Consider the following 72,089-nt stretch of genomic DNA (forward strand, 5'->3'; position numbering starts at 1 on the left):
ACACACAGAGAGATGAGGAGACAGAAGGGAGGACACTACTGTATTGTACTGGGGTGTAAAATGAGTTTTACAAAGTTAAGGCCGAAGACTAGGCCGACAAAACAGTCCATTTTCACAAATTTCGGAGAGCAGTACTGCTGCGCTGACTGGCGGTGAACTTAAAAACCGCCAGAGCAGCTCCAGGCTTTAGTCTGCTGGTCCGGCGGACCACTAGCTTGCCAAACTCAAAACTCTTCTGTTCTATGCAATCTTCCTCCAGAAAATGCTAAGTACAGACGCTGGAGTGTTTTTAATTTCACAGCGGCATCAATCCACCGCAGAGACAGACAGGCAGTGAGACAGGTCAAGTGAAGTCAGCAGGTATTAAGTCATCAACTATGTCCATACTCCAAAACAAACCGTATACACAAACACAATAATTGAAACGTAGCTCTCCAACTCTGTCCCTCTATGAGCTTCTTATTAAACACACCTTTAACCTCAAACAGCAGCCCTCATAAATACCCTCACCACTCTGAGCCTAAACATGAACATATCTGCAGCTCAGCATTGGTCTGAAATGACTGTCAAAAATTAAAAAGTAACCACAATAATAAATAAAAACACCTGTCTTAAAACCCAAATAATTCCACATCAACATAATTTAATTCCTTAGCCAGAGGAGCTCATCACAGCTGATGCAAACCTCTAAAGAAATAATTATTTTTACTTATTATTTCGTGACTCCACGTCAGTCAGTCAGGTTATCCTACATGCCGCGACCTCCCTCACCACATCTTGCAGGCTATATTCTTGTGATGCGTGCAGTTTAGCATGAGCTATTCCTTTACTTGGCATAACTGCTTCAAATGCGTCTCCATGTGTAGTGGCAGATTTTTAAAAAAATTTAAAAAAGCTTCACCAACACGAACCAACATAATGCACAATCATTTACTTTTGGAAAAATATTTTACTCAACAGAAGTATTGACATTCGCACGCTAAAAAAAAACAAAAAAAAACTTGAGACTGACCTTAGATCACATGGGTTCCTTTGACCTTTGAACCCCGTGTTCCGTTAAGACCCGCCCTATTCTGCCTCTGATTGGCTCTGACTCTGACAGCTCAACAACATCAACCAATAGTAGCGCCAGTATACCAAGTATATTATATTAATCAACATGGCAAATTTTCAGTATTTGAGCCTAGTCCAACTTTTGTGTTTGAGATTCTATCATAATCACTTTCTATAACTATTACTAGCAACTTTTACATCACCTAGTAAAAAACAAAAACAAAGTGAAGAGCAGAATACAAACCATTAATAAAACATTATACAGTACTTAATGCAAATGGAAAATGTTTTTTTATATAAAAAATTTAATAGATATAGAGATATAACCATAACTATGCTACACTATGTGCTGTATACAGTACACAATGATGGTAATATGTTATACACTGTACATAAGTGAAGTCAGGTGGCTATTGCTAATATAGTAAGGTGCATGATTGTCCATAGATGTTAGAAGTAACTGCATATTGATACTTTTGATAGTCACAGAAGAATAATACCCTGGCTTCTAAAAGAATGTGACATTAATATCATTATGTTCAACATCCCTCAGAAGCACACTTTTATCATATGATGACAACACACCAAATAAAGGTAATTTTAGTGATTCAACCAGCACTGGTTAAACTAAAACAACAATTACCCACTACTGTAACAAAATGGAGGAAACATTGGACAGTTTTTATGCATGGTTATTGTAATAAATAAAATCACAACAAAGCGCAGAAAAATATTACAGTAAATCATATTTAATGGCAATCACTTTCATGCAACATTCATAAATCCTCATAAGCATACTCAAATCCATGATATACCAGGAGGGGAAACAGCTCTGATGGAGTGGATGACACAGGCTGGAATCAGGATCCTGTTCTTCTTCCCCAAATGCCCCCTGGCCCAAAGGGTTAACTGTCTGTACGCAGTCAACCTAAAGAGACTGATAAAAAATATTTATTGGTTAGATTAGTTTTACCACATGTATTCATACATATCAACTCCAGAACCGCTAGTCATGCTGTCTCAAATGATTACATTCATGAAATAGTTGTTTGTAGTTGTGCAACAAGCTAAAATAAGGTTAATTTATAGGGGGACAGTCCCTGTATATGGGGCTCTGTACCGTCTATGCTCTGTACCTAACGTTAGCGGGTGCTGTTACCACAGATGTTCCTGCCCCCTCCCCTCCTCATAACGTGCTGGCCGATACAAGATAAACAAACAAGCCAAACAATGCATCATGTGTCATCATATTGTCACCCAGACTTCTCACACGTTTTGCATCACACTCTTTTGTCCACAAGAAAATTATTATTGCAACCTAGTTGGCCATTTGATGTCATTGTTAGCTAACGCTAATGTTAGCTAGTAATTAGCGATTACCGTTAGCATGGAGGGACATAAACTAAAAGGTTTTCGTCTGATAACTATTGAAAATGGAAACATTGTTCGCATCTTCTCCATCACATTCCTGTCTCACTATAGCGTTTATTTATTATATTTTACGTTAAAACACCGGCGAATACTGACGTTAATTAGCATGACCTAGTTACCTGCTGTTGACAGGACGCTCCGGTGTCTCGGCTCGGACATCTTTAAGCTCGGACGTCCTTCAGGGACAGCACGGCCACCTCCCGGCACAGTACTCCATATGTGCGAACATTTATTACACATGCTTCACCACGCATGGCATGGTCCAGGTCAGCCTCCTGACAGCAGACAGACTCAGGACACACCGACACCAGGTGCTGCCGACCCGCTACGCCCCCCAGACGAGCCTCGGCTCCACATCCTCCTCCTCTCTCCGGACCACCGCTCCAGTCTCAGCCTTATTGGCTCGAAAGCCTCGACAATGGGTTTGAGATGTTCACTCAGCCTTTCCACTTCATCTTCATCCATTGTGGTTCTCTTCTTAAATTAATTACGGATGTAGGTGTAGTGTAGTGTAGCTGGTAATACCTATGGATTGAACCGCGCCGAGAGAACCAACCAACCCCGTGACGTAGGCATTGACATCACTCCAAAATGGCGGCGCGCTGTCGAGCTAGCTAGGTTAAATTACGATATTAAATTGTTAATTTCTCAGGTTTGATCTACTTTTATTTTATTTTTAAATTAGCAGGATGCTTTTTCGTGTATATTCGAGTGATACAAGTGCCAATTAATGCACGCTTCACTTCCACTTTAAACTGGCGATCATTTAAGGCTCGGGCAACAATAAAGTTGATCACACGAATGACCAGCGACATCACTTCGCCAAACTGCCCGTCACACATCTGAGCACAAAGTGCCTCCTGGTGTAGAATGCAATGGAAACTTAGGATGGGTCTACTTACATGTTCACGAAGAAGCGCCACAAATCCTTTGTTTTTTCCCACCATACACGGAGCACCATCAGTACACACTGAGAGAAGTTTATCCATAGGTAGATTTTTTTCTTGAGCAAACCCCATGAAAGACTTTAATAAATCCTAACCTCTTGTGGATCATTTTATTGGCAGAACAGCAAGACTTTCTTCGCGCAGTGTGTCATCAACAGCATATCTTGCAATCACGCTGAACTGCGACAAATGGCTCACGTCTGTTGACTCATCCAAAGCCAGGGAAAAGAACGGCGCTGCATTTATGTCCTTCACTTGCGTTTCCTCAACTTTGTTTGCCATCATGATGGTACGATCATGAACAGTTCTTGCCGACAGAGGCATGTCTTGTATCCGTTTGATTATCTTGTCTTTGTTCGGAAGATCATCAAAAAGTTCATTGGCTACATCCAGCATGAACATTTTAGCATACTCGCCATCTGTGAATGGTTTTCCGTTCCTCACTATTGCTAAAGATCCAGCAAAGCTAGCGGAATTATAGTCACCTTGCCGGGTCCATACGCGGAGTTGCTGCTGGCTAGCTTGCACCCTGCTCAGTAGCTCTTGGCACACTTTCTTTCTGCTGTCTCCCGCAGGGTATTTTGATGCAAAGGTAGCATGGCGCGTCTCCATAAAGGCGAATTCTTCGGTCCATTCATTCTGAAATGTACGATACTCGTCATCTTTTTTTCTTTTCGCCATCTTCTTTGTCGAAGGGTTAGCTTTGAGGTAATGACCGAGCAGACTGATTCTAAAGGGGGCGTTTACCTGTTTACCCAGCAACGGCCAACATAGGCCAGTATCATCACTTGCGCCTGCAGCGAACTGCAGCCCTGAACAGGACATGAGCAGTGAAAAATCGATGGATAGATTAAAACAAGTGAGAATATTTTGTATTATCTGCGAGCCAGATGCAATCATCAAAAGAGCCACACCTGGCTCACGAGCCATAGGTTCCCGACCCCTGATATAGAGGGACACGCCAAGGGGATCCTCCGTCTCCATATATCTTTGCTCTCGCTCTGGAACCTTTAGCCTCCTATATACGCTCTAGCCAGGAAATACACCCTATAACACATCTAGGAACCAAACATAAGATCTCGGCCTACGCGGATGATGTTATATTATTTATTTCAGATCCCAAAGCATCTATACCTCCACTGCTGCAGTTAATAAATAAATTTGGCTCATTTTCAGGATATAAGATAAATTGGGGGAAAAGTGAACTAAAGCCCATTATCAAATTTAGTAGATATGACATTCCTCAAGACAACTCCATTTAGAATTGTATCAGAAAAATTCAAAAGTCTGGGTATTATAGTCACAAGGAAATTGAGTCAGCTATTACGACATAACTGGGATGAGAAAATTGATCAGTTGGAGAGGAATATACAGTTTTGGAACACTTTACCCATATCAATGGTAGGGCGTATTAACGCCATCAAAATGGTGGTCTTGCCAAGGTTCCTCTATATATTTCAATCTATCCCAGTATGCATCCCTCAAACTCACTTCAGAAAGCTGGATTTAATTATATCATCTTTTATTTGGTCTGGGAAAATACCTAGCATCTCGAAGAAACATCTTATTAAAAGTCGGTTTGAGGGAGGATTTGGCCTGCCTCAATTTAAATCCTATTATTTGGCTGCACATTTAAATATTTTCTAGTTTTGGTCTGGGTGTTTACAAGGCAATAACCTGGTGGAGATGCCTGCATGGTTACAAATTGAACACCTCTCCTGCCAGTGCACCTCCTTACCAGCACTCATTAATAGTCCAGTAAAGAGTAAAAAGTGCTTGTATAATGAAAACCCAATAATTCATAACTCGTTAAAGATATGGAAGCAGGTAATAGCAACTTTGAAAATGCCCAAAGTACATTTGGATTCTCCTATTTGCTGTAACCATGCATTTAAACCTGCACTGGATGATGTAGTCTTCTCAAACTGGAGAGAGAAAGGTATTATCACATTGAGAAATGTTTATATTGAGGGTCATTTGCCCTCCTTTCAACAGTTACAGCGGGCATTCCAGCTCCCAGCTTCCCATTTTTTCCATTACCTACAGCTTAGACACTTCATGAGGACTCATGTTCCACAATATGAACGTAAACCACAGCACATAGCATTAGATAGTTTTATTCAAATCAAACCATATACGAGAGGGGCAATATCTAAACTCTATGGAATAATACAGAATGTGAATAACACATCGTCAGACAAATTTAAAGAGGCTTGGGGGAGAGAATTAGATGGGGAAATTTCAGTTGAGATATGGGAGAATTGTATCAAGAATATCCATGGTAGCTCAATAAATGCAAGACATCATCTGATACAATTCAAGGTAGTACATAGACTACATTATTCTCCATCCAGATTACAGAAAATATTTCGGGATGTGTCACCCCAATGTATCAGGTGTCAAAGTGAAGAGGGAACACTATCCCACTTATTTTTGTCATGTCATAAGCTACACCCATTCTGGTCATCCTTGTTTGGGTTCTTCACCAAGGCCCTTAATCATCCATGTAACCCAGACCCGTTCACTGTGTTGTTTGGAGTGGCTAATCCAGATAGTGTAAAAAGTAGTTATGAAGCTAAGGCTTTCTCCCTTTCAACATTGTTAGCCATAAAGTTAATTCTACAGTTTTGGAAATCTGAAAGGGCTCCTACGTTTGAAATGTGGTTGAGAGAGCTGGGAAATGTATTACACTTGGAGAAAATCAGGTACATCATATCTACTAAAGAGGATATCTTTTTTAAAATATGGCAACCTTTTCTTATACCCTTGTTTTGTTTGTCTAATGTCAAAAACTCAATCAAAAAAACCATACATATTGTTCTGTGTAGCTCCACCATTTATCTCTAATTTGTATACATAATTTGTATATATTTTTGTGTTATGAAAACAATAAAAATAAATACACAAAAAAAAATCCTATCTCAAGGACCACACCTTTGTGTGACTTGGAAGGGTTCTGTGTCAGAACCCTGTCCACTCAACACTGGGGTCCCTCTAGGCTCTGTTCTTGGTCCGCTCCTTTTCTTGGTTTACAACAACTCGCTCGGCTCTCTCATCCACTCTCATGGCTTCTCCTATCATAGCTATGCCAACGACACCCAGCTAATCCTTTCATTTCCCTGAAACACAGACAGCAGCACGTATCTGCATGTCCGGCCGACATCTCCCAATGGATGTCCTCACACCACCTCAAAGTCAACCTGGGAAAGACTGAGCTACCTCCCAGGGAAGGGCTCTTCAACCACTGACCTCTATATTAATATCGAGAACACTGTGGTTCCCTCCACCAAGACCTCTAAAAACTTTGGTGTGACTTCCGACAACCAACTGTCCCTCACTACAAACATTACTGCTTCCACCAGATCCTACAGATTCTTACTGCATGACATCAGGAGAATCCGCCCGTTTCTCAATCAGAGGGCAACTCAGGTCATGGTCCAGGTGCTTGTCATCTCATGCCTGGACTACTGCAACTCCCTCATGGCAGGTCTGCCTGCCAAAGCCACCCGACCTCTTCAACTCATCCAGAATGCAGCTGCTCGATTGGTCTTTAATCTTCCCAAATTTTCACGTACAACACCCCTCCTCCACTCACTCCACTGGTTACCAGTGGCTGCTTGGATTTGTTTCAAGACTCTAACTCTGTGTTGTTAAGCGATAACTCTGTGTTGTTAAGCGATAAAATAATCAGGAACTTCACAAAAGAGAGCAACCATACAACAATAATAAAGATAACTGCTTTGTTACATGTCATACATGTGTTATATTGCAGAGGACAACAGATAGCAAGATGTCTGTCATAAGACATGATGGCTAAGTTAAAAAAGTCTCAAAGGCACACAGAATATCTGCAGGAAACAAAAAGAAACAGAAACAGTGTGAATGTCAGAGAGGATCTGAACCAGAAGGAATGGAAACAACCCTGTACTACCATACAGTTCATTTACAAACAAGCTGCACAGCAAAATTTAATAGGCAGATGTAACATGTTGAGATGCACCAAAATGCCTCTTGGACCCATAACATAAAACCAACAGGATGTTGGAAATCTTGAATTAAATGAGCAATTTTAGGCTGTTACGGGCCATTTCCAGGCTCTGTACTTTAGTAAAGTCCTCCGAGAGATGTAAGCTGATCGACATCAAACTTGGGCGGTACCATCTTAAGACCTTTAATTTGTTATTAAAGTATGTGGGTGTAGTGTTTCACCATGAATACAAAGTTGTTGTAAATTGAGCATACATTGTAAATCTGCGCCAAATTTATGATTCATGATGAGAGTCCAGACCTGAACACATTAACATGTTAACATTGGCACATTGTCATAGTTGCTCCCATTGGCAACATGATGTAAGATGTGATGTACATGTTTTATATTGTGATGTCATGCTCCAAGCATTCAGATCAACTTTAAATATTGTTAGGGAAGCCACAAGATGTTGCTCATGTTTGATTGTGAAGATGTTTTCTACATTATTTATATCGGGATGTCCTGTTACTAGCCTTTTCACCAGATCCATCTCTGAAGTGGCTTCACAAGCCTCAAGCTGTTGATATGGCTCTAATGTCTAATGTTGTAAAAACAGTGCTTCTCTGGCTGCACAGACATTTTAATTCATTCGCCATGAAACAGGAAGTTGTCGCTTTAGGCTACGTTTACATGATGACGGTCTGAACAGAAGACGCAAAAGTGGCGTTGCGTCTTCACTTTTTATTCTGCGTTTAGACGAGCGTTTTCGGGAGAAAATCTGCGTGCATACACAAAAGTGTGTGGAATTGGATTGTATGCATGCCAGGCATCACTTAAAGCGATAAGAGCATCTTTGGGCATGTGGAAGTTTTCACACCACGTATTTTCATCACATACTCCTTCCACAAAGTTATCCACCATCCACTAGATCTCCCAGGTCCAAAGCCGTCTGGCTCGCCTCTGACCAATCAGTGCATCCAAAATGTGATAGAGGTAATTACAGATCCTTCTCTGTTCACTAATGCTATCTGTACAAATCCTGTACATTTGGTGGAAAGACTCCTGTAAGTTTATTAGAGCTGCCAGAGCAGCTTGAAGGTCCGACGCATGGAAATAATCCCACATGTTTATTTATTTTCCTGTACTGGGGCATGTATGTGACGTAAATGTGGATGTGACGTAAGCAGATCTGAGCAAAGTCTAGTCAGTGTAGACGGACACGCTACGGCAGAGCGTATTCAACTTTTCCACTTTGGAAGGTGGTTTCAGATTTTTGCGTTTATAAGCCCCAAAAACCTCACCGTCTAAACGAAAGGAACTTCCGATAAAATATTTTGTTGTTTTTACCCGCAAGCGTCCTTGTGTAAACAGGGCCTTAGAATACATTAACCAATCTGCCCATAATTTCTCATGCCTGATAGGAGTGCAGACCTGGGGCCTCATGTATCAACGCTGCGTACGCACAAAAACATTGCATACGCTGTTTTTTCCGCACACGCCACATGTATGAAAAGTGAACTTGCCGTGAGAATGTGCGGACCGCTCCGCAACCTTTCGAGGTGCCATGAGAATGTGCGGTGGCACTGCAAACTTTTGTTTGGCAGAAACTACTGTCTTTTATGCTCTATTTAAAACGTGTTTCATGTCTAAACTCATACTACACACAACTGGCATTATTTTTATATTTCATAGCTCTCGGAAAATGGAGGGAAAATGCCGTTTTCCACCATCAATAACCCGTTCTAAATATGAGGGGATAGATGATTTTTTTTCATCTATTATCATATTTTAGACTTCACCTGCGTAGTGCTGCTTACTTGTGCAATGATAGTATGTTGAAGTATATGTTTTGATGTTCAGATTGTATATTTTCTTAAGTCTATATATTCTGCTATTTCCACTATTTTATATATACCGAATTTCCCTCCGGAGATCAATAAAGCTCTTTGGATTCTGATTATGGAGTGCATACATTTTTCACAGTTAACCTGCCTTAATTACTGTGTCAAAGTGCCGATCGCCGACCGTTTCCCCTTTGGTTTAACATGGAGATGTTAACGCTGCAGGTGTACAGCGATCCATGACGCACAGATCCCTCTCCCCGGAGAAAAAACATGTGTTGGAAATCCTTTCAGAATAAGTCAGGTGTGGCTTATAAACTGATGCGAAAAAATGATCATGGCAGCATTACACACTGGCAGCTTTAGCGGCTCTAACCAAACTCAATAACGGTGGAGTTTAGAAGGAGCGTCTGTTGACGGACCCTTCTGCCATGGTGCAGGTCTCTGATCCGGCTGCGTTAACAACCACAGTGACATCTTGTTGCTGATCCCAGAGCTGAGGCATCAAAAAGCTTATTTTCCTGCCTCCACCCCGGAGATCACCACGTCCACCTCGCGCGCAGCGCCAGTAAGTTGATTTGCCATTGTTTTGTCGATAATCAGCGGGCATGCCGGCGATTTATAGTCATTTGCATGTCATCTGCGTATTCATTTTGGGGAGGAGCCGGGCGTGGCTGGTGGCTCGTGCACGTGCGCTCAGTTCCACGCTGGTTGGGATGTATCACGGAAAGATGCGCTGAACCTGGCGTAAGCACAGTTTGATACATGTGGAGGTGAGTTTGCGTACATACTTTTCTAGTTTTGGGAGTACGCCATCTTTCAGTATGAAAGCTACGCACTCTTTGATACATGAGGCCCCTGAACACATCCATGTGTCAATATTGTTGCATAGACCTAGCACTCCCCGCCAGTGACAGAAATAGCATGTTTTATACTTTGATGTCCTGCTCATAACTCATGAACTGTTTGATCAGTCACCAAACATTTGTCATGTATTCTTTTGGAAAGCATCTATGGACTCAGCAGAGAGTTCCCTTATCTTAGGTGACACTTTACCCTGCAACTCATATAGAACTTTTCAACCAGAGCCGGTTCCTAGCCAGTGCCCAATTGCAAACGGTTCTTTGGTTTTCCACCACCAAAGAGCCGTTTCCCAGCCGGGAAAACCAATTCCACAGCGGCACCAACTCTTTGCTGGCCTTGAACTGCAAGCCGCTTACATCAGGGGCTGGGGGCTGGGCTATTTGACCAACAAGACCAACGCTGTGCCTTGAGAGAGACCAACTAAAAAGTGTATCATTCATTTATTTGATTTGTTTCACTGCAATGTGATTGATATGGGCAAGCTTGCATGCTAACGTTAGAGGGCCACCGATACTGCATATGTTAGCTAGCGATCGCTAGCATGCTAACAATAGCGGGCTAGCAAGACCAAGACCAACTCGATGCCGTTGAGAGAGACCAACTAAAGCATGTACCATTCATTTATTTGCTTTGTTTAACTGCAATATGATAGATACGGGTAGCATGCTAATGTTAGCAGGCGAATGCTACCATGCTGACGTTAGCTGGCTAGCGTTAGCTTACAACAAGGTCCAACATTAACATCTTTCATTCAGTGTTAATAAGAATGTATTTGGCGTCCATAGTGATGAAGATGAGCAGCAGATGTGCTGTAGAGACATGTCGTCTGCTGTTATTATATTTGCCAAGAGGGCGGAGAAATATGCAGATGTTAACAGTGACATAATGACATGGCTCTCTGTAGAAAAGCAAACAGGTTCAGAGCTGGTTCGCAAGTTGAACCAAATGCAAAACCAGAACCAGCACTGGCTCCGAACCAGCACTGAAACTGCTTTGGTCAAAAAGGGGTAATAAGGTACACTTGTCCCCACTCATGTTGTCACTTGTGGGCTTGGTTCGAGTTTGGACAAGGTTCTCCAGGTTCCATGTTACTCATTTATTGAGTTTTGTGGATCCCGTTTAGTCTGGGCCCTCCAGTGGAGCAAATGTCTTCAAAGAATGTACTTTCTGCCTGGGGACGACTGTTTCTTACTCTGTTACAGAGCTCCACGTGGGTGCCTTTTCAGTTTAATGCTGACAGCTGGTAGCGGCGGCATCATCTAAACAACAACAACGGTTGTTTCATGACGTTCACGAACACAACTCTACGCTTCATCACACCGTGAACACCGTGGTCCTGGTACACCGGACCTCTGCTGTGCTCCAGAGACTGAGCTCAAGCCCAGTCTCCCTGCTCCTCTCACCCACACACAAGCGCCCTGTGCTCTGTGTGCCATGCGGCCAACCAGGCTTCAGAGCTCCAACGAGATCTGGAGGCTGGTCGGCACTCCTACCCACAACGATACCGGCGCTGGTACCGGTACTGACAACGGCAACGGTATCAGCAATGGCGCTGGCAGGCAACCATTGACGGCGACGGCACTGGTACTGGCAACAGCAACAAATTCACGTAGGCTATGGCTCATGATTAATGCGTTAATTAGCAGTTACTTATTGCTTATTCCCTCCAAATAAACACCATTGGTTAATGATTACTAGAGCCATTTTTTAACGGCTTACTAATATGTGAACTAATGTGTTACTTAATGCTGATTAGTGCATACTTAATGATAACTAAGAACATTATTCAACCTTTATCAATGCATAATAATGTATTAACTAACTTTGAGTAGTAAGCATTAACTAACCGCTTACTAATACATTAACTAATGTGTTACCTAATGCTAACTAATACATAATTATGATTGTTCATGTATTATTAAACAGTTAATTAATGCTTAATAATGCACTAAAGTTAATTAAGGTACTCTTATTGCAGTGTTGTTACCGCTTATCTTGACAAAAGATGAACAATATTGCAGATTGCAATATTGTTTAGGTTTTTGTTATTTTATGTCAGAAAAGTATTGCTGTTTTGCCTTATATAGAGACTTTGCTTTAAAAAGGTCATCGTGAATGTAAAGTTTAGTTTTTCTCCACTCACACTCTGCTTTCCTGCAATTTGATTTCAAGGCCCTTAACATCATAGCGTTAAAAGGTTCAATGTCATCCATGACATTTGATATTTTCAGGCTAAAATTATCAGGAGATCAACTCCAGTCTATGCATTCACAGGTGGTGAGTGGCCATTACCTCCAGCACTGAGCAATGATATTCTCATTTATGTACCTTTCTTAACACACACAGATGAAAACTGAATATTTGGAATTATCTGTAAGTCAGAGAGCAAGTAACACAAGAAATGTAAATGTCAACACCTTCTGAGATCCAGAGTGTGACCTTGAGTGTGTGTGGGTCCCTTCACATGTTGCTAGAGGCCAAAAGTGTCAAGTAGAGCAGAGGGTTATTTAGCATTATGTTCATGTTATTGTCTACAAGAATGTCAAAATCTCCTGTTAAGATAAAAAAAAAAAAAAAGTTGTAGTTGGGTTGGCTGGTTGCATCATGTCACTGTGCTCGACACAGCACTCAATCAAAGACTGCTGAATTATCAGCATGTGTGTCCACATAGATAAGAATGGACTCAGAGGAAGAAACATCCCTTTAGGTTGTGACATTCTCAGCCTCCACTAAGCTATATTTTCTGGACACCTTGAAGTGTACTTGCATCTTTTTGAGTTAACAATATGCAAATATTTATCTTGGCCTGTGCAGCAGTTAAGGATTTTAAATAAGAGATCTGATCAAATGTTATTTGTATTTCAAACTGATGAAAGCTCTCACCGGGTGACTAACTTTGATTCAAAACAAAGGAGAGGCTTCATCAGGGACATTGTCTGACAAACCCACAAAGCACCATCACAGCACACAGAATAATCATGTTTACACAGGGATTTTGTGTTAGTGTTTGCACTCCTGTGAATCAGTAACTGGGCTCATGATTTTTGAAATCAATATAACAAAAGAAAAGGTGGATGTGTGAAATAAATACAAGAAAGAGTACTCTCTGAGGTCATGACAAGCCTTCACTGTTTTTAAATTCATTACTGAAACTTTAATCCACTTCATCACATACCACAAACATCAGTGACAGTTGCAGTTTGTCCTATCATGTTGAAAAACATATTAAATCAAAATCTCAAAACCAAATATTGTAAAACAGTCATTGAGTTGGTATACCTACATTTTATTTCTCCGATAGGCTGTAAGTTTATAACAGAGGACATGTTTAAATGTGTTCAAAATGTTTGACATTTGCAAACCAAACATGACAGGATTCAAAAGTGGTGGTATGATGACAAAATACAGAGACAGAATAATACGCAGCTCACTGGGTACACTGCTCATATCAAATCTAGTCTGAATGATTTCAAAACTGCCAGCACAAGAAAAGTTGAGCAGAGAAGCGAGGTGAGGTGTGCAGGTACTGACAGCTTTCTGTCTTGTCTGTTTGGAGCCAGAAAAACACACTTTGAGAATTTTAACATAAGAAAGAAGGATTGTAAGCAGAGGGACTAAGATTGAGACAGCACTAACAAAGAGTCCATAGATATTATTCAATTTGGTGTCAGAACAGGCCAAGTTAACAACAAGGTAGTTACGGCAAAATAAACCGTTTACGATGTTTCCACAATGTGTCAAACGGATGTTTAGCGAAAAAGGAATCAGGAACTTCAGAAAAGAGTACAACCATATAACAATTATAAAGATACATGCTTTGTTAAATGTCATACGTGTGTTATATTGTAGAGGACAACAGATAGCAAGATATCTGTCATAAGACATGACGGCTAAGTTACAAAACTCAATATTTCCATATGTATGCAAACAGAATATCTGCAGGAAACAAAAAGAAACAGAAACAGTATGAATGTCAGTATTTGTCACCCGTTTTTGTGTTGCAGAAGCTGCAGAAGCTGCAGAGCAACAGCTTCTGTCAGCTGCAGAAAACATGCAACTGCTTTATACCTTTTTGGAACAGAACAATCACACAGCCAGTCCACTCAGCCTGCCCATCAACACATTCTGAGACCCTGCAACTATGGGCTTAAATTTGTCTCAATAATATCTGCAAACGCACAGAGGGGGACAGAGTACTTTATTTGCACACTTGTTTTGCTATCCACAAATACAAATTTATAATTTGTAACTTGTGACTAGTGGCCCTCATTCATAGGCCTGGGACGATAACAAATTTTGCTGGACGATATATTGTCCCACAAATTATTGCCGATAAACGATATTATTGTCAACATGATAATATATCATAATAATGCACACCCTTTCAAATACAATACACTTTTATTTCTCAGTGTTTTTTACCATTGTAATTGTAATTTTAAGAACGTTTAAATATCCTAAATAAATAAAACAAACATTTTTTTTTTTTTTAAAAGGGCAGCATTTATTTTGCGATGTAGCAAACTCCACTTTCTGTGAGTGCACAGCGTTTATATTGACTTTGTCGACCAGTGTTGACTGTCGGGACGAAGGCTCTGCATCTCCAGGTGCAGTTTTTTTCCCCAGCTGGGAAAACTGGGTCGGGTGGTTCTGCTTTAGATGGGCATGCAAGTTTGTTGTGGTGGCTTTTTTTGTTGCCACCACTTTTGAACAAATTGGGCATACAGGCTCGTCCGTGTGTTGATGGGCTCACCTTTTTCATTCGGTTTGAAACCGACATATTCCCACACCGGGGCTGTGGCATTTGGCTTTGCAATCATCTTTTTTCCTGGCGTTGCTCCGCACGAGGCTCACCTGCTGCACTCTGTGTGTAGCCAATGCTAGCGGCCCAGCCTTCCCCACAGAGACAAAGAGACTGGATGACTGACAGGAGGGTTCACTCCGCTCATTCTGCTATGGAACAAAAGCGCCCAGGTGCTGAGATCCAGCACAGAGTGGACCCTCTTGTCATCCAGCCTGCTTGGAGGCAACAGACGAGGAAAACAAACACGCATGGCGATATATCGAGGCCGGCAAAATTATTGAGTTCATTTAATTTATCGTGCGATTAATTGATTTATTGATTATCGGCCCAGGCCTACTCATTCATCAAACGAGCGTACGTCAGAAAATGAGCTTAAAGTGGGCGTAAGATGATTTCTCCGCAAGCCTCTGCATTTATCAATTTGGACGTGAGCGGACGGTACGATCAGATCTCACGTCTGCTCTCAGCTCGTGTACGCAAATTTGAGTCAGCGTGAAGTCCACACGTCTGAGTTGGAGAATTGATCTTAGACTACAGTATCGATGCCTGGAGCTGATAAAACTCTGTGGTGTTTTGATTTTTAATAGTGACAAAGCAAAACATGTTTAGACTACATAATTTATCATTTAAACATCATCCAAAAATAAATACACCCTGCGATCGTGAAATTCTTTAAACAGAATCCTAGCCGAGGACATTAAATGTTGTTGTCTTCTGCTGTTTACTGTTATCCAGCTCCGACACCGGAGCGTCAGCGTCTCTTTTACCAGCGGTGCTGCCCAAATAGAAACATTTCCAATCAGCGCTGTCACAAGCTCCTCTGACTAGGACATCATTATTAGTAAATGTAAAGAGGTGAATAATATATCTCCATCATAATAATAGCAATATTCGGATACTATATAGATTATTAGGCTTTATATATCACGATGTAATTACTCAAACCTCGCCGGGAGTTTAATAGTCCACTACTCTGCTGACAGCACCACTGATTTCCTTCTTTTTCACTTTTTATGCTGCCAATCAAAACAAGTTTGTTGTGTTGCTGCTGTTGGACATCAGCGTTTCACTTTCTGACTGAGAAATTCCTCTTCTTTTTGAATTAAAACTTACTTTAAAACATTGTTTACCTCCTTCAACCAAAAAGCTGAAAACTTCTAAGTTCGTGCTCCAAATGTAAAATATTCAGTGAACTTGTTTGAGTTTATAACTATAAGTACTTTTATTTCATAAACCTCCGTCGCTGTGTATTTCTATAATATGTCTATATTGCCCCTATTGTTAATTGTAACGGTGCACTTTGCTAATAAAGCTGACTTTAGAGGGTGAAAAAATCCTCTTTTTGGCCGTATTGTAAATATAAACTCTGAAGGCGAGTCTTCTGAATCGGGTATATATTAGGGCGTGGTATTTAAATTACGCTTGTTTCGAGCCGCCACATTTATCAACAGCCGATCATTCTTACGCTGTGATTGAAGAGATACGATCGTTTGATAAATCACACGTGGACCCTGTCGTAAGACATAATATACACTCGGATCTGCGTTCGTTTCTACGCTCGCTTGATAAATGAGGGCCATTGTGTTTTTGTAAATACCCAATTTTCCATTAATAAAAACAAATAAGACATTTGTAAAACTGAAAATTCTGTTTGTGAAGTGTGTTTTATATTGTGATGTCATGCTCCAAGCATTATATTGTCAGAGAAGCCACGAGATGTTGATCATGTTTGATTGTGAAGATGTTTTCTACATTATTTATATCGGGATGTCCTGTTCCTAGCCTTTTTTACCAGATCCATCTCTGAAGTGGCTTCACAAGCCTCAAGCTGTTGATAAGGCTCTATTGTCTAATGCTGTGAAAACAGTGCTTCTCTGGCTGCACAGACATTTTAATAATTCGCCATGAAACAGGAAGTTGTTGTCACTTGAGAATACATTTATCAATCTGCCCAGAATTTTTCTTCCCTGATAGGAGTCAAGATGTGAACACATCCATGTGTCAATATTGATGCCAGTGACAGAAGTAGCATGTTTTATACTTTGATGTCCTGCTCATAACTCATGAACTGTTTGATCAGTCATTGAAAATTTGTCGTGTATACTTTTGGAAAGCATCTATGAACTCAGCAGAGAGTTCCCTCATCTTAAGTGACACTTTACCCTTCAACTCTTATAGAACTTTTCGACCAGAGCCGGTTCCTGGCCAGTGCCCAATTGCAAATGGTTCTTTGTTTTTCCACCACCAAAAACCGGTTCCCAGCCAGGAAAACCTATTCCACAGTGGCACCAACTCTTTGCGGGGCTATTTGACCAACAATACCAACTTGGTGCCTTGAGAGAGACCAAGTAAAAAGTATGTAATTCATTTATTTGATTTGTTTCACTGCAATGTGATTAGCGCGCTAGCGTTAGCTTACAACAAAGTCCAACATTAACATCTTTCATTCAGTGTTAATAAGAATGTATTCGGCGTCCATAGTGATGAAGATGAGCAGCAGATGTGCTGTAGAGACATGTAGTCTGCTGTTATTATATTTGCCAAGAGGGCGGAGAAATATGCAGATGTTAACAGTGACATAATGACGTGGCTCTCTGTAGAAAAGCAAACAGGTTCAGAGCTGGTTCGCAAGTTGAACCAAATGCAAAACCAGAACCAGCACTGGCTCCAAACCAGCACTGAAACTGCTTTGGTCAAAAAGGGGTAATAAGGTACACTTGTCCCCACTCATGTTGTCACTTGTGGGCTTGGTTCGAGTTTGGACAAGGTTCTCCAGGTTCCATGTTACTCATTTATTGAGTTTTGTGGATCCCATTTAGTCTGGGCCCTCCAGTGGGGCAAATATGTCTTCAAAGAATGTACTCTCTGCCTCACAGCCCTCCACATGGGTGCCTTTTCAGTTTAATGCTGACAGCTGGTAGCGGCGGCATCATCTAAACAACAACAACGGTTGTTTCATGACGTTCACAAACACAACTCTACGCTTAATCACTGGTAATAAAAAGGTTAAAAAATGCTGTTTCTTGTTTCTAAATGATCATACAGTAGTTAAAGTGTTAGATCCATGGGTTTGCTGTGACACGGAGCAGACCTGCAGTCCAGCGGTGCAGGCTGTCTCTCTGAAGCAGTGGATGGCGGTCGTCTTAATTTATGTCAGTCTTCTCAGACAGCCCACAAATGTTTTTAATGTTTTGATCCGGCCTGTGCTTGGATCAGGCCTTTATTGATTCATTGATTCTTAAGTATTTCTGACTGCTATGTTGGTTTTATTTTACATCATTAATTGTGATGGTTATTTACCGTATTTCCTCAAAAAATATCCGGTCTCACATAGCTAATGGCCGGGGGCGTTGTTTACATGAACAAATAGAGGCCGGAACAGCACTTTTTAACCTTTAACCCTTAAAAAAAAAGAAGAAAAAAAAGAAACCTTGACAAGGATATGATCAGAAAGTCTTCCAATGTTTGTGGGCTGTCTGAGAAGACTGACGTAAATTAAGACGACCGCCATCCTCTGCTTCAGAGAGACAGCCTGCACCGCTGGACTGCAGGTCTCTGCTCCGTGTCATGGCAAACCCATTTAGAAACAAGAAACAGCATTTTTTAACCTTTTTATTACCAGTGATGAAGCGTAGAGTTGTGGTCGTTAACGTCATGAAACAACCGTTGTTGTTGTTTAGATGATGCCGCCACTACCAGCTGTCAGCAGTAAACTGAAAAGGCACCTACGTGGAGGGCTGGAAAATGACCAATCATAAGAGGCCCGGGGTCAGCCTTGGCCCCGTCCCCAATGTGTCAAAAGCAGGCGGCAATCTCCGTGTCTGAGCATGGAGGCCAACCAGGAAGTGCACTAAGCCTGCAATTCAGCGAAAATTCCTGTAGGGGGTGCTAAGTTTGGCTGCAAAAAAAATCTGCCCATTCATTTCAGTGCTAAATTTGAAAACTTCTCACTTGATTTATTACCCCAGAAAAAAAATTTCAGGGACAACATTATGGTCTCAATTGCGAGTAAAAAATCTTCTTCAAGAAAATTTGATGTCAATAGTTCTAATAATGGCCCCATTTACAAGAAAATGGAAGATAAAGAATCGTATGATTTGGGGCGTTTCTAGCTTTGATTGACAGGTCACTAACAAGGCGAGACGTCATCAGGAGAGAAGCAGAGCAATGCGTATCCACCGTAACGTGTCAATAAAGTTATATATAACGTTATATAGATAGAAAAGAGGACGTTTACCGATTTGGTCTCATAACTTTGACCCTTTCACACTGTGTTTTCACTTAATGACAGTTTATTTGAACGTTTTGTTCAGTGTTTGGTTGGACTAACAGACACTCCAAGGAATCGCTGCTCAGTTTTCTGAGGTAAGAAAGATACATTTTGTTTTTGTTTTTTGCTAGCCAAAACTAACATCCCAGTTAATGCTAACATCAATTAGCAGCGGCTTCTCTCAGTCGGGTTGCCGGTGTAGAGAGGCTGTAGTCAGTGTCGTCAGATCCCTCGCGCTCCGCCACAGTCCAATTATGGTCTGCTCCGCGTATCGGAAACAAGATGGCGACGCAAGATGGCGACGAGTGTCACGCTGAACTCGAGGCTTCCAACGGGCAGTCCACAAACCAATGGGTGACGTCACGGTGACTACGTCCATTATTTATGTACAGTCTATGCTCAAAAGTCCTCGCTCCGTGCGAGCAGAGCTCCACCGCGAGCAAGCACGGGGGAGAATCTGCTTCACTCGGCTGCTGAATATGTGCGCGAAGATCAAACAAGTGCACGCGGCAGTTGAAATCTGCGCGCGTGATGCAAAATAAATGCGCCTCCAGATAATCTAACATGTGTAGCTGATGGTTAAATGCACAGACTGTTATTTTTCATATGAAACTATGTAATTTAATTTCTTTCATTTGCACTTGATTTCAATGCAGTTTTTACGGCATGAAAAAGGGAGGAATGACTAAGAAAGATGAGAGATTCTCAATAAACGCCTGTTTTAAAGAGCCACCCTGTGTTGTTGTTGGGAAAAGAGCTACAACTGCAGTATGTTTTCCCCAACTAAGTATTAATAAAAACATCAGTATTTTATAAGTATACTTTTTGTTGTTGTAAAAATTAAAAAAACAATAATATATTACCTGTTAAAAAACAAATAATATGCACATCTCTTGGTGCACAGAGTCTGTAAAGAGTCCGGTACATCTGGCCCTGTGCAGCAGTAATTTGTGATTCAAACTCTGTAAATTTCACAATCTCTTGATCTTTCTAAAATAGCCTACATCTTTCTATCATGTTAATGATAATGAAAGCTCTCACTGGGTAACTAACTTTGATTCAAAACAAAGGAGAGGCCTCATCTAGCCTGGCTAACACCAGATTTGGTCTGGACACCTGCTTTCTCCGTAGAGGAGGTGTGGTTTATGATCCTCCGGAGCCGTTTATTGGGCGCTTAGAATGTCTATCAAAAGCGTCTGTAGGTAGCTCTTAGTCAATCAGATCAGTTATACCAGATGACGTAGTAGAGCAACAGAAATGGATGTTTGTTGTGTGTGTGTCTGTGAGAGAGTGTTGTTCGCTGCTTTGCTCCTCCAGTTCTCGCTTTCTGCAAGATTATTTATTTTCACACCTTATTCCCCCTCATGTCATTCAGCCACACACATCCACTGATTTTATGGGCAATAAACAAGCTGCTGCGGGTCTCTCGGCGGCTCCGCTGTCCCCCGGCTCGTAGCCAGATCACCGGCAGTGACCGGCAGTCTCGCCGGCTCGGCGTTACGTAGCGCCGCTAGCCGGCGCTACCAGTTATCTGGCTACGAGCCGGGGGACAGCGGAGCCGCTGAGAGACCTTTCGCCTTTCAACTTTCGCTCTAAACTGTTTAATACACCGTCTACAGCTAAAGAGAGTTTCGCGTCTGCAGCAGCCATGTTGGATCCGGAAAACTACAAGCTTCCGTCTGCCGAGTAGTACGCGTCATCGTCTTGCCGTCCCTCCCCGCTCTGTGATTGGATCCCTAAAACAGGGCTAAGAAACCTCTCTGGTTGCCAGACCGTCTGGAGGTTCGAAATTAAATTCTAGCGTGCAAGGCAGTCTGGGTATACCCAGGCTCGGCCTCATCAGGGACATGGTCTGATGCTGCAAGCCCAAACAGCACCATCACAGCACACAGAATAATCATGTTTTCAAGGCTTTTCCTCTGGTGTTTCCACTCCTGTGAATCAGTAACTGGGCTCATGATTTTTTAAATCAATGTTACAAAAGAAGGGGTGAATGTTTGAAATAAATACAAGAAAGAGTACTCTCTGACTTCATGGCAAGCTTTCAATGTTTTTAAATTCATTACTGAAACTTTAATCCACTTCATCACATCCCACAAACATCAGTGACAGTTGCAGTTTGTCCTATCATGTTAAACACATGTTATAAAATCAAAACTTAAAAAGCAAATATTGGGAAACATTCACTGAGTTGGTATACCTACATTTTATCTCTCCGACAGGCTGTACGTTTAAAACAGAGGACATGTTTAAATGTGTTCAAAATGTTTGACATTTGCAAACCAAACATGACAGGATTCAAAAGTGGCGGTATGATGAGAAAGTACAGAGACAGAATAATACGCAGCACACTGGGTACACTGCTCATATCAAATCTACTCTGAAGGATTTCAAAACAGCAGGCAAAAGAAAAGTTGAGCAGAGAAGCAAGGTGAGGTGTGCAGGTACTGACAGCTTTCTGTCTTGTCTGTTTGGAGCCAGAAAAACACACTTTGAGAATTTTAACATAAGAAAAAAGGATTGGAAGCAGAGGGACTAAGATGGCAAGAACAGTACCAAACAGTCCATAAATATGATTAACTTTTGTGTCAGAACAGGCCAACTTAACAACAAGGTAGTTACGGCAAAATAAACTGTTTATGATGTTTCCACAACGTGTCAAACGGATGTTTAACGATAAAGGAATCAGGAACATCAGAACACAGTACAACCATATAACAATAATAAAGATAACTGCTTTTTTAAATGTCATACGTGTGTTATATTGCAGAGGACAACAGATAGCAAGATATCTGTCATAAGACATGACGGCTAAGTTACATATTTCTATACAAACATATGTATGCAAACAAAAAATCTGCAGGAAACAAAAAGAAGCAGAAACAGTGTGAATGTCAGAGAGGATCTGAACCAGAAGGAATGGAAACAACCCTGTACTACCATACAGTTCATTTACAAATAGGCTGCACAGAAAAATGTACATAGGTTCATGTAAGCTTCTGTTCATACAGATAACCACAATCAGAGAAGTGTTGACACTAAAAATAACAAGGTACAACATTGCAGTTATCATAAAACACATGTATTTTAAATTTCCAACATGCAAATAAGCTCCAAGAACTAAATAAGACAAAGTTGAATTCAACATAATTCTTTACGGTAAAAAGTATCTACAAACAGAAATGACAACAATCTCTCAAGCAGCTGAGACTCTCACTCCGTGAATGTTTCAATAAGTATAAATTACATCACACACAGTAGAGTGTTTGTTACCTGTTGCTCTGCAGAAGCTGCAGAAACATGCAACTGCATTTATACCTGTTAAGAACAGAACAATCACACAGCCAGTCCGCTCTGCCTGCCCATCAACACATTCTGAGACCCTGCAACAGTAATTGGGCTCCAGACTGGAACGTAACTGGTCATATATGCTGTTACATTTTGAGGGTGTGTGATTTAGAATTACACGTGGTTGCACAAGGCCCATTTCAGAATTGCGGGTACATTTGAAGTTTAGACAAAATAAGAATTTTATTTTATTTTTTTCCATAAAACCTTTTTCATTCCCATAGAGAATACTTTAAATCTAACACTTCCAGCATTTGCCAAGCTTAAGCATGTAAGATTTAAAATATTTAATCTGAAAATCATCGTAGTAACAGCAAAATCAGTCAACTCTGTTGCAGACAAATTAGGGTAAATATGTATAGTACTCAAATGTAATACAGTTTAAAACCATGTCTTTCCTAAGAGAACCTTTGTCTTTACATCCACTAATTCAACTTTAAATTTTCTAAGATAAAGATTCTTTTTTCAGGAGTAAAAACATTGACACATTTAATTGGAAAGTTGCCAAAACAGTTTGGATTTTCTCTAAATATTGCTCCAAAAATGAATGAAATGCTTTGAAATTTCATGTATAGTGAGAATGTTAGTTATGACACAGCTTCTGGTTAATTTGTCAACAATAAAACATATTTAATTAGAATTTTTTTAAATAAAACTGTGAGAAACAGAGTTGACGCCTATGTGAACAGAGTTGACATGAATAACAGAGTTGACAAACTGTGTAAAAGGCCAAAAACAGTAACTCTGTTATCATTGAAATTTTGAAACATGTAACAGAGTTGACGAAAACAGAGTTGACATTTTCCACCAGTTTGTGCTTTAACTCCACCTGCTAGCTTAAAACCAGATACCACATGTCATGAATAAAACCATACTTTTATGAATTTTCATCATGTAATTGTTTTTGTTTTTTTAATGACAGATTCACTAGAACATCATAGTAACAGAATTGACATATAATTAATCTACTGTTGGTGTATTCTCAACATTTTGTACAAGTTAATGAGAGAGAAAGTTTAACATTCCATAATTCCCTCCAAATCTTTTCTGCAAGAGGAAGTGACATCACTGGGTGCATGTCACATGTTTTTTATTTGAATGCTGTAGGGTTTTTTATATGGTTTTATAACAGAGATAACAGAGTTGACGTGATCATAGGGACAGATAAAAAATATATATTTTTAATGTTGAAATCCCATGTATTACAGAAAATAAATACTCTGCAACTGTAAGTACAAGTATTTATAGAATTAGCACAAAAAAACTGCTAATTTTAATGAATTATTTTATGTTAATTCAACATGAACATGTGAATCACAAGCTGAAGACAGCCAATAATTGGTGGGTGGGAATCATTTAATTAATATTTTACATATAAATTGTGCCTAAAATACACACCAAACATTATTATTGGTGAACATTCAATATAATTAGCAATATTATTTAAAACAGATCCAGTAAATACTTTTTTAGGGGGAAATAATCAAAGGTTTTTCTGGGAGACGCGAAATGTACCCGCAATTCTGAAATGACCCACAAATGTTCCTGATGATGACGAGAAGCATCCATTATCCAATCTGCCCCAAACCTGAACAAATCTGCATGTCAATATTGATGCATAACCTTAGCGCCCCCTGCTGGCAACAATAACAAATGTCTTTTATACTTTAATATCCTGTTCATAACTCATGAACTGTTTTATCAGTCATCGAACATTTGTGGTAGATTCTTTTGGAAGGCTACAATAAACTCAGCAGAGAGTTCCCTTATACTCGGTGAGAATTTACCCTGCCACTCATAACCGCGATTTGAAGTTCTCCCTCGATCCACTGCCAAATTTTCCCCACGGTTCTTTGAATTCCATGCTGTAACCATAACTTCTCCCTCACCAAGAACCATTGTTGTTCTCTACCAACAAATGTCCCTTTGGGAGAATTTCTAGAGGAGCTTGACGTCCTCCTTTCAAACTTCCCTGAAGAGGGTCACCACTTGTTCTTCTTGGCGAATTCAACATCCAGCTCTTTTTCTCACTCCATCACCACTTGCTCATAAAGCTGGCAACCACCTTGATCTCACATTCACCAGGAACTGCTCTACCACTAACCTTTCTGTAACCCCACTTCATGTCTCTGATCACTACTTCATCAATTTCTCACTCTCACTCTCCCGACGTGCAGGAACAGTTCTCATCGACAGACAACTGCTCTCTCTCTCCAACTGCTTTGGCCTCTTCTGCTCTTTCCTTCCTTTCTTCATCCGACTCATTCTCACCTCTGTAGCCTAACTCTACAACCAACACTCTCCTCTCTACCCTCTCCTCCTCTCTTCACTCGCTCTGTCCTCTTACTCCTCGGAAAGTGCACAAGTCCTCCCCTACCCCTTGGTTGTCGGTGCATGCCACCAGAGCTTCTCTATGGGCATCAGAAAGGCAAAGGCAGAAATCTAAACACCCTGAGGACCTTTGCAACAACCAATCACTTCTTGCTACTTTCTCATCCTTGATATCCACAGAAAAAAAGCTCTTTCTATCAGACCAAGATCCAATCCTCTTTTTCCAAACCGAATAAGCTATGGACCTCCTTCCGTTCCTCTCCTATCTAATCAACACTTCCTTGATTACTGGCTGATTTCCTAGCTCTCTGAAAGAAGCAAGGGTGAATCCTCTCCTAAAGAAATCCATCCTCGACCCTAGTGGACAACTACAGACCTGTCTCTCTCCTGCCGTTCCTCTCCAAAACTCTGGAGCGGGCTATGTTCACTCAACCCTCCTGCTATCTTAATGGGAACAATCTCCTTGACCCTCAGCAGTCTGGTTTTAAGAAGGGCCACTCAAGAGAGACTGCCATCCTCACTGTGACTGAACAGCTTTACAAGGTGAAAGCGGCCTGTCTCTCATCTGTGGTGGTCCTACTTGACCTTTCTGCAGCTTACGATACTGTTGACCATCGGATCCTCATCTCCACCCTTCACCACCTGGGAGTAACTGGCTCTGCCCTTTCTCTACTCAAATCCTATCTCAGAGGGGGGGCGTGGCCAGCGAGCTATGGAGTAGCTGTGTTCCGTGGAGGCTCTGCTCGACTTTAATTTAAACATAAATTTCCCGCTGTGATAACTCTTTAAAACTTGCTAAAGTTCAGCATAAAAAGATGAAGAAGTCAAGGCACAAAAGAGGAGGGGAAAAGAATGATAAGACGACCGATGAAGTCGGTGAAATGGGCGAGATGCTCGGAAAATTAGCTACCGAGCTTAATGAGGCTAGCTTAGGTGCAGCTTCCTCGTGCTCGGAGCCGAATCCATCTACAGCAGATCTCATGAAAGCCATCAACTCTTTGAGCAAAAACGTGACGGCGAAATTCACTGCCATCTCAGACACCATGGGCGCTTTGCAAACTACTCTGGCTACAGTGACAGGGAAGGTACGTGACAAGCTAACTTCATTGGAGACTTTGTACAAACACCTGCAAGAAGGTTTGAATTAACAACGTAAGAAAGTAGCGGAACTGGAATCCCGGTCAAGACGCCAGAATGTCAGAATCATCGGTATTCCTGAGGGAGCAGACAAGGGTAAACCAGTGGAGTTCATTACCAAGCTGATTCCAGCGCTGCTCGGGGCTGAACACAGACTCCACTATTGCCAGACTCGGGAGCTCATCCTCAGACTCGCCGCTCAGAAATCACCGCTACAATACAATGGGACGAAGCTCTTCATCTTTCCGGATTTGACAGCGGAGGTTCTTGGCCAGCGTAGAGTGTTTGATGAAGTCCGCAAGAAGTGCAGGGCGGCCGGCCTCCGGTACGGCTTTCTTCACCCGGCTAGTTTTCGTGTGACACTGGATGGTGATACCAGGATCTTCAACAACCCGAATGAAGCAGAACAGTTTCTCCGTGATAAGTTATCCGCCTCCTCGTCTTAAATTAACGGTCACGGATAAGGGATGAACATGTACTTTTAATAGTGTCTTTCGAGCGGAGCCTGGGAGGGTAAGGAACGAAGCACACGCACCAATGGACACTAGGGAAGTTTGAAACGGGTTTCAGTTGGGGAAGCCTGTCAAGTTTTAAGGGGAGGGGGGTAAGCTGTTCAGGGTGTGCAAAATGTTCATGTTTTATGTTGGTGGTATAATGTACACATATTATGTGGGGATGTTGACAGAGAGAAGGCATGTTAATGAGGTTATGAATGGCACATAATAGCAGTAAGTCATACAATGGCACAGTGAAGATATTAAGCTGGAATGTAAAAGGTCTGGGTAATCCAGTGAAGAGAGCTAAGGTTCTTACTCATCTCAAATCATTAAATCCTGATGTTGTTCTATTACAAGAGACTCATGCCAAGCGCTCGGTCCAGATGGTGCTACGTGCAAACTGGCTGGGCCAGATGTATCAGGCTAACTTTAGTGCTAAGGCCAGAGGAGTGGCGATTTTGTTTAGGAAAAATATACCTTTTATTCAGAATAAGACAATAGCAGACCCCAGTGGTCGATTTCTAGTAGTGTCTGGCTGCCTGTGTTCCACTCCAGTGACTTTTGTGAATATATATGCTCCAAACTTTGACTGCCCAGAGTTCTTTAGAGAAGTATTTAACTCAATCCCAAATATAGACCAAACACATGTCATTTGTCGGGGGGGATATGAATTGTGTTCTTGATGTAAGATTAGATAAAAAATATTCAAAATCTTTGCAACAATCAAAATCAGGAAAGTGTTTAAATACAATCCTCGAAAATCTAAACATTGTGGATATATGGAGGTTGTTGTTTCCTACTAACAGAGAGTTTTCTTACTTCTCTCCAGTGCATAAATCCTACTCTCGCATTGATTATTTTTTCCTTGATTCTAAACTTATTCCAGCAGTGGTTGATGTCACTTATCACCCCATATTGATTTCAGATCATAGTCCTGTTTCCTTAACCCTGAAAGTGGCAAACTTAAACACAAGAGGCTGCCCTATTGAAAGACATAGTCTTCTACAAACATATGGAGGAGCACATCAAATTTTTTCTTGAAACAAATGATAATGGTGATGTTGATGATTCAGTCTTATGGGATAGTTTAAAGGCAGTCATGAGAGGACATATTATTTCATATACATCATGGAAGAGTAAAAAGCAGGATGCAGCTATGAAAGACATGGAGTCTGAATTACACCGGCTGGAACAGTCTTACCAGTCTACTCCAACAACAGACACCTTGGGTGAGATCACCAAGTTGAAGTGCGAGTACAACACCATACTCTCTAAACGTGTGTGTTCTCAAATGATTAGCTCAAGACAGAGATTATTTGAGTTAGGCGATAAGCCACATAGGCTGCTGGCAAGGCAACTGAGACATTCACAGGCATCACAGACTATACTCCAAATAAAGAACAAGAGAGGGCAGATTGTAACAGATCAGCAGGGAATAAATAAATGGTTTGAAGATTTTTATCGTAATCTATATAGCTCAAACAATAATACTAGTAAAGAGGAGATTAATGAGTTTCTGTAAAAGTGTGATCTACCCAAACTTGATAATGAAGCTGCAGCAGAGTTAGATGCTGAGATAACTCTTGATGAAGTTAAAGCAGCAATAGTCCAGTTCCCAAATAATAAGGCTCCTGGGCCTGACGGGTTTGGGGCGGAATTTTATAAGGCATACAGCTCACTGCTGGCACCTTTAATACTGCGTATGTTTAAATGCTCTCGGGAAGTGGGCTCCTTAACTAGCACATTGTATCAGGGTAATATTTCTCTACTGTTGAAAAAGGGCCGGGACCCCTTGAACGTCTCCTCATATAGACCTGTGTCACTTCTCCCATTGGAAACTAAACTTTTAAGCAAAATTTTAGCTAGCCGTCTCAACAGTCATATTTCCAGAATCATTCACCCAGATCTGGGTTTATCCCTAATCGACATATATACTTTAACATGAGAAGACTTTTTAACATATTATATAGTCCCCTTCGTGATACAGAAGATACGGTTATAATATCCCTCGATGCCGAAAAGGCTTTTAACCAGGTAGAATGGCCATATATGCTGTCTGTATTGGTAAGATTTGGATTTGGTAATTCTTTCATTAATTGGATCAAGATATTATACAAGGAACCCATGGCCTCTGTAGTTACAAACCTAAATAAATCCGGGCCTTTCCGACTATATAGAGCAGGGGTCGGGAACCTTTTTGACTATGAGAGCCACGAAAGCAAACTATTTGGAAATTTGTTTCAGTGAGAGCCATATAATATATTTTAAAAGTAAATTCAACTAAATGTCAGTATAATAAGCCTCTGAATTTATTTTTTTAAATAATGTTGTTATAATACTCACCATTAATGCGACTTCTGGTGCTGCATGGATTTGCTGATGTCTTTGTAGTCTGGTTGGTACTTGGTTAAGGTTAAGCTTCACGCAAGCGTTGAGACTTTCATCCGTTAAACGTGATCGTAGATTGTTCTTGATGTTTTTAAAATGTGAGAATGACTGCTCACATGCATACGTAGATCCAAACATGGTCAATACAGCAATACTCACACGCTGCAGTGTGTGGTATGTGACAGGAAGCACGTTCCAAGTTTTGAGAATCAGCTGGTCTTCGAGTTGAAGTTTTTTCATTTCTGTCCACATGTGCTTGCTTGCCAACTCTGCTTTTTGTCGTGTGATTCTTTCCAAATCTTCATTCAGTGACTTGAACTTGTTCACCCACATGCCTTCAGGTCAGCCACTTCTGCTTCAAAATCTCTGATGGAGATACCAGGAATGTAACTCAGGTCGGCTGTGTTCAGTGAACACTCGTTTGGATGGGTGATGAACTTAAAAAGACGAGTGTGCTCACGAAATTCTCCAAAGCGTGCTTTGAAGGACTGTAGGAGACTGGATGTGAAGCCAGCTAGCTGGTGAAAAGTTTGAAAAGTTTTGAATAGGCTCACTTGCTGTGCATGCATCTTTAAACTGGCTCAGTTTTTCAAAATATAGTAAACGACCTGTTTCAAGATCCATAATGAAGAGCTCTAGCTTGTTTTCAAAAGCAAACACAGCTTGTTGAAGGGATAACACTGTATTTCCAATGCCTTGCATTTTCACGTTGAGCTGGTTCAGATGTTCAGTCATATCTACGAGATAATAAAACTTGAGGAGCCACTCAGTTTCGGCTAGCTCAGGATGCTCGATGCCTTTCATTTCAAGGAAAGTCCGGATTTCGTTCAGGCAAGCCGCAAAACGGCTAAGCACCTTCCCTCTTGACAACCAACGCACATTGCTGTGCAAAAGAAGACCAGGATAGTTATTTCCAACTTCATCCAGCAGTGTTTTAAACTGGCGATCATTTAAGGCTCGGGCAACAATAAAGTTGATCACACGAATGACCAGCGACATCACTTCGCCAAACTGCCCGTCACACATCTGAGCACAAAGTGCCTCCTGGTGTAGAATGCAATGGAAACTTAGGATGGGTCTATTTACATGTTCACGAAGAAGCGTCACAAATCCTTTGTTTTTTCCCACCATACATGGAGCACCATCAGTACACACTGAGAGAAGTTTATCCATAGGTAGATTTTTTTCTTGAGCAAACTCCATGAAAGACTTTAATAAATCCTCACCTCTTGTGGATCCTTTTATTGGCAGAACAGCAAGACTTTCTTCGCGCAGTGTGTCATCAACAGCATATCTTGCAATCATGCTGAACTGCGACAAATGGCTCACGTCTGTTGACTCATCCAAAGCCAGGGAAAAGAACGGCGCTGCATTTATGTCCTTCACTTGCGTTTCCTCCACTTTGTTTGCCATCATGATGGTACGATCATGAACAGTTCTTGCCGACAGAGGCATGTCTTGTATCCGTTTGATTATCTTGTCTTTGTTCGGAAGATCATCAAAAAGTTCATTGGCTACATCCAGCATGAACGTTTTAGCATACTCGCCATCTGTGAATGGTTTTCCGTTCCTAACTATTGCTAAAGATCCAGCAAAGCTAGCGGAATTATAGTCACCTTGCCGGGTCCATACGCAGAGTTGCTGCTGGCTAGCTTGCACCCTGCTCAGTAGCTCTTGGCACGCTTTCTTTCTGCTGTCTCCCGCAGGGTATTTTGATGCAAAGGTAGCATGGCGCGTGTCGAAGTGCCGCTTTACATTCAACCGTTTTATCGATGCAATTTTGTCAATGCAAATTAGACACACCGCAGAACCTGCTCTCTCCATAAAGGCGAATTCTTCGGTCCATTCATTCTGAAATGTACGATACTCGTCATCTTTTTTTCTTTTCGCCATCTTCTTTGTCGAAGGGTTAGCTTTGAGGTAATGACCGAGCAGACTGATTCTAAAGGGGGCGTTTACCTGTTTACCCAGCAACGGCCAACATAGGCCAGTATCATCACTTGCTCCTGCAGCGAACTGCAGCCCTGAACAGGACATGAGCAGTGAAAAATCGATGGATAGATTAAAACAAGTGAGAATATTTTGTATTATCTGCGAGCCAGATGCAATCATCAAAAGAGCCACACCTGGCTCACAAGCCATAGGTTCCCGACAGCTGATATAGAGGGACACGCCAAGGGGATCCTCTGTCTCCATATATCTTTGCTCTCGCTCTGGAACCTTAAGCCTCCTATATACGCTCTAGCCAGGAAATACACCCTATAACACATCTAGGAACCAAACATAAGATCTCGTCCTACGCGGATGATGTTATATTATTTATTTCAGATCCCAAAGCATCTATACCTCCACTGCTGCAGTTAATAAATAAATTTGGCTCATTTTCAGGATATAAGATAAATTGGGGGAAAAGTGAACTAATGCCATTATCAAATTTAGTAGATATGACATTCCTCAAGACAACTCCATTTAGAATTGTATCAGAAAAATTCAAAAGTCTGGGTATTATAGTCACAAGGAAATTGAGTCAGCTATTACGACATAACTGGGATGAGAAAATTGATCAGTTGGAGAGGAATATACAGTTTTGGAACACTTTACCCATATCAATGGTAGGGCGTATTAACGCCATCAAAATGGTGGTCTTGCCAAGGTTCCTCTATATATTTCAATCTATCCCAGTATGCATCCCTCAAACTCACTTCAGAAAGCTGGATTTAATTATATCATCTTTTATTTGGTCTGGGAAAATACCTAGGATCTCGAAGAAACATCTTATTAAAAGTTGGTTCGAGGGAGGATTTGGCCTACCTCAATTTAAATCCTATTATTTGGCTACACATTTAAATATTTTCTTGTTTTGGTTGGGGTGTTTACAAGGCAATAACCTGGAGGAGATGCCTGCATGGTTACAAATTGAACACCTCTCCTGTCAGTGCACCTCCTTACCAGCACTCATTAATAGTCCAGTAAAGAGTAAAAAGTGCTTGTATAATGAAAACCCAATAATTCATAACTCGTTAAAGATATGGAAGCAGGTAATAGCAACTTTGAAAATGCCCAAAGTACATTTGGATTCTCCTATTTGCTGTAACCATGCATTTAAACCTGCACTGGATGATGTAGTATTCTCAAACTGGAGAGAGAAAGGTATTATCACATTGAGAAATGTTTATATTGAGGGTCATTTGCCCTCCTTTCAACAGTTACAGCGGGCATTCCAGCTCCCAGCTTCCCATTTTTTCCGTTACCTACAGCTTAGACACTTCATGAGGACTTATGTTCCACAATATGAACGTAAACCACAGCACATAGCATTAGATAGTTTTATTCAAATCAAACCATATACGAGAGGGGCAATATCTAAACTCTATGGAATAATACAGAATGTGAATAACACATCGTCAGACAAATTTAAAGAGGCTTGGGGGAGAGAATTAGATGGGGAAATTTCAGTTGAGATATGGGAGAATTGTATCAAGAATATCCATGGTAGCTCAATAAATGCAAGACATCATCTGATACAATTCAAGGTAGTACATAGACTACATTATTCTCCATCCAGATTACAGAAAATATTTCGGGATGTGTCACCCCAATGTATCAGGTGTCAAAGTGAAGAGGGAACACTATCCCACTTATTTTTGTCATGTCATAAGCTACAACCATTCTGGTCATCCTTGTTTGAGTTCTTCACCAAGGCCCTTAATCATCCATGTAACCCAGACCCGTTCACTGTGTTGTTTGGAGTGGCTAATACAGATAGTGTAAAAAGTAGTTATAAAGCTAAGGCTTTCTCCCTTTCAACATTGTTAGCCATAAAGTTAATTCTACAGTTTTGGAAATCTGAAAGGGCTCCTACGTTTGAAATGTGGTTGAGAGAGCTGGGAAATGTATTACACTTGGAGAAAATCAGGTACATCATATCTACTAAAGAGGATATCTTTTTTAAAATATGGCAACCTTTTCTTGATTTAATGTCTAAAAACTGAATTAGTGTTATTCTATTGCTGTGCCATTTATGTTATACTCTTGTTTTGTTTGTCTAATGTCAAAAACTCAATCAGAAAAACCAAAACATATTGTTCTGTGTAGCTCCACCATTTATCTCTAATTTGTATACATAATTTGTATATATTTTTGTGTTATGAAAACAATAAAAATAAATACACAAAAAAAAATCCTATCTCAAGGACCACACCTTTGTGTGACTTGGAAGGGTTCTGTGTCAGAACCCTGTCCACTCAACACTGGGGTCCCTCTAGGCTCTGTTCTTGGTCCGCTCCTTTTCTTGGTTTACAACAACTCGCTCAGCTCTCTCGTCCACTCATGGCTTCTCCTATCATAGCTATGCCAACGACACCCAGCTAATCCTTTCATTTCCCCAGTCTGAAACACAGACAGCAGCACGTATCTGCATGTCCGGCCGACATCTCCCAATGGATGTCCTCACACCACCTCAAAGTCAACCTGGGAAAGACTGAGCTACCTCCCAGGGAAGGGCTCTTCAACCACTGACCTCTATATTAATATCGAGAACACTGTGGTTCCCTCCACCAAGACCTCTAAAAACTTTGGTGTGACTTCCGACAACCAACTGTCCCTCACTACAAACATTACTGCTTCCACCAGATCCTGCAGATTCTTGCTGCATGACATCAGGAGAATCCGCCCGTTTCTCAATCAGAGGGCAACTCAGGTCATGGTCCAGGTGCTTGTCATCTCATGCCTGGACTACTGCAACTCCCTCATGGCAGGTCTGCCTGCCAAAGCCATCCGACCTCTTCAACTCATCCAGAATGCAGCTGCTCGATTGGTCTTTAATCTTCCCAAATTTTCACGTACAACACCCCTCCTCCACTCACTCCACTGGTTACCAGTGGCTGCTCGGATTTGTTTCAAGACTCTAACTCTGGTGGTTAAGGCAAAATAAACCGTTTATGATGTTTCCACAACTTGTCAAACGGATGTTAAGCGATAAAATAATCAGGAACTTCACAAAAGAGAGCAACCATACAACAATAATAAAGATAACTGCTTTGTTACATGTCATACGTGTGTTATATTGCAGAGGACAACAGATAGCAAGATGTCTGTCATAAGACATGATGGCTAAGTTAAAAAAGTCTCAAAGGCACACAGAATATCTGCAGGAAACAAAAAGAAACAGAAACAGTGTGAATGTCAGAGAGGATCTGAACCAGAAGGAATGGAAACAACCCTGTACTACCATACAGTTCATTTACAAACAAGCTGCACAGCAAAATTTAATAGGCAGATGTAACATGTTGAGATGCACCAAAATGCCTCTTGGACCCATAACATAAAACCAACAGGATGTTGGCAATCTTGAATTGAATGAGCAATTTTAGGCTGTTACGGGCCATTTCCAGGCTCTGTACTTTAGTAAAGTCCTCCGAGAGATGTAAGCTGATCGACATCAAACTTGGGCGGTACCATCTTAAGACCTTTAATTTGTTATTAAAGTATGTGGGTGTGGTGTTTCACCATGAATACAAAGTTGTTGTAAATTGAGCATACATTGCAAATCTGTGCCAAATTTATGATTCATGATGAGAGTCCAGACCTGAAGACATTAACATGTCAATATTGGCACATTGTCATAGTTGCTCCCATTGGCAACATGAAGTAAGATGTGATGTACATGTTTTATATTGTGATGTCATGCTCCAAGCATTCAGATCGACTTTAAATATTGTCAGAGAAGCCACGAGATGTTGATCATGTTTGGTTGTGAAGATGTTTTCTACATTATTTATATCAGGATGTCCTGTTACTAGCCTTTTCACCAGATCCATCTCTGAAGTAGCTTCACAAGCCTCAAGCTGTTGATATGGCTCTATTGTCTAATGTTGTAAAAACAGTGCTTCTCTGGCTGCACAGACATTTTAATTCATTCGCCATGAGCAGGAAGTTGTTGTCGCTTTAGAATACATTAACCAATCTGCCCATAATTTCTCATGCCTGATAGGAGTGCAGACCTGAACAGATCCATGTGTCAATATTGATGCATAGACCTAGCGCTCCCCGCCAGTGACAGAAATAGCATGTTTTATACTTTGATGTCCTGCTCATAACTCATGAACTGTTTGATCAGTCACCAAACATTTGACATGTATTCTTTTGGAAAGCATCTATGGACTCAGCAGAGAGTTCCCTTATCTTAGGTGACACTTTACCCTGCAACTCATATTGAACTTTTCGACCAGAGACGGTTCCTGGACAGTGCCCAATTGCGAGCGGTTCTTTGGTTTTCCACCACCAAAGAGTCGTTTCCCAGCCGGGAAAACCAATTCCACAGCGGCACCAACTCTTTGCTGGCCTTGAACTGCAAGCCGCTTACATCAGGGGCTGGGGGCTGGGCTATTTGACCAACAAGACCAACTCTGTGCCTTGAGAGAGACCAACTAAAAAGTGTATCATTCATTTATTTGATTTGTTTCACTGCAATGTGATTGATATGGTGAGCTTGCATGCTAACGTTAGAGGGCCATCGATACTGCATACATTAGCCGGCGGTCGCTAGCATGCTAACAATAGCGGGCTAGCAAGACCAAGACCAACTCGATGCCGTTGAGAGAGACCAACTAAAGCATGTACCATTCATTTATTTGCTTTGTTTAACTGCAATATGATTGATACGGGTAGCATGCTAATGTTAGCAGGTGAATGCTACTGTGCTAACGTTAGCGGGCTAGCATTAGCTTATAACAAGGTCCAACAGTAACATCTTTCATTCAGTGTTAATAAGAATGTATTCGGCGTCCATAGTGATGAAGATGAGCATGATGTGCTGATGTGCTGTAGAGACATGTAGTCTGCTGTTATTATATTTGCCAAGAGGGCGGAGAAATATGCAGATGTTAACAGTGACATAATGACGTGGCTCTCTGTAGAAAAGCAAACCGGTTCAGAGCTGGTTCGCAAGTTGAACCAAATGCGAACCAGAACCAGCACTGGCTCCAAACCGGCACTGAAACTTCTTTGGTCAAAAAGGGGTAATAAGGTACACTTGTCCCCACTTATGTTGTCACTTGTGGGCTTGGTTCGAGTTTGGACAAGGTTCTCCAGGTTCCATGTTACTCATTTATTTTTAAAGAGTAGTTAAAAGAGAGTTTTGTGGATCCTGTTTAGTCCGGGCCCTCCAGTGGGGCAAATATGTCTTCAAAGAATGTACTCTCTGCCTGGGGACGACTGTTTCTTACTCTATCATCAGAAACATTTGGGTCGTAGTAACCCCAGTATTGTGGATACATGAATACTGCATTGCACATAAGGTCCCAGCTTGCTTCTGGCAGTGCTCTGTGCTGTGACTCTGCAGCTTCACGGAGCGGACACCTTCAGTTTATAACTGCTGTAAGTACTGTTGCATAAATGCACTGAGCATAATTTGGGAATTCATAATTTAATGTAATAAATACATAAATAATTATTTGATGTAAGGTTAAAGTGGTTAAAATCTAATCAATAATTTAAGATTCAAGAATCTGCTGTCCTATAAATAAGCCATAAGTGAATTATTTTGAAGTTTACATTTCATTTAGCACTGTAGTGGAACTAAGTTTCCTTTTCCTGTTTTGTGTTGTGAAATAAATGTGCACGCATGAGCTAACTCACATTGCTAATAAGCTGAATGGAAATCTAACATGTGGAGCTGATGGTTAAATGCACTTTGAAATACTGTTGACGACTTTAAGAAACTCTTTTTCATGACAAGCAGCCAACTAGGTATTTGTGCAAGTTTAATGCCTCTCACATTGTTGTCGTTAAGTTTATTTTGCATATAAACTATGTAATTTAATTTCTTTAATTTGCACTTGATTTTGATGCACTTCTTACGGCGTGAGAAGTGAGGAATTATTAAGAAAGATGAGACATTCTCAATAAACGCCCGTTTCAAAGAGCCACCCTGTGTTGTCGTTGTGAAAAGAGCTGCAACTGCAGTATGTTTTCCCCAACTAAGTTTTGATAACAACATCAGTATTTTATAAGTAGACTTTTTTGTTGTTATTGTGAATATGGCCACTTAAAAAACAAATAATATGCATCTCTTGGTGCACAAAGAGTCTGTAAAGAGTCCGGTACATCTGGTCCTGTGCAGCAGTAATTTGTAATTCAAACTCTGTAAATTACATAATTTCTTGATCTTTCTAAAATAGCCTACATCTTTCTATCACGTTCATGACAAAGAAAGCTCTCACTGGGTAACTAACTTTGATTCAAAACGAAGGAGAGGCCTCATCAGGGACATGGGCTGATGCTGCAAACCCACACGGCACCATCACAGCACACAGAATAATCATGTTTTCAGGGCTTTTCCTTTGGTGTTTGCACTCCTGTGAATCAGTAACTGGGCTCATGATTTTTTAAATCAGTATAACAAAAGAAGGGGTGAATGTGTGAAATAAATACAAGACAGAGTACTCTCTGACTTCATGGCAAGCTTTCAATGTTTTTAAATTAATTACTGAAACTTTAATGCACTTCACATCCCACAAACATCAGTGAAAGTTGCAGTTTGTCCTATCATGTTGAAACACATATTACAAAATCAAAACTTAAAAAGCAAATATTGGAAAACGTTCACTGAGTTGGTATACCTACATTTTATCTCTCCGATAGGCTGTAAGTTTATGACAGAGGACATGTTTACATGTGTTCAGAATTTTTGACATTTGCAAACCAAACATGACAGGATTCAAAAGTGGCGGTATGATGAGAAAATACAGAGACAGAATAATACGCAGAACACTGGGTACACTGCTCATATCAAATCTACTCTGAATAATTTCAAAGCCGGAGGCCAAAAAAAAGTTCAGCAGAGAAGCGAGGTGAGGTATGCAGGTACTGACAGCTTTCTGTCTTGTCTGTTTGGAGCCAGAAAAACACACTTTGAGAATTTTAACATAAGAAAAAAGGATTGGAAGCAGAGGGACTAAGATTGAGACAGCAGTATCAAAGAGTCCATAAATGTTATTCACTTTGATGTCAGAACAGGACAACTTAACAACAAGGTAGTTAAGGCAAAATAAACCGTTTATGATGTTTCCACAACTTGTCAAACGGATGTTAAGCGATAAAATAATCAGGAACTTCACAAAAGAGAGCAACCATACAACAATAATGAAGATAACTGCTTTGTTACATGTCATACGTGTGTTATATTGCAGAGGACAACAGATAGCAAGATGTCTGTCATAAGACATGATGGCTAAGTTAAAAAATTCTGTACAAACATATGTATGCACACAGAATATCTGCAGGAAACAAAAAGAAACCGAAACAGTGTGAATGTCAGAGAGGATCTGAACCAGAAGGAATGGCAACAACCCTGTACTACCATACAGTTCATTTACAAACAGGCTGCACAGAAAAATGTACATAGGTTCATGTAAGCTTCTGTTCACACAGATAACCACAATCAGAGAAGTGTTGACAATAACAATAACAACGTACAGCATTGCAGCTATCATAAAATATATGTATGTCAAATTTCCAACATGCAAATAAGCTCCAAGAACGAAATAAGACAAAGTTGATGAAGTTGAATTCAACATAATTCTTTCAGGTTAAAAGTATCTACAAACAAGCAGAAATTACAACAATCTCTCAAGCAGCCGAAATTCTCACTCAGTGAATCCTCTAATAAGTTAAAATCACATCACACACAGTAGAGTGTTTGTTACCTGTTGCTCTGCAGAAGCTGCAGTCACTTCTGTCAGCTGCAGAAACATGCAGCTGCTTTATACCTTTTCAGAACAGAACAATCACACAGCCAGTCCGCTCAACCTGCCCATCAACACATTCTGAGACCCTGCAACAGTCATTGGGCTCCAGACTGGAACCTATCTGGTCATATATGTGGTTACTTTTTAAAGGTTTGTGGTTTAGAATTACATGTGGTCGAACAAATGCAAGTGCCTGATGATGACGAGGAGCTGGTCCCTCTTGTTTGAAACTGAAGGAATTATGAAGGCCCAAGCACCCACCAAGGGTCGGTTTTTGAAGACTTTAAGAACTCAAAAAGCTGTAACAATTTGCACACGTGTCAGGTCTGGTGAAAATCTAGATATTTTAGGGGTTTCCCCACTGGGTGTGGCAAAATAGCTCAGTAGCGCCCCCTAAGAACTTAAACATAGTGTAATCCAATGACGAGCTTTTATGTAATCGAATCAAATTTAATAGGCAGATGTAACATGTTGACATGCACCAAAATGCCTCTTGGACCCATAACCTAAAACCAACAGGATGTTGGCAATCTTGAATTGGATGAGCAATTTTAGGGTGTTACAGGCCATTTCCAGGCTCTGTACTTTAGTAAAGTCCTCCGAGAGATGTAAGCTGATCGACATCAAACTTGGGCGGTACCATCTTAAGACCTTTAATTTGTTATTAAAGTATGTGGGTGTGGTGTTTCACCATGAATACAAAGTTGTTGTAAATTGAGCATACATTGCAAATCTGCCCCAAATTTATGATTCATGATGAGAGTCCAGACCTGAACACATTAACATGTTAACATTGGCACATTGTCATAGTTGCTCCCATTGGCAACATGAAGTAAGATTTGATGTACATGATTTATATTGTGATGTCATGCTCCAAGCATTCAGATCTACTTTAAATATTGTCAGAGAAGCCACGAGATGTTGATCATGTTTGATTGTGAAAATGTTTTCTACATTATTTATATTGGGATGTCCTGTTACTAGCCTTTTTTTTTTACCAGATCCATCTCTGAAGTGGCTTCACAAGCCTCAAGCTGTTGATATGGCTCTATTGTCTAATGCTGTGAAAACAGTGCTTCTCTGGCTGCACAGACATTTTAATTCATTCGCCATGAAACAGGAAGTTGTTGTCGCTTTAGAATACATTAACCAATCTGCCCATAGTTTCTCATGCCTGATAGGAGTGCAGACCTGAACACATCCATGTGTCAATATTGTTGCATAGATCTAGCTCTCCCCGCCAGTGACAGAAATAGCATGTTTTATACTTTGATGTCCTGCTCATAACTCATGAACTTTTTGATCAGTCATCAAACATTTGTCGTGTATTCTTTTGGAAAGCATCAATGAACTCAGCAGAGAGTTCCCTTATCTTAGGTGACACTTTAGCCTGCCAGTCATAATGTACTCATTCCCACACTCACGTAGTCACTTGTGGGCTTGGTTTGAGTTTGGAAGAGGTTCTCCAGTTTTCATGTAAATAATTTACTGAGTTTTGTGAATCCTGCTTAATCCAGGTCCTCCCATGGGGCAAAAATGTCTTCGAAGGTTTTGAACATCAGTGACAGTTGCAGTTTGTCCTATCATGTTGGAACACATATTCTAAAATCAAAACTTCAAAAAGCAAATAATGTGAAACATTCACTGAGTTGGTATATCTACATTTTATTTCTCCAAAAGGCTGTAAGTTTATAACATAGGACATGTTTAAATGTGTTCAGAATTTTTGACATTTGCAAACCAAACATGACAGGATTCAAAAGTGGTGGCATGATGAGAAAGTACAGAGACAGAATAATACGCAGCTCACTGGGTACACTGCTCATATCAAATCTACTCTGAATAATTTCAAAACAGGCAGCAAAAGAAAAGTTGAGCAGAGAAGCGAGGTGAGGTGTGCAGGTACTGACAGCTTTCTGTCTTGTCTGTTTGGAGCCAGAAAAACACACTTTTAGTATTTTAACATAAGAAAAAAGGATTGGAAGCAGAGGGACTAAGATGGCGAGAACAGTACCAAAGAGTCCATAGATATTATTCACTTCGGTGTCAGAACAGGCCAAGTTAACAACAAGGTAGTTACGGCAAAATAAACCGTTTATGATATTTCCACAACGTGTCAAACGGATGTTTAAGGAAAAAGGAATCAGGAACATCAGAACAGAGTACAACCATATAACAATTATAAAGATAACTGCTTTGTTACATGTCATGCGTGTGTTATATCGCAGAGGACAACAGATAGCAAGATATCTGTCATAAGACATGATGGCTAAGTTATTAAATTCTATACAAACATATGTGTGCACACAGAATATCTGCAGGAAACAAAAAGAAGCAGAAACAGTGTGAATGTCAGAGAGGATCTGAACCAGAAGGAATGGAAACAACCCTGTACTACCATACAGTTCATTTACAAACAGGCTGCACAGAAAAATGTACATAGGTTCATGTAAGCTTCTGTTCACACAGATAACCACAATCAGAGAAGTGTTGACAATAAAAATAACAATGTAAAACATTGCAGTTATCATAAAATATATGTACTTTAACTTTCCAACATGCAAATAAGCTCCAAGAACTAGATTAGACAAAGTTGATGAAGTTGAATTCAACATAATTATTTCAGGTTAAAAGTATCTACAAACAAGCAGAAATGACAACAATCTCTCAAACAGCCAAAAATCTCACTCAGTGAATGTTTCAATAAGTTTAAATCACATCACACACAGTAGAGTGTTTGTCACCTGTTGCTCTGCAGAAGCTGCAGTCACTTCTGTCAGCTGCAGAAACATGCAACTGCATTTATACTTGTTAAGAACAGAACAATCACACAGCCAGTCCGCTCAGCCTGCCCATCAACACATTCTGAGATCCTGCAGCAGTCATTGGGCTCCAGACTGGACTGGTCATATATGTGGTTACTTTTTAAAGGTTTGTGGTTCAGAATTACACGTGGTTGAACAAATGCAAGTGCCTGATGATGACGAGGAGCTGGTCCCTCTTGTTTGAAACTGAAGGAATTATGAAGGCCCAAGCACCGACCAAGGGTCGGTTTTTGAAGACTTTAAGAACTCAAAAAGCTGTCACAATTTGCACACGCGTCAGGTCTGGTGAAAATTGACATATTTTAGAGCTAAGAGCTTAAACGTAGTGTAATCCAAATGACGAGCTTTTATGTAATCAAATCAAATTTAATAGGCAGATGTAACATGTTGACATGCACCAAAATGCCTCTTGGACCCATAACCTAAAACCAACAGGATGTTGGCAATCTTGAATTAAATGAGCAATTTTAGGCTGTTACGGGCCATTTCCAGGCTCTGTACTTTAGTAAAGTCCTCCGAGAGATGTAAGCTGATCGACATCAAACTTGGGCGGTACCATCTTATGACCTTTAATTTGTTATTAAAGTATGTGGGTGTAGTGTTTCACCATGAATACAAAGTTGTTGTAAATTGAGCATACATTGTAAATCTGCGCCAAATTTATGATTCATGATGAGAGTCCAGACCTGAACACATTAACATGTTAACATTGGCACATTGCCATAGTTGCTCCCATTGGCAACATGATGTAAGATGTGATGTACATGTTTTATATTGTGATGTCATGCTCCAAGCATTCAGATCGACTTTAAATATTGTTAGGGAAGCCACAAGATGTTGATCATGTTTGATTGTGAAGATGTTTTCTACATTATTTATATCGGGATGTCCTGTTACTAGCCTTTTCACCAGATCCATCTCTGAAGTGGCTTCACAGGCCTCAAGCTGTTGATATAGCTCTAATGTCTAATGTTGTAAAAACAGTGCTTCTCTGGCTGCACAGACATTTTAATTCATTCGCCATGAAACAGGAAGTTGTTGTCGCTTTAGGCTACGTTTACATGATGACGGTCTGAACAGAAGACGCAAAAGTGGCGTTGCGTCTTCACTTTTTATTCTGCGTTTAGACGAGCGTTTTCGGGAGAAAATCTGCGTGCATACACAAAAGTGTGTGGAATTGGATTGTATGCATGCCAGGCATCACTTAAAGCGATAAGAGCATCTTTGGGCATGTGGAAGTTTTCACACCACGTATTTTCATCACATACTCCTTCCACAAAGTTATCCACCATCCACTAGATCTCCCAGGTCCAAAGCCGTCTGGCTCGCCTCCGACCAATCAGTGCATCCAAAATGTGATAGAGGTAATTACAGATCCTTCTCTGTTCACTAATGCTATCTGTACAAATCCTGTACATTTGGTGGAAAGACTCCTGTAAGTTTATTAGAGCTGCCAGAGCAGCTTGAAGGTCCGACGCATGGAAATAATCCCACATGTTTGTTTACTTTCCTGTACTGGGGCATGTATGTGACGTAAATGTGGATGTGACGTAAGCAGATCTGAGCAAAGTCTTGTCAGTGTAGACGGACACGCTACGGCAGAGCGTATTCAACTTTTCCACTTTGGAAGGTGGTTTCAGATTTTTGCGTTTTTAAGCCCCAAAAACCTCACCGTCCTTGTGTAAACGGGGCCTTAGAATACATTAACCAATCTGCCCATAATTTGTCATGCCTGATAGGAGTGCAGACCTGGGGCCTCATGTATCAACGCTGCGTACGCACAAAAACATTGCATACGCTGTTTTTTCCGCACACGGCACATGTATGAAAAGTGAACTTGCCGTGAGAATGTGCGGACCGCTCCGCAACCTTTCGAGGTGCCATGAGAATGTGCGGTGGCACTGCAAACTTTTGTTTGGCAGAAACTACTGTCTTTTATGCTCTATTTAAAACGTGTTTCATGTCTAAACTCATACTACACACAACTGGCATTATTTTTATATTTCATAGCTCTCGGAAAATGGAGGGAAAATGCCGTTTTCCACCATCAATAACCCGTTCTAAATATGAGGGGATAGATGATTTTTTTTCATCTATTATCATATTTTAGACTTCACCTGCGTAGTGCTGCTTACTTGTGCAATGATAGTATGTTGAAGTATATGTTTTGATGTTCAGATTGTATATTTTCTTAAGTCTATATATTCTGCTATTTCCACTATTTTATATATACCGAATTTCCCTCCGGAGATCAATAAAGCTCTTTGGATTCTGATTATGGAGTGCATACATTTTTCACAGTTAACCTGCCTTAATTACTGTGTCAAAGTGCCGATCGCCGGCCGTTTCCCCTTTGGTTTAACATGGAGATGTTAACGCTGCAGGTGTACAGCGATCCATGACGCACAGATCCCTCTCCCCGGAGAAAAAACATGTGTTGGAAATCCTTTCAGAATAAGTCAGGTGTGGTGCATATTTGATCCCGTATGTGATGTTTAATTGGGACAAAAAGTTAAGTGTGGCTTATAAACTGATGCGAAAAAATGATCATGGCAGCATTACACACTGGCAGCTTTAGCGGCTCTAACCAAACTCAATAACGGTGGAGTTTAGAAGGAGCGTCTGTTGACGGACCCTTCTGCCATGGTGCAGGTCTCTGATCCGGCTGCGTTAACAACCACAGTGACATCTTGTTGCTGATCCCAGAGCTGAGGCACCAAAAAGCTTATTTTCCTGCCTCCACCCCGGAGATCACCACGTCCACCTCGCGCGCAGCGCCAGTAAGTTGATTTGCCATTGTTTTGTCGATAATCAGTGGGCATGCCGGCGATTTACAGTCATTTGCATGTCATCTGCGTATTCATTTTGGGGAGGAGCCGGGGCGTGGTTGGTGGCTCGTGCACGTGCGCTCAGTTCCACGCTGGTTGGGATGTATCACGGAAAGATGCGCTGAACCTGGCGTAAGCACAGTTTGATACATGTGGAGGTGAGTTTGCGTACATACTTTTCTAGTTTTGGGAGTACGCCATCTTTCAGTATGAAAGCTACGCACTCTTTGATACATGAGGCCCCTGAACACATCCATGTGTCAATATTGATGCATAGACCTAGCACTCCCCGCCAGTGACAGAAATAGCATGTTTTATACTTTGATGTCCTGCTCATAACTCATGAACTGTTTGATCAGTCACCAAACATTTGTCGTGTATTCTTTTGGAAAGCATCTATGGACTCAGCAGAGAGTTCCCTTATCTTAGGTGACACTTTACCCTGCAACTCATATAGAACTTTTCAACCAGAGACGGTTCCTGGCCGGTTCCTGGCCAGTGCCCAATTGCAAACGGTTCTTTGGTTTTCCACCACCAAAGAGTCGTTTCCCAGCCGGGAAAACCAATTCCACAGCGGCACCAACTCTTTGCTGGCCTTGAACTGCAAGCCGCTTACATCAGGGGCTGGGGGCTGGGCTATTTGACCAACAAGACCAACTCTGTGCCTTGAGAGAGACCAACTAAAAAGTGTATCATTCATTTATTTGATTTGTTTCACTGCAGTGTGATTGATATGGGCAAGCTTGCATGCTAACGTTAGAGGGCCACCGATACTGCATATGTTAGCTAGCGATCGCTAGCATGCTAACAATAGCGGGCTAGCAAGACCAAGACCAACTCGATGCCGTTGAGAGAGACCAACTAAAGCATGTACCATTCATTTATTTGCTTTGTTTAACTGCAATATGATAGATACGGGTAGCATGCTAATGTTAGCAGGCGAATGCTACCATGCTGACGTTAGCTGGCTAGCGTTAGCTTACAACAAGGTCCAACATTAACATCTTTCATTCAGTGTTAATAAGAATGTATTCGCCGTCCATAGTGATGAAGATGAGCAGCAGATGTGCTGTAGAGACATGTAGTCTGCTGTTATTATATTTGCCAAGAGGGCGGAGAATATACAGATGTTAACAGTGACATAATGACGTGGCTCTCTGTAGAAAAGCAAACAGGTTCAGAGCTGGTTCGCAAGTTGAACCAAATGCGAACCAGAACCAGCACTGGCTCCAAAACGGCACTGAAACTTCTTTGGTCAAAAAGGGGTAATAAGGCACTCTTGCCCCCACTGATGTTGTCACTTCTGGGCTTGGTTCGAGTTTGGACAAGGTTCTCCAGGTTCCATGTTACCCTTTTATTTTTAATGAGTAGTTAAAAGAGAGTTTTGTGGATCCCCTTTAGTCCGGGCCCTCCAGTGGGGCAAATATGTCTTCAAAGAATGTACTCTCTGCCTGGGGACGACTGTTTCTTACTCTATCATCAGAAACATTTGGGTCGTAGTAACCCCAGTATTGTGGATACATGAATACTGCATTGCACATAAGGTCCCAGCTTGCTTCTGGCAGTGCTCTGTGCTGTGACTCTGCAGCTGCACGGAGCTGACACCTTCATTTTATAACTGCTGTAAGTACTGTTGCATAAATGCACTGAGCATCATTTGGGAATTCATAATTTAATGTAATAAATACATAAATAATTATTTGATGTAAGGTTAAAGTGGTTAAAATCTAATCAATAATTTAAGATTCAAGAATTTGCTGTCCTATAAATAAGCCATAAGTGAATTATTTTTAAGTTTACATTTTATTTTGTACTGTAGTGGAACTAAGTTTCCTGTTCCTGTTTTGTGTTGTGAAATAAATGTGCACGCATGAGCTAACTCACATTGCTAATAAGCTGAATGGAAAGCTAACATGTGGAGCTGATGGTTTAATGCACTTTGAAATACTGTTGACGACTTTAAGAAACTCTTTCATGACAAGCAACCAACAAGGTATTTGTGCAAGTTTAATGCCTCTCACATTATTGTCGTTAAGTTCATTTTGCATATGAAACTATGTAATTTAATTTCTTTAATTTGCACTTGATTTTAATGCAGTTCTTACAGCGTGAGAAGTGAGGAATTATTAAGAAAGATGAGACATTCTCAATAAACGCCCGTTTCAAAGGGCCACCCTGTGTTGTCGTTGTGAAAAGAGCTACAACTGCAGTATGTTTTCCCCAACTAGGGACTTCTCCCCAAGTTTTGATAACAACATCAGTATTTTTTAAGTAGACCTTTTTGTTGTTATTGTGAATATGGCCACTTAAAAAACAAATAATATGCATCTCTTGGTGCACAAAGAGTCTGGTACATCTGGCCCTGTGCAGCAGTAATTTGTAATTCAAACAATGTAAATTTCACAATCTCCTGATCTTTCTAAAATAGCTTACATCTTTCCATCATTTTAATGACGATGAGAGCTCTCACTGGGTACCTAACTTTGATTAAAATCAAAGGAGAGGCCTCATCAGGGACATGGTCTGACACTGCAAACCCACACAGCACCATCACAGCACACAGAATTATCATGTTTACACAGGGCTTTTGCTTTGGTGTTTGCTCTCCTGTGAATCAGTATCTGGACAAGAAAGAGCTACTCTCTGAGCTCATGGCAAGTGTTTTTAAATGAATTACTGGAACTTTATTCCACTTCATCACATCCCACAAAAATTAGTTAAGGTTGCTTTTTTCCCCTCATTATGTTGAAACACATTTTGCAAAGTCGACACTTTAAAACTAAATACAATAAAACATTTAGTGACATTTTTCTTAACGTCATCTACATTTTATGTCCGTGAACAGCCAACCTTTTGTAACAGAGGACATGTTTACAAGTGTTTCGTATTTTTGACAATTGCAATCCAAACATAACAGGACTCAAAACTGGCTGTATGATGACAAAGTACAGTAACAGAATAATACGCAGCATACTGGGTACACTGCTCATATCAAATCTACTCTGGATTACTTCAAATAAACACCCGAAAGAAAAGTTGAGCAGAGAAGCGAGCTGAGGTGTGCAGGTACTGACAGCTTTCTGTCTTGTCTGTTTGGAACCAGCATAACAGATTTTGAGAATTTTTATGTAGGAAAAACAGATTGGAAGCAGAGGAATTAAAATGGTGTTAACAGTACCAAAGAGTCCATAAATATTATTCACTTTGGGGTCAGAACAGGCCAACTTAACAACAAGGTAGTTACGGCAAAACAAACTGTTTATGATGTTTCCACAACGTGTCAAACTGATGTTTAAGGATAAAGTAATCAGGAACTTCACAAAACAGTGCAACCATACAGCAATTGCAAAGATAACTGCTTTGTTACATGTCATACGTGTGTTATATTGCAGAGGACGACAGATAGCAAGATATCTGTCATAAGACATGACGGCTAAGTTACATATTTCTATACATGCATATGTATGCAAACAGAAAATCTGCAGGAAACAAAAAGAAACAGAAACAGTGTGAATGTCAGAGAGGATCTGAACCAGAAGGAATGGAAACAACCCTGTACTACCATACAGTTCATTTACAAACAGGCTGCACAGAAAAATGTACATAGGTTCATGTAAGCTTCTGTTCACACAGATAACCACAATCAGCAAAAGGTTGGCACAAACAATGATACTGTACAAAAATGTAGTTACCATGAAATAAAAATATCTTAAAGTTCTTAAATCCTTATAACCACCCAGAATGAAATATGAAAACACTGACTGAGTTGAATTCATCATAATTATTTCAGGACAAAAATGAATACAACTGAGCAAAATAATAAAATCCTCTTAAACAACTGAGACTACCCATTCGCCTTCTCCTTCACTGAATGTAGGAACCTGTAAATGAAACTTGAGCACATCACACACAGTAGAGTGTTTGTCACCTGTTGCTCTGCAGAAGCTGCAACTACTTCTGTCAGCTGCAGAAACATGCCGCTGCATTTATACCTTCTAAGAACAGAAGAATCACACAGCCAGTCCGCTCAGCCTGCCCATCAACACATTCTGAGACCTTGCAACGGTCACGGGGCTCCAGACTGGAACTTAAGAGGTCATATATGTGGTTACTTTTTAAAGGTTTATGATTTAGAATTACACATGGTCGAACAAATGCAAGTGTACGGTGGCCCTGAAGTGCAAACCACACCAGCAATTCACACAACACACCAGCAATTCACACAACGCGCCAGCATTTCATCAAAACGGAAAGGGTAGGTACATATTGGACATTGATCCTCCTCCTGATTGGTTCTTGCCGTCATTCGCTTCTCCATAGTCAAACCAGTCGCCCGTATGTAGTGCGCCTGTATTTTGATATTCATGGTAAATTCATAAAGCTTGTTCGGAGAGAGCTGACATGAAGGATAAACACTTTACTGTCATTCTTTTTCATTTTGCAGTATAAAACTCTTACCTGCAGAGAGGAGATGAAGTATTAACTTTACATGGATACACCACGTGATATAAGCAAATTGCGAAAATGTATTTGTTGTGTCGGCCAAATTCATAATAAAATGCGCTTGGATAATTACTGTAAAGTAAATATCCAAAGGCATTTTATTCTGATATTCAACAGTGACACATTCTGTAAGTTTGTGAGTGAGACGATACCCAAGATCCTCCGGTGTTAGACTGGAATTATTGATCGGAAACAGATTATTTTTTAATATAATGTAATATTTACTGGGCTACACGGTGGTGTGGTGGTTAGCACTCTTGCCTCACAGCAAGAGGGTCACCAGTTCAGCGGCTCCCGCTCAGGGTATACCTTGCCTCTCGCCCAACGTCAGTTGGGATCGGCTCCAGCCACCCGCGGCCCGAGTCCGGATAAGCGGAGAAGGATAATGAATGAATGAATATACAAGGGCATTGTATTGTGAATTTCGCAGACACAAGAAATACATTTTTGGCGCAACGCAATTTGATTGTATCACGTGGAGTGTCCATGTAAAGTGAACACTTCATGTCCTCTCTGCAGGTAAGAGTTTTATACTGCAAAGTGAGAATGAATTACAGTAAAGTGTTTATCCTTCATGTCAGCTCGCTCTGAACCGGCTCAATGAATTTACCATAAATATCACAATACGGGCGCACTATGACGGCAGGAACCAATCAGGAGGAGGATCATTGTCCAATATGTACCTACCCTTTCCATTTTTTTTTTTAAAGATTATTTTTTTTGGCATTTTGTTGCTTTATTGATAGTGAGAGATAGAAAGGGGGTGATAGAGGGGAAGACACGCGGCAAAGGGAGCTCAGGCCGGATTCGAACCCGGCTCCGCCGCAGCACACGGCATACATGGTCAGCGCTCTACCGGTGTGAGCCACCGGGACGCCCACCCTTTCCATTTTGATGAATTGCTGGTGTTTTGTGGTGAAATGCTGGCGTGTTGTGGTGAATTGCTGGCATGTTGTGTGAATTGCTGGCGTGTTGTGTGAATTGCTGGCGTGTTGCGTGAATTGCTGGTGTGTTTTGCACTTCAGGGCCACCGTACAAGTGCCTGATGATGACGAGGAGCTGGTCCCTCTTGTTTGAAGCTGAAGGAATTATTAAGGCCCAAGCACCGACCGTAGGGTCGGTTTTTGAAGACTTTAAGAACTCAAAAAGCTGTCACGATTTGCACACACGTCAGGTCTGGTGAAAATTGAGATATTTTAAGGGTTTCCCCACTGGGTGTGGCAAAATAGCTCAGTAGCGCCCCCTAAGAACTTAAATGTAGTGTAATCCAATGACGAGCTTTTTTGTAATCGAATCAAATTTAATAGGCAGATATAACATGTGGAGATGCACCAAAATGCCTCTTGGACCCATAACCTAAAACCAACAGGATGTTGGCAATCTTTGATTGAATGAGCGATTTTCGGGTGTTACGGGCCATTTCCAGGCTCTGTACTTTAGTAAAGTCCTCCGAGAGATGTAAGTTGATCGACATCAAACTTGGGCAGTACCATCTTAAGACCTTTAATTTGTTATTAAAGTATGTGGGTGTGGTGTTTCACCATGAATACAAAGTTGACTGAATCTGCCCAAATTATGATTCATGATGAGAGTCCAGACCTGTGTTAACATTGGCACATTGTCATAGTTGCTCCCATTGGCAACATGAAGTAAGATGTGATGTACATGTTTTATATTGTGATGTCATGCTCCAAGCATTCAGATCTACTTTAAATATTGTCAGAGAAGCCACGAGATGTTGATCATGTTAGATTGTGAAGATGTTTTCTACATTATTTATATCGGGATGTCCTGTTCCTAGCCTTTTTTTACCAGATCCATCTCTGAAGTGGCTTCACAAGCCTCAAGCTGTTGATATGGCTCTATTGTCTAATGCTGTGAAAACAGTGCTTCTCTGGCTGTACAGACATTTTAATTCATTCGCCATGAAACAGGAAGTTGTTGTCGCTTTAGAATACATTAACCAATCTGCCCATAGTTTCTCATGCCTGATAGGAGTGCAGACCTGAACACATCCATGTGTCAATATTGTTGCATAGACCTAGCGCTCCCCGCCAGTGACAGAAATAGCATGTTTTATACTTTGATGTCCTGTTCATAACTCATGAACTGTTTGATCAGTCATCAAACATTTGTCGTGTATTCTTTTGGAAAGCATCAATGAACTCAGCAGAGAGTTCCCTTATCTTAGGTGACACTTTACCCTGCCAGTCATAATGTACTCGTTCCCACACTCACGTAGTCACATGTAAATAATTTACTGAGTTTTGTGAATCCTGCTTAATCCAGGTCCTCCCATGGGGCAAATATGTCTTCAAAGGTTTTGAGGGTGGAGGGTGAAAGATGGCTGCCACTGTTTTTCTCTGCTCAGAGGGCTTCTACAATCCATCAAAAACCACCAAACCAAGATACCATCCTTTCTAAATTAAATCATTGCTGTGAGCACAGTATTGATTTCTATCCATACTTTTGGGATTTTTTTGTTTTGAATGCAAGGACTGGATCCTAGGAGCAACTGGTGGTTGGCAACAGAGCAGTGTTGAGCCTACCTAGAGTATACTTTTTGTGTGTGTGTGTGTGTGTGTGTGTGTGTGTGTGTGTGTGTGTGTGTGTGTGTGTGTGTGTGTGATTTATACTCAAAACAAGATGTCAACTAACATCAAAAAGTTGGCAGAGGAAATGACAGAGATAAAAAGCTCTCTCAACTTTATGTCTGAGGAAATCAGTACAGTAGTGAAGCAACAAAAAACCCTCATGGGCCTCATGGAGGAGATCCGTGGACTGAAAATAATCATCAAGCAAAGGGACCAGAGGATTGAGTTCCTGGAGCAAAGAGTTGACGACTTGGAGCAGTACTCCCGACCTGATGACCTTAAAATCACTGGACTGGAGACTAAACATCGAAGCTATGCCAGGGTTACCAGCCCAGCCGGTGACCAACAAGGTGAGGAGGCACCATCTGAGGAGCAGCACACCCTGGAGAAACAAGTTGTTAAATTCCTGACAAGTAAAAACATTCACCTGGAGAGTCACCAGATCTCAGCCTGCCACACTTTTCCACGTAAGGACAAAAAACTAATCCCACAATTGTGATCAAGTTTGTAAATAGGAAGCACAAGGTTGAAGTGTTGAAGCAAGCCCAAAAACATAAAGGCACTGGGGTGTATGTAAATGAGCACCTGACAAAGAAAAATACTGAAATAGCAAGGAATGGCCGTATCCTCAGAAAGCAAAGCAAGATCCAAGCAACCTGGACAAGGAATGGAAAGGTGTACATTCGGTTAAATGGAACCCCAGAGCAAGGTAAAGTGGTTGTGGTAAGAAATTTGAGAGACCTGGATCAATACAAATGATAATGAAGTTTCTTTTCATTTTTCTTTTGTTCATTTTTTTCTGCTGGGATTTGTTTAAAAATCTGTGCTGTGGAGTAAGAATTTAACTTTCAAGAAAAATGACAGGACATAAATTACTTTTGTTTCATGACTGATACATTTAAGAGTCATGTTTTTTTAAGATCTGAATACACAGAACATAGAATTTATGATTTGGAAAATAATGTGGATCCAAAGAATCATGTTTTTAGTCACATCAATGACTCTTGCAGATATTATACTGATGAATATCTTAATTATAGTGTTGAGCTCGACAAGACTTTTTCATTGACACATTTCAATTGTAGAAGCTTACCTAGAAATTTTACAAAAATCAATGAATTTTTGGACACATTTAAAAATAAATTTAAGTTGATAGCTCTATCTGAGACATGGATAAATAAAGAGAAGGATATAGATTTGCATATGAATGGTTATGATTTATATGTCAGCAATAGAGCTAATAGGAGTGGAGGGGGTGTGGCTCTTTATATTGACAGTAATTTAAAATGTAGACCAGTGGAATGCTTAACAGCTGTCATTGATGATTTAATGGAGTGTATAGCTGTGGAAATTGAATTAGAAAGAAGGAGAAACATGGTTGTTGCATGTGTTTACAGGAAACCCGGATCAAATATAGAAACTTTTAAAGAAAGTCTGGATGAATTAATGACAGATGCAAATGTCAATAAATCGCTCATACTCTGTGGCGATTTTAACATCGACCTTTTAAAGGTATCTACACATAAACAAACTTCAGACTTTCTGGATACATTATACAGTACGGTAGTAGCTTTACCCACTGATTACAAAGCCCAGTAGAGTAACCTCCTCTAGTGCAACATTAATCGATAATATTTTCACAAATGTTCTGGAGAATAGCATTAATAGTGGCCTTGTGATAAATGATATAAGTGACCATCTACCTGTATTTGCAACATTTAATTATGAACTACAGCAAAAGAATACAGAAAATTTCCTGTTATTCAGCTCTTTATGATAAACACTGTCCAATAGTTTTATGTAAGTATAAAACGTATAACAAAAAACCTTGGATAACATAGAGCTTACATAATGCATGTAAAAAAAAAAACTTTATAGAGACTTCATAAAATCTAGAACAGAGACTGCTGAAAAGAAATATAAGGTGTACATAAATAAATTAACTAATATATTGAGACAGGCAAAAAAGGAATATTATAATACAATTTTACAAGAAAATAAAAGCAACATTAAGGGTACATGGAACATCCTAAACAGTGCAATAGGTAACAAATCTAGAACAACAGACCTACCCAATCACTTCATTAAGGACAATAAGGTGATTAAAAACATGAATGAAGTGGCAAATGAATTTAATTGTTTTTTTGTAAATGTTGGGCCTAATTTGGCAAATTATATCATAAAAAATCATGGTCAAACAGAAAGTAGCTGGAAAGGGGAAAATAAAGTGATGCAGTTAATGTTTCTTGGTGAGGTTAGTGAAAATCAAATTACTCCTGTGGTAGCTAAAACAAAAAATAAGGCGTCAACTGATAGTGATGGAATAGACATGAAAATAGTAAAAAAAATTACCATTGACTGTATTATTAAACCACTATGTTATGTTTATAATCTTTCATTTAAAACAGGTGTTTTTCCAGAGAGGATGAAAACAGCAAAGTTCATTCCTCTTTTCAAAGCAGGAGATAAACACAGCTTTAACAACTACAGACCGGTATCATTACTTCCCCAATTTTCAAAAGTGCTAGAAAAGTTGTTTGTTCAAAAACTAGATAACTTTATTGAAAAAAATAATATATTGAGTGAGAGTCAGTATGGTTTTCGGACAAATCGGTCTACTGCTCTGGCAATAATGGAAATATTAGAAGAAATTACAACAGCAATTGGCAGCAATTGCTGGCAATACATCTGAACGTTTTAAGATTGAATGTGGGGTACCACAAGGTTCGGTTTTAGGGCCGAAACTTTTTATTTTATATATAAATGACATTTGTGAAGTTTCTAAATTGTTACGGTTTGTTTTGTTTGCAGATGACACAAATTTCTTCTGCTCAGGAGATCATTTAAAAACATTATCTGAAAATATTGAAAGTGAAATGGTGAAACTTAATATTTGGTTTCATGTAAATAAGTTATCGTGAAATCTGTTAAAAACTAAGTTTATGGTCTTTGCTAAAAGAAGTAAAGAGGAAGTGTCATTATCTATTGATGGAGTTAAAATTGAGAAGGTATCAGAGTTTAAGTTTTTGGGTATTATATTGGATGACAATTTGACATGGAAATCACATGTATCATATGTTAAGAAAAAAACTGTCAAAGAATATTTTCATTTTGAACAAAGTTAAGTATATTTTAGATTGCAAAATAATGAGAATCTTGTATTGTTCACTTATACTGCCTTACTTGAATTATTGTGCAGAAGTATGGGGTAATACATATGTGAGCAATATAATGCCTTTGTTCTTATTGCAGAAAAGAGCAATCCAAATCATCAACAAAGATAACTTTATGGAACATACCAATCGTTTATTTATTAAATCGGGCTTATTGAAACTTACAATAACTTACTTACTTACTTACTTACTTACTTACTTACTTACTTTCTTAGAAATAATAGAACTCCAGACACTGTTAATTATGTTCAAAGCCAGAAACAGAGTTTTACCAGAAAACCTGCAAAAGCTATTTGTGTTCACTTCAGAAGAAGAAAATCATAGAAGAAGATTTAATTTTAAGCACCAAGTTGCTCGTGCTACTTTAAAACAAATGTGTGTTTCAGTTGTTGGTGTGAAAATATGGAATTCCCAACTACAGGATTTAAAAGGTTGTACAGACATTAATAGATTTTAAAAAAATGTATAAATGCAGAAAAAAATGTCAATATGTACTAGAATCTCAAACTGATGTTTTTTGGTCTTTTGTTTTTGAGATGATAACATGTACTTTTTGTTTGTTTTTGGTCTTGTTTGTTTTTGTTGTTTTATGTGTTTTGTTATAATCAAAGTTTTGTTGGTGTAGGCTACTGAAAATCCATTGTATGTGATGTCAGACCATCTTTTTTTATTTTTATTGTTCAAGTAGGGGGCAGACAAACATAAGACATTTTTTCTTCTTGCTGCGCCTTTCTAATCATGAAGGTGTAGAGTGTGTCTCTGTACACATTTTGTTGTCCACTTTCATGAAAGGAACAAAATAAATAAATAAATAAATAACATCAGTGACAGTTGCAGTTTGTCCTATCATGTTGAAACACATATTCTAAATCAAAACTTAAAAACCAAATAATGTGAAACATTCACTGAGTTGGTATATCTACATTTTATTTCTCCAAAAGGCTGTAAGTTTATAACGGAGGACATTTTTATATGTGTTCAGAATTTTTGACATTTGCAAACCAAACATAACAGGATTCAAAAGTGGTGGTATGATGAGAAAGTACAGAGACAGAATAATACGCAGCTCACTGGGTACACTGCTCATATCAAATCTACTCTGAATAATTTCAAAACAGACAGCAAAAGAAAAGTTGAGCAGAGAAGCGAGGTGAGGTGTGCAGGTACTGACAGCTTTCTGTCTTGTCTGTTTGGAGCCAGAAAAACACACTTTTAGTATTTTAACATAAGAAAAAAGGATTGGAAACAGAGGGACTAAGATGACGAGAACAGAAAAGAGTCCAACAATATTATTCACGTTGGTGTCAGAACAGGCCAAGTTAACAACAAGGTAGTTACGGCAAAATAAACCGTTTATGATATTTCCACAACGTGTCAAACGGATATTTAAGGAAAAAGGAATCAGGAACATCAGAATAGAGTACAACCATATAACAATTATAAAGATAACTGCTTTGTTACATGTCATGCATGTGTTATATCGCAGAGGACAACAGATAGCAAGATATCTGTCATAAGACATGATGGCTAAGTTATTAAATTCTATACAAACATATGTATGCACACAGAATATCTGCAGGAAACAAAAAGAAACAGAAACAGTGTGAATGTCAGAGAGGATCTGAACCAGAAGGAATGGAAACAACCCTGTACTACCATACAGTTCATTTACAAACAGGCTGCACAGAAAAATGTACATAGGTTCATGTAAGCTTCTGTTCACACAGATAACCACAATCAGAGAAGTGTTGACAATAACAATAACAACGTACAGCATTGCAGTTATCATAAAATACATGTATGTCAAATTCCCAACATGCACATAAGCTCCAAGAACTAAATAAGACAAAGTTGATGAAGTTGAATTCAACATAATTCTTTAAGGCAAAAAGTATCTACAAACAAGCACAAATGACAACAATCTCTCAAGCAGCCGAGACTCTCACTCAGTGAATGTTTCAATAAGTATAAATCACATCACACACAGTAGAGTGTTTGTCACCTGTTGCTCTGCAGAAGCTGCAGTCACTTCTGTCAGCTGCAGAAACATGCAACTGCATTTATACTTGTTAAGAACAGAAGAATCACACAGCCAGTCCGCTCAGCCTGCCCATCAACACATTCTGAGACCCTGCAACAGTAATTGGGCTCCAGACTGGAACGTAACTGGTCATATATGCTGTTACATTTTGAGGGTGTGTGATTTAGAATTACACGTGGTTGCACAAATGTTCCTGATGATGACGAGAAGCATCCATTATCCAATCTGCCCCAAACCTGAACACATCTGCATGTCAATATTGATGCATAACCTTAGCGCCCCCTGCTGGCAACAATAACAAATGTCTTTTATACTTTAATATCCTGTTCATAACAGCTGCAGAAACATGCAGCTACTTTATACCTTTTAAGAACAGAACAATCACACAGCCAGTCCGCTCAGCCTCCCCATCAACACATTCTGAGACTCTGCAACAGTCATTGGGCTCCAGAATTACACGTGGTCGCACGAATGCAAGTGCCTGATGATGACGAGGAGCTGGTCCCTCTTGTTAGAAACTTAAGGATTTGTTAATGCCCAAGCACCGACCAAGGGTCGGTTTTTGAAGACTTTAAGAACTCAAAAAGCTGTGCTCTGTCTCCTAGTCCCTGACTCTGTCTCCTAGTCCCTGACTCTGTCTCCTATTCTCTGACTCTGTCTTCTAACCCCTGACTCTGTCTCCTAGTCCCTGACTCTGTCTCATAGTTCCTGACTCTGTCTCCTATTCTCTGACTCTGTATCCTAGTCCCTGACTCTGTCTCATAGTCCCTGACTCTGTCCCCTAGTCCCTGACTCTGTCTCCTATTCTCTGACTCTGTCCCCTAGTCCCTGACTCTGTCTCCTATTCTCTGACTCTGTCTCCTAGTCCCTGACTCTGTCTCCTATTCTCTGACTCTGTCCCCTAGTCCCTGACTCTGTCTCATAGTCCCTGACTCTGTCTTCTAACCCCTGACTCTGTCTCCTAGTCCCTGACTCTGTCTCATAGTTCCTGACTGTCTCCTATTCACTGACTCTGTATGCTAGTCCCTGACTCTGTCTCCTAGTCCCTGACTCTGTCTCATAGTCCCTGACTCTGTCTTCTAACCCCTGACTCTGTCTCCTAGTCCCTGACTCTGTCTCATAGTCCCTGACTCTGTATCCTAGTCCCTGACTCTGTCTCATAGTCCCTGACTCTGTCTCCTATTCTCTGACTCTGTCCCCTAGTCCCTGACTCTGTCTCCTATTCTCTGACTCTGTCTCCTAGTCCCTGACTCTGTCTCCTATTCTCTGACTCTGTCCCCTAGTCCCTGACTCTGTCTCCCAGTCCCCGACTCTGTCTCCTAGTCCCTGACTCTGTCTCCTAGTCCCTGACTCTGTCTCCTATTCTCTGACTCTGTATCCTAGTCCCTGACTCTGTCTCCTATTCTCTGACTCTGTCCCCTAGTCCCTGACTCTGTCTCCTATTCTCTGACTCTGTCTCCTAGTCCCTGACTCTGTCTCATAGTCCCTGACTCTGTCCCCTAGTCCCTGACTCTGTCTCCTATTCTCTGACTCTGTCTCCTAGTCCCTGACACTGTCTCCTATTCTCTGACTCTGTCCCCTAGTCCCTGACTCTGTCTCATAGTCCCTGACTCTGTCTTCTAACCCCTGACTCTGTCTCCTAGTCCCTGACTTTGTCTCATAGTTCCTGACTGTCTCCTATTCACTGACTCTGTATGCTATTCTCTGACTCTGTCTCCTATTCTCTGACTCTGTCTCCTAGTCCCTGACTCTGTCTCCTATTCTCTGACTCTGTCCCCTAGTCCCTGACTCTGTCTCCCAGTCCCCGACTCTGTCTCCTAGTCCCTGACTCTGTCTCCTAGTCCCTGACTCTGTCTCCTATTCTCTGACTCTGTATGCTAGTCCCTGACTCTGTCTCCTAGTCCCTGACTCTGTCTCCTAGTCCATGACTCTGTCTCATAGTCCCTGACTCTGTCTCCTATTCTCTGACTCTGTCCCCTAGTCCCTGACTCTGTCTCCTATTCTCTGACTCTGTCTCCTAGTCCCTGACTCTGTCTCCTATTCTCTGACTCTGTCCCCTAGTCCCTGACTCTGTCTCCTATTCTCTGACTCTGTCCCCTAGTCCCTGACTCTGTCTCATAATCCCTGACTCTGTCTTCTAACCCCTGACTCTGTCTCGTAGTCCCTGACTCTGTCTCATAGTTCCTGACTGTCACCTATTCACTGACTCTGTATGCTAGTCCCTGACTCTGTCTCCTAGTCCCTGACTCTGTCTCCTAGTCCATGACTCTGTCTCATAGTCCCTGACTCTGTCTCCTATTCTCTGACTCGGTCCCCTAGTCCCTGACTCTGTCTCCTATTCTCTGACTCTGTCCCCTAGTCCCTGACTCTGTCTCCTATTCTCTGACTCTGTCTCCTAGTCCCTGACTCTGTCTCCTAGTCCCTGACTCTGTCTCATAGTCCCTGACTCTGTCTCCTATTCTCTGACTTTGTCTCATAGTCCCTGACTCTGTCTCCTATTCTCTGACTCTGTCTCCCAGTCCCTGACTCTGTCTCTTATTCTCTGACTCTGTCCCCTAATCCCTGACTCTGTCTCCCAGTCCCTGACTCTGTCTTCTAACCCCTGACTCTGTCTCCTAGTCCCTGACTCTGTCTCATAGTCCCTGACTCTGTATCCTAGTCCCTGACTCTGTCTCATAGTCCCTGACTCTGTCTCCTATTCTCTGACTCTGTCCCCTAGTCCCTGACTCTGTCTCCTATTCTCTGACTCTGTCCCCTAGTCCCTGACTCTGTCTCCCAGTCCCCGACTCTGTCTCCTAGTCCCTGACTCTGTCTCCTAGTCCCTGACTCTGTCTCCTATTCTCTGACTCTGTATCCTAGTCCCTGACTCTGTCTCCTATTCTCTGACTCTGTCCCCTAGTCCCTGACTCTGTCTCCTATTCTCTGACTCTGTCTCCTAGTCCCTGACTCTGTCTCATAGTCCCTGACTCTGTCCCCTAGTCCCTGACTCTGTCTCCTATTCTCTGACTCTGTCCCCTAGTCCCTGACTCTGTCTCCTATTCTCTGACTCTGTCTCCTAGTCCCTGACACTGTCTCCTATTCTCTGACTCTGTCCCCTAGTCCCTGACTCTGTCTCATAGTCCCTGACTCTGTCTTCTAACCCCTGACTCTGTCTCCTAGTCCCTGACTTTGTCTCATAGTTCCTGACTGTCTCCTATTCACTGACTCTGTATGCTATTCTCTGACTCTGTCTCCTATTCTCTGACTCTGTCTCCTAGTCCCTGACTCTGTCTCCTATTCTCTGACTCTGTCCCCTAGTCCCTGACTCTGTCTCCCAGTCCCCGACTCTGTCTCCTAGTCCCTGACTCTGTCTCCTAGTCCCTGACTCTGTCTCCTATTCTCTGACTCTGTATGCTAGTCCCTGACTCTGTCTCCTAGTCCCTGACTCTGTCTCCTAGTCCATGACTCTGTCTCATAGTCCCTGACTCTGTCTCCTATTCTCTGACTCTGTCCCCTAGTCCCTGACTCTGTCTCCTATTCTCTGACTCTGTCTCCTAGTCCCTGACTCTGTCTCCTATTCTCTGACTCTGTCCCCTAGTCCCTGACTCTGTCTCCTATTCTCTGACTCTGTCCCCTAGTCCCTGACTCTGTCTCATAATCCCTGACTCTGTCTTCTAACCCCTGACTCTGTCTCGTAGTCCCTGACTCTGTCTCATAGTTCCTGACTGTCACCTATTCACTGACTCTGTATGCTAGTCCCTGACTCTGTCTCCTAGTCCCTGACTCTGTCTCCTAGTCCATGACTCTGTCTCATAGTCCCTGACTCTGTCTCCTATTCTCTGACTCGGTCCCCTAGTCCCTGACTCTGTCTCCTATTCTCTGACTCTGTCCCCTAGTCCCTGACTCTGTCTCCTATTCTCTGACTCTGTCTCCTAGTCCCTGACTCTGTCTCCTAGTCCCTGACTCTGTCTCCTAGTCCCTGACTCTGTCTCATAGTCCCTGACTCTGTCTCCTATTCTCTGACTTTGTCTCATAGTCCCTGACTCTGTCTCCTATTCTCTGACTCTGTCTCCCAGTCCCTGACTCTGTCTCTTATTCTCTGACTCTGTCCCCTAATCCCTGACTCTGTCTCCCAGTCCCTGACTCTGTCTTCTAACCCCTGACTCTGTCTCCTAGTCCCTGACTCTGTCTCATAGTCCCTGACTCTGTATCCTAGTCCCTGACTCTGTCTCATAGTCCCTGACTCTGTCTCCTATTCTCTGACTCTGTCCCCTAGTCCCTGACTCTGTCTCCTATTCTCTGACTCTGTCCCCTAGTCCCTGACTCTGTCTCCCAGTCCCTGACTCTGTCTTCTAACCCCTGACTCTGTCTCCTAGTCCCTGACTCTGTCTCCTATTCTCTGACTCTGTATCCTAGTCCCTGACTCTGTCTCCTAGTCCCTGACTCTGTCTCCTATTCTCTGACTCTGTATCCTCGTCACTGATTCTGTCTCATAGTCCCTGACTCTGTGCCCTAGTCCCTGACTCTGTCTCCTATTCTCTGACTCTGTCCCCTTGTCCCTGACTCTGTCTCCTATTCTCTGACTCTGTCTCCTAGTCCCTGACTCTGTCTCCTATTCTCTGACTCTGTCCCCTAGTCCCTGACTCTGTCTCATAGTCCCTGACTCTGTCTTCTAACCCCTGACTCTGTCTCCTAGTCCCTGACTTTGTCTCATAGTTCCTGACTGTCTCCTATTCACTGACTCTGTATGCTATTCTCTGACTCTGTCTCCCAGTCCCTGACTCTGTCTTCTAACCCCTGACTCTGTCTCCTAGTCCCTGACTATGTCTCATAGTCCCTGACTCTGTCTCCTATTCTCTGACTCTGTCTCCCAGTCCATGAGTCTGTCCCCTAGTCCCTGAGTATGTCTCCCAGTCCCTGACTCTGTCTTCTAACCCCTGACTCTGTCTCCCAGTCCCTGATTCTGTCTTCTAACCCCTGACTCTGTCTCATAGTCCCTGACTCTGTCTCCCAGTCCCTGACTCTGTCTTCTAACCCCTGACTCTGTCTCCTAGTCCCTGACTCTGTCTCCTATTCTCTGACTCTGTCTCCTAGTCCCTGACTCTGTCTCATAGTCCCTGACTCTGTCACCTAGTCCCTGACTCTGTCTCCCAGTCCCTGACTCTGTCTTCTAACCCCTGACTCTGTCTCCTAGTCCCTGACTCTGTCTCCTATTCTCTGACTCTGTCTCCTAGTCCCTGACTCTGTCTCATAGTCCCTGACTCTGTCTCCTATTCTCTGACTCTGTCTCCTAGTCCCTGACTCTGTCTCCTATTCTCTGACTCTGTCCCCTAGTCCCTGACTCTGTCTCCCAGTCCCTGACTCTGTCTTCTAACCCCTGACTCTGTCCCCTAGTCCCTGACTCTGTCTCCCAGTCCCTGACTCTGTCTCATAGTTCCTGACTCTGTCTCCTATTCTCTGACTCTGTATCCTAGTCCCTGACTCTGTCTCCTAGTCCCTGACTCTGTCTCATAGTCCCTGACTCTGTCTCCTATTCTCTGACTCTGTCTCCCAGTCCATGACTCTGTCCCCTAGTCCCTGACTATGTCTCCCAGTCCCTGACTCTGTCTTCTAACCCCTGACTCTGTCTCCCAGTCCCTGACTCTGTCTTCTAACCCCTGACTCTGTCTCCTAGTCCCTGACTCTGTCTCATAGTCCCTGACTCTGTCTCCTATTCTCTGACTCTGTCTCCCAGTCCATGACTCTGTCCCCTAGTCCCTGACTATGTCTCCCAGTCCCTGACTCTGTCTTCTAACACCTGACTGTCTCCCAGTCCCTGACTCTGTCTTCTAACACCTGACTCTGTCTCATAGTCCCTGACTCTGTCTCCTATTCTCTGACTCTGTCTCCTAACCCCTGACTCTGTCTCCTAGTCCCTGACTCTGTCTCCTAGTCCCTGACTCTGTCTCCTATTCTCTGACTCTGTCCCCTAGTCCCTGACTCTGTCTCCCAGTCCCTGACTCTGTCTTCTAACCCCTGACTCTGTCTCATAGTCCCTGACTCTGTCTCCTATTCTCTGACTCTGTCTCCTAACCCCTGACTCTGTCTCCTAGTCCCTGACTCTGTCTCATAGTCCCTGACTCTGTCTCCTATTCTCTGACTCTGTCCCCTAGTCCCTGACTCTGTCTCCTATTCTCTGACTCTGTCCCCTAGTCCCTGACTCTGTCTCCCAGTCCCTGACTCTGTCTTCTAACCCCTGACTCTGTCTCCTAGTCCCTGACTCTGTCTCATAGTTCCTGACTCTGTCTCCTATTCCCTGACTCTGTCTCCTAGTCCCTGACTCTGTCTCCTATTCTCTGACTCTGTCCCCTAGTCCCTGACTCTGTCTCATAGTCCCTGACTCTGTCTCCTATTCTCTGACTCTGTCCCCTAGTCCCTGACTCTGTCTCATAGTCCCTGACTCTGTCTCCTATTCTCTGACTCTGTCTCCCAGTCCATGACTCTGTCCCCTAGTCCCTGACTATGTCTCCCAGTCCCTGACTCTGTCTTCTAACCCCTGACTCTGTCTCATAGTCCCTGACTCTGTCTCCTATTCTCTGACTCTGTCTCCTAACCCCTGACTCTGTCTCCCAGTCCCTGACTCTGTCTTCTAACCCGACTCTGTCTCCTAGTCCGTGACTCTGTCTCCTATTCTCTGACTCTGTCTCCTAACCCCTGACTCTGTCTCCCCCTCTCCCTCTCAGATGAGTTGTGGCCCAGAGAAGATGTTGTAGGAGCTGAACTGTGTTTCCTGAAGTATCCCTGATGTAGTGATGTTCTTTATACAGTCATGTTGGTTTTTAGTGCTCTGATGTTTTCAGCCTTCCTCCTTACATGTAGAGATTTCTCTGATTCTATGATCTTTGCAGATTGTTATGTGTTGAGAAACGTTGTTTTTGAGTTGTTGGATTATTTGTCACAAAATGGTGAGCTTCCCTTCCTCCTTCCTTATGAACAGCTGAGCCAACAGGTTTAAACAAATAATGATTATAAAAAAAAGATCGCACTCAATTTTTTGGGACCATGGTTATACACTGCTGCTGCAGCTCCCATTCTCTCCTACCAACCCTGCTCATGTTGGGGTTTCTCACATGTAATTTGCGTTCAGATCAGACTAAGTCCAAAGTTTGAGACCACATGAGACTGGTGTGAGTCCCAGATTATAGTAAATTTCTATGAGTTTGTGTGTGTAGCGGTGACCTCAGATTGTACACTTTAACAACCTGAATGTCACAGCAGATATTAAATATTTACTGAGATGTAAAACTAAACTTTTCTAACACCTTTGTCTGTCCTGATGTCACAGGGGGTCATCATCAGTCCTCTGTGGACCAGTGAGACCAGTTCTAAGGTCTGCTCAGGCTGATTGGTCTCACTGGTTAACAGCTCAGACTGTAATTTGCTTCAGAGGGAATTAGTGGAAACTGTGACTCGTGTGAAGACACCTCGGGGACAAACATGTTGACAGGCTGAAGTGACCCTTGACCTCAGGGACTTCATTAATGAGCTTCTCCTCAGAGCTTTGCGTCAGTTACAGAGGACAGTGTCACCAAAAGATTAAAGAAAGATTAAAGATTAAAACTCCAATCATCAAAAGTTTTCATAATTTACACTAAAAATGTGTTAACCACCTATTTAGCCTCTTTTAACTAAAAGGCACATTTATGAATATTTGTGTTTATCAGGAGGCAACGTGAATCCCATTTCTTATCTGGAATATTTATGTGACATCTATAAGAATGGAACACTGTGATTTCATATGGCTCCAGTTATACAAACACAATATATACATATATTTTCCTTTACCATTTTTAAGCTTATAAAGTAAATTGTGTTAAATTTTATAGTTTTCTGAGTATTTTCAAATTTTCAGACGGATTGACTCGTCTTCCATTGTGTCATGCAGAGTGATGTAAAGTGTGTAGGAACATCATAAATATGATAAATATTAATCAACTTTAAGCACTAAAAATTGAATTATAATTCAAGTATTAAAAATAATAATGAATGAGTCATGTCGACCACAGCGGAGATTTAAGGCTGAGGTTCTATTAGTGCAAAGCCCCGAGCACTACTGTTATACTGTCGATTTTTTCTTCTTCCTCTTCCGGACGCAATTTCGTCCCGCTACTAGTCCTACAACTTGAAGAGTTGCAGGACAAATTATATATCAAAACGTGCGGTTTGATCAGGATCGGTGTGCTATTACTTTTCTCTACAGAATACGAAAACTGCCCAAAATTTTGCATTGAAATGAATGGGACGGCCAAAAAAAAAGGAGCGAAAAAGAACAATATTTGGAGATTTTTAAACGTCTACTTCTCCGGCATAATTTCACCTAGAGACTCCATTTAAACTTCAAACAGTAGACACAAGTCTTGTGTATCGGTGTATTAATCCACGTTTCGATAGGTCATATAGTTTTTTATCAATCCCTGTTCAATGACCATGATCATTTTTGGAGAAATTCTGAGATTATAATGGATGTGTATTGCACGGAATGTTTGTGTCACAGTGTGTGACATCATCGCCAGAGTGTAGAGGGAGAGAATAAATTGTCAAAAAATACATATGTGACCTGCTCCATCAAAATGAGTCACATTGACCCCGAAACACATTTTGAGATTTTGATATGTCTGTAAAGAGGAGACTCTTAGCTTCATGTCAATACCAACATTATGTTTCTACGCCAAATATTCCATGAGATATGCTCATCCAAAGTTTGACTGTTATCAAAAGCTAGTTTTGAGAAAAAGGGCTTTAAAGAAAATGATACAGATTCCGCCATGTTTCACAGGGATTAAAACACATTTATTAAGACTAGACTCCAAATGAACACAATATTTTTGGGTCAAAGGTGATACCCCACATCTGTATGTGTAGTCTACTCATACTGACACACATACACATGCACGTGATCACGTGCACGTGACCTCGTGCACGAGCACATACACAACACAGTACAGGCCTAGAAACCCATGTAGATCAGTATCCAAACAATATGGAATACAATAATGATAAAATATGAACAAATATATACTGTACATGTAATACAGAATATATGATGGGTATTAAAATATAAAAATATAAAAATATGAATATAAAGAATATTTATAAAATATTAAATAGTGAGCCACATGCACACATGTACTTACAGTTACTTACAAATGCATATCCATACAATTAAAAATATATATACAGACAATGGCCCTTTTAATATAATAATACAGAATATATTTTATATTATTTCATATTTATTTATTATTATTTCATAATTAAACTGTCACATGCATCAAGGAAGTAGGCAGTCCTCTGGGGTTGCTGCTTCTCACACTGCATCCTCTGACAGTCGTATGGGGCTTCACAGGATGGACCAAATGTTTTCATCTACAAAATGAGATAGCATAAATGAAAAATACAGTCATCACAAACCTTTTGGGCTGGCTAAATCACATTGAATCATTGTTGAATGAGGCCTTATCATTTCTGTATTATTGCTTCAATATGATCAGTGCATTCACTGATAGACAGACTGCAGCACAGGATTTAATACAGCCCCATATTCAGAAACATAACATATTCACCATACAGTTTATGATTCACCATATCAGATCTTTTAAACTATACTTTTACTATACATTAACCATACTTTAGGCTGTTTATTCTGTTATAGCCTAAAGATCTCCTCACCTTTGTGTCTCACAGCAACCCTGTCTCCTACAAATTATGTTTGTATATTACAGTTTAATAATTAGCCTCAGTTGTGTGGTGATAAGGTAATCACTGCCTGGATTATGTTCAGAAACAACATTTTTTTTGAGTGAATGAAACACTGATTTTCCTCATTATGCTAATAAATGTAATTTATTGGAGACAGTAGACACCTGAGACACACACCTGACACGCCCACACCTGGGCTAACGTTACACACAGTGTAGTGTAGTGTAGTTATCAAGCATTATTAGCTGCTTTCTTAGCCTGCTCTAGTGATTTTATTAGCCCTTACTAACAGAGAAAAAGAGGATCGTGTAGATAAACTATAAGCACTTACCATCAGTCATCTCTTTAACTAGGTCACGGCTTCTCACGTCTCCTCCGGTGAACAGCAGCTAGCAGGCGACACTGTTGTGAAGTTTGCGGCTCCACTTGTACTCCCGAGCTATCGCAGTCTCTTTAACATTGTCCTCGTTTAGATAACTACAGTCTGTCAAGACCGGTGACCAGAACTCAAACGCAGACCAGAGATCAGAGAGATATGGGTGGTTTATTTAAATGGTTCACAGAAAAAAACAGGTTGAGGTGGAGGTGCTGGGAATTCAGGAGCGGGTTCGGATCCAGAGCTCTCGGCTGGCTGGTGGGCTGGACTGGGTGCAGGCTGAGGCAAGATGGTCTGAGGCGAGGCAGAGAAAACAAGGTTTAGAAAACAGGCACAAAAACAGAGTTACTTCTAGGTTGCTGGTGAGTCTCATACAAACTGATTCGACGATCCGGCGGGGACTGGAAGGCTGGTCTGGTCTTTTATAGGAGTGTTGATTGTGGAATGAGGAACCGGAGTGCAGGACTGATGAGATGCGTTGCAGGTGTGAAGGCTGGAGCTGCCGAGACCACGCCCCCCAGCAGTAATGCATGCCACAGACAGGTCACAACCGGGGGTTGTGACACAGTCAGAGACATTGTATGCTACCATCAGCTCATCCATTAGCGCAATATCTTCCTCCTCATCTTCCTCCAACTCACTCTCTCCGTCATTATCTTGGCTAACGTTAGCCGGACCGTCCGGTCCTAGTCGGAGGTCCCGCTGTCCCTCTCTCCTCTCGTCTCCTCACCTACCGGTGCGGTGAAATAGTCCATAATTAACTCTGTCCAGTTACTCAGTCATCACATGTAGCACCTCTATCTCTGATTAAATTGAAAAGTTTTGCAATGTTCTCCTCACATTAATCCATCTAGTTAAGCCAGCGATCTTCACCACTATCTGAACCACGTCATCCAGCCTGTCTGTGTGCCGTGAAAAACTTTCTGACAACCTTACGTTTAAGAGCTTAAAAACTATACTTATCATTTGAATTTCATATTAATGTTGACATCGTCTTAAAGCTGAGACTTTATTTATTCAGAAATGCATAAAACCCCAAAACAGCCCAAAATCACTTTTTTCATGTTTAAACGTGTTTTTACAAGAACGGGAGGTTGCGACTTCCGACTCATTTCGATGGAGCGCGTCACATTTGAAAACTGTGCTCCAGGCCGCAAATTCCACTCTACAGAGATAATCTATACATAGAAACGTAGGAAAATTTGTCTTCTCACTCACAATCCTCTGGTAAAGCTGTCAGAGTTATAGTTTGGGCGTAGGATGCACAGATGCGCCACCAACACGCACCAACAGCCTGATTGGCTCCCATATTAAAAACGCAGGAAGATTTCAGAACAAGGGAGATTTAACAGTTTTTTTAGATCGCTCAAACAAAGCTATTTTTTCATTTTTCTTAAAAAAAAAAACATGTAGACGTTCAGGAAGAACTCAGGACGCTCAAAGTGAAGTCGGATCAATGATAGGTATTATGGTTTTGCCAAAAATGCTTTCTGTTCGAGGCCAGAAATTCCAGTCTGTCTACCTCTGCTGTCACTGAGCCGGAACAGGTGCCAGTTAACTCTGTTGATTGCTTTGATCTGATTGCATCTTTGATGTGATTACAGTGACAGATACACACACACACATGCACGTAAGCACGCACACTCCTCACACATGCAAACACATGCTTCAAACACACAAGCACGCGCGCGCGCACACACACGTAACTTTATGTGATTTTAATTACACACACATGTACACATACCGGCAGTAGCCCCCATGGCCCTTTCAGAATTTCCCCAGAGGAAATTTTCTAGTTATAAAACAAATTATACTGAATTGTTCTCATGTAGCAGACTTATTTTATTTATGAATATGTGGTTCATTTGTTTTGCATAAATGTAATAATAGAATAATATATTTAATCTACAGGCCTAGCTTCCAACACAGGACACAGAGGAGTTTAGTGCCTTTTCTAATTCTTCATTCATATTTTTGAGAGTCTACAGTAGTTTCACTGTATTATTACTGGTGCCTGAATTTTGTGTTTTATCTTACAAATAAATACATTTTCACTTCTGCTTGGTTGATGACTCAGAGGTTTATCTGATGAAATGATGAGTTGAGTTTCACTATAATATATAAAATCTATATAAATATATTAGTCCTGCAGCTCTATGGAATCAGCACAAACTCAACTCAAACATGTCTTTGTGCAGAATAACACAGTTAGAATGACAGAAATCAGAAAAAAGTTGAACTTCTCTGATGAATTATGAGTCATAAGAAATAAATTATTAATTATAAGTGTCATGAATGTTGTCACAAACAAAAAATGACCAAGAAAAGATACAAAATTACCAAAAAGGACACAAAAAGAAGTAAAATGACAAAAAAAGACACAAAAGACACAAAATGACCAAAGAATTATACAAAATTACAGAAAAAGAAACAAAATGACACAGAAATTGCATAACATGACCAAAAAGACACAGAATACCAAAAAATTATGTAAAGAAAAAAAAAATAAACAAAATTACAGAAATGTTCTTCCACACAGAGTTCCAGGATTTGACCAGTAGTGTATGTGTGTGATTTAACTGTAACACAGTGTGAACACTCTGCCACAAACTCATAATGTGGAAGCAGGAATTTGCTGAATGGTGCATATTGGTAGCAGATCTTGTCTGACACAAAATCACCCCAAAAAATTATGTAAAATTACCAAAAAGGAAACAAAATAACAAAAAAGGCAAAAAGACACAGCATTACCAAAAAACACACAAAATTACAAAAAAGACACAAAATTACAAAAGACACAAAAAAAGAAACAAAATTTTGAAAACCAGTATTCCACACATATTGTGCATATTGAAGTATTGTCATGTTTCAAGCCTCTCCTGTCCTCTCCTCTCTGCTCTGTGTGAACAGCCTCTCCTGTCCTCTCCTCTCTGCTCTGTGTAAATAGCCTCTCCTCTCAGCTTTGTGTAAACAGATTTTCACGTGACGAGTCGCTCTGACACATTAACCAATTTAGAAACATGAACGTGATGAAGAACTAAACTTTAGAAGTTCAGATGTTCTTATTTAATTTGCCCTATGTTCTTGTTTAATTTAGAGCTCCTGGTCGCGTGGGGCTTTTTTGATCTAAAACATGTTACTTTATGTTCCGAACGTGCAAATCTAAAGCCATGAATTGAATAGCACAGTGAATGGTGAACCCTACCAACACAGTTTTAGACAGTGCGCCAACTGGGGTCATTTTTTCAGGGGAGACTTAAATAATATCTTTAGTTCAAAGGACAGCTCAACAACAACCAGAAAGGTAAACCCACCAAATAAACTCCTAAATTTCTTATCTATTAACGACCTTCAGGATGTGTGGAGGACCTTACACCTACTTCTCACATGTGCAGAATAGCTACAGTCAAATCGATTATCTGTTTATTTCAAGGCTTGAACTAGATAGAGTAGTAACAAGTCAAATCAATGACATTGTAATATCTGATCATGCTATTGTGACATGTGAGTTGTTTCCAAAAGAAAACAAACAGACCCACAGGATCTGGAGAATGAATAGGAATTTTTTAATGGATACTGAATTTCTCAAATATGTCAATAACCACATAGACCTATTTATATAAACCAATATGCGGAGTGGGGACCCCCAGGATAGACCAGGAATCAATATAGTTTGGGATACTTTTAAGGCCTACCTAAGAGGAGTTATGATTGGATATGCGTCAAGGAAGGAAGTGGAATTTGAGAGGGTTGGGAAAAGTGAGAGAAGAGATCAAATTGCTACAGAGAGCACATAAGACCCAAACAAATGATAGAATATATAAAGAACTACAGGAAGCTAAATTAAAACTGGAACGTCTGTTAATTAAGAAAGGGGAAGACTTCAAGCATAACTCTAACAAAATAAATGATATAGCTGCAAACAAATCAGGCAGACATTTGACTTCCTTAATAAAGAAAGTTGTTCTAAGAGATGAAACATCAAACAGATCCAACACAAATAACCAGGCCATAAATGATTGATTTAGATCATTCTATGTAAAATGACATCAGAAATAAAAGACCAGGACCCTCTCCCTTTCTTAAATTCAATCAACCTAAAAACGCCTTTCTCCTGAACAAATTGAAGATCTTAGTAAGGACATAGCCAACTTAGAAATACTTCCTGCTATAAAGAACTTTCCCCTCAAAAAAGCTCCGGGAATGGACGGCTTTTCCCATAGTATTTCATTTACAGAAGTGGTTAATTCAGTGCAAAAAAATAAGAATCTGCTATACCAAAACCAGGTAAGACCTGTGAAAAAACAGGCTATAAAATTAACATGGCAAAAACAGAGCTGTTGGCCATAGACCCCTGCAAAAACGACTTGGAGAAGTTTGCACACTTTCAGATACAAAATAAATAAATAAAATATCTTGGAACTTGTATTAGTCATGATAAGACCCGGTTGCATAAAGATAACTTTCTTCCACTTGTGAAAGACTTTGACAATGATGTTAGGAAGTGGCAAGACTTGAAGGTTAATTTAATAGGAAGAATAAATCTCTTTAAGATGATGTGGCTACCGAAATTCTAATTTAAATTCCAAACTATTCCTATAACACCTCTGTTAGAATAAGTTGATTATTCTACCTGTTAAAATGATTTGATTGCTTGATTTCTGCTTCTCTGTGGCCTGTCCCTGTGTCTGTCTCTGTGCGTGACGCAGGTCACTATCAAAGGTCAATCTTGGGTGTACTATCTATCTCTCTATGCATTTATATATTAATCAGGCAATATGATTTTGATACAATGATTATGTTTGTGTGTTAATGTTGGTTTAGAAACTGTGATTACTTTGATTACGTATATTTCATTTGCTTAAACTGATGAAGATTCTATAATCACAAAGAATGTATTTGATGTTTCATATTTTTTAGACTTGTACATGTAGAACATTGAAAAATCCTTTGGCTCCAAATTATATCTGTAAGACATAACAAGGCAGGAGGTTTTGTTGAATGTTTTGGAGAACAGGCCAGGTCAGGACTTGATGTGCCGGCCATCAGAAGATTGTTGCCCGGTTACATGACGTGTCCCTGTATGGATTAAAACTGACGAATCAACGGATCAAGAAGGTGGAACTTCCTGGAAGAAATCTACCTTCATGTTTAGTAAACAATTATTAGGATAAATAATGGGTCTGAGGGCAAGAGACGGGGTTCGGACTTCACAAACTGAAACCAGTCTGTGTGTATCAGGGACATGTAGAGTTTGGACCCGGAGATCTCTGTATTGCACATTTTTTGACGTATTGTAATAAAATTATGTTAAACTGAGAACTTGGACGTCCTCCAGCTCTTCATTCCCCATCAAACGATCTGTGCAGAAAAATGGTGAGGATTTTCAGTTGGTGTCAGAT

The 72,089-nt window shown here is 40.9% G+C and overlaps 5 protein-coding genes and 1 pseudogene across 5 annotated transcripts; 1 reads left to right on the plus strand and 5 right to left on the minus strand.

The window, feature by feature from the left end:
- Nucleotides 1-21,348: 21,348 nt before the first annotated feature.
- On the minus strand, nt 21,349-22,483 carry LOC131970552 (olfactory receptor 4E2-like). The gene has a single exon (XM_059331973.1). The coding sequence runs from the start codon at nt 22,326-22,328 to the stop codon at nt 21,381-21,383; it is 948 nt and encodes a 315-aa protein (XP_059187956.1). The 5' UTR covers nt 22,329-22,483; the 3' UTR covers nt 21,349-21,380.
- A 15,000-nt stretch (nt 22,484-37,483) lies between these two features.
- On the minus strand, nt 37,484-38,459 carry LOC131969537 (olfactory receptor 11A1-like). Its single transcript, XM_059330585.1, has one exon. It carries the CDS (start codon nt 38,457-38,459, stop codon nt 37,503-37,505), a length of 957 nt encoding a protein of 318 aa, XP_059186568.1. The 3' UTR covers nt 37,484-37,502.
- Nucleotides 38,460-40,288: 1,829 nt separating this feature from the next.
- Nucleotides 40,289-41,245, minus strand: LOC131970719 (olfactory receptor 52D1-like). The gene has a single exon (XM_059332141.1). The coding sequence runs from the start codon at nt 41,243-41,245 to the stop codon at nt 40,289-40,291; it is 957 nt and encodes a 318-aa protein (XP_059188124.1).
- A 5,860-nt stretch (nt 41,246-47,105) lies between these two features.
- LOC131970720 (olfactory receptor 11A1-like) lies at nt 47,106-48,062 on the minus strand. Its single transcript, XM_059332142.1, has one exon. It carries the CDS (start codon nt 48,060-48,062, stop codon nt 47,106-47,108), a length of 957 nt encoding a protein of 318 aa, XP_059188125.1.
- Nucleotides 48,063-55,472: 7,410 nt separating this feature from the next.
- On the minus strand, nt 55,473-56,426 carry LOC131970721 (olfactory receptor 2A14-like). The gene has a single exon (XM_059332143.1). It carries the CDS (start codon nt 56,424-56,426, stop codon nt 55,473-55,475), a length of 954 nt encoding a protein of 317 aa, XP_059188126.1.
- A 10,437-nt stretch (nt 56,427-66,863) lies between these two features.
- LOC131970722 (sialidase-4-like) overlaps nt 66,864-72,089 on the plus strand; it is a 12,841-nt pseudogene continuing 7,615 nt past the window's right edge.

This window comes from Centropristis striata, chromosome 4 (assembly GCF_030273125.1).
Source record: "Centropristis striata isolate RG_2023a ecotype Rhode Island chromosome 4, C.striata_1.0, whole genome shotgun sequence".
Taxonomy (NCBI): domain Eukaryota; kingdom Metazoa; phylum Chordata; class Actinopteri; order Perciformes; family Serranidae; genus Centropristis; species Centropristis striata.

Coding starts and splice junctions, on each gene's coding strand:
- LOC131970552 (XM_059331973.1), bottom strand. CDS start 22,328: ATGTTGAATTCAACTTTGTCTTATTTAGTTCTTGGAGCTTATTTGCAT.
- LOC131969537 (XM_059330585.1), bottom strand. CDS start 38,459: ATGTTGAATTCAACTTCATCAACTTTGTCTTATTTCGTTCTTGGAGCT.
- LOC131970719 (XM_059332141.1), bottom strand. CDS start 41,245: ATGTTGAATTCAACTTCATCAACTTTGTCTAATCTAGTTCTTGGAGCT.
- LOC131970720 (XM_059332142.1), bottom strand. CDS start 48,062: ATGATGAATTCAACTCAGTCAGTGTTTTCATATTTCATTCTGGGTGGT.
- LOC131970721 (XM_059332143.1), bottom strand. CDS start 56,426: ATGTTGAATTCAACTTCATCAACTTTGTCTTATTTAGTTCTTGGAGCT.